A 58,451-nucleotide genomic window follows, 5' to 3' on the forward strand; every position below is an offset into this window, starting at 1 on the left:
TTGGAAGTTCTGTTTGTGTAGTTGAAAGACAGATCTCGCTGAAGGGGGGGGGGGGTAAGAAGGAAAACACTAAATCTGTAAAGAAATCAGACATATTGAATCAGCCAAGGAGATAACTAGCTAGCTCTCCTGCAGGCCGGGCCGCTGCGTGCCGGCGGAGGAGGAGGAGATTCCTGTCATATCGCAGGACCTGCATTGACTTGCTGACCTGCCTCAGGCACACAGAAGTACCTCTGTTCGCAGACGCGGAGGGAGGAATGTGTGCTTCGTGTGTACTGACACACAGTACAGCAAATCATTTGCGTTGCAAAGCATTTATATGTCACCTTTGACCTTTTTGTTAAACAGTAGGGCCTGATGAAAAAATCACTATACTATCACTCTCTCTCTCTCACTCACACACACACACACACACACACACACAAACGATAAGCCATTTTACTGCTGTTTTATTAAAGGGAACGGGGACTGTTGATGTTTGAAGTCTTTCTTTCTCCTGTATTCATTTTCATTTAATTTTATTTTGGTGTCATGTTCAGCATTTGTCTTTCACTGCTGGTGAATATCCTGTTGTGTGTGTGTGTGTGTGTGTGTGTGTGTGTGTGTGTGTGTGTGTGTTTGTTATCAAAATGATACAAAATTTGGTCATTTAAAACAAGACAGAAGATACAAACTCCTATTCAGTAGAACAGTTTGAACCTTTCTATAACAGTCTGGCCTTCAATTTGTTTGGTTATCACTACAACACAGTAAACACATCTGAAAATATTAACAAAATTGGCCATAAATCTTAACATGTATGTAAATGTATTTTATCAACCCCTCTTGCTTTTCACGGATTAAATATTTAATTAGGATTATAAATTTAAAGAACCCATTATACTGACAATTTACAGCGGATCTCCACCGGGGAAACTCACCAAACTGTCCCGTAGGCTCCGGAGCCCACCGCCCGCAGCGTCGTGTATCTCTCCGGGACGTCCCAGGTGGTCTTCTGGATCTCCACTCTACAGAATCCCGGTCTAACGGGGGAATCTTGACCTGGAGAGTCCATGACGCTGCTCTGCTTCAACTACCTCTAAATTTCAGCCATAAAACGTTTCTGCTGCCTCTCAAATCCCACAGGTGAGACCGCGACGCAGAGACACGCCCCTACGTCTCCACACGTATACGTACAATCTGTATTCATAGATGTCATATGTGTATATATATATGAAAAGTTTTGCTGTGTTTTTATATTTATATGCTGTTTTTTTTTTTGCTGTATTTCTATATATGTATAGTCATATGTGGGATTATTCAAACCAACACTGTTGGAGGTTGTATGTGGTCAGAGGACCGCGAATTAAGATGAATGTAACGTGTAAATGAATAAATACAAAGAAATGAGAAAATAAAGAAGTGTGGAGAAAAAAATAACTAGAAATCAATGTGTAAATGTCGTTTCAGTTATTTACAGATTTAATCATTTCCAAATATAAATGTTTTCTATATTTTCCAAAATTAATCATAGCTCTGCAACTCTGTTCATTCAGAATGGCTCTAGAAATACTTAGTAGTCGTTCTCTAATTCATGTCTACCAATTTCCCTCTTCCTTTTCCCTTATTTGAACACTTATTTATTCTATTAGTGTTAGTTTTTATATTTCCCAGTTTGGATTTACCCATAATTTGGTTTTCATCGATTCATCTTTTTGATGACATTCATTTTCCTTTCTTTTTTTAATGGCGTTCCCGTGAATCCTATGATGATGGCGGCTTCAGACAGACATTTTCATATCAGCGGGGAGTCCAGGGTACCACCGGCTCCTCCTCCGATTCATCAATGTGAATGTGATGCACAAAATTTCAGTCGCTTGAGCTGATGCACTATCAGTTCTACTTTCAAGTCTTCTTATAGATTGGCGTCTTTTCCCAGCCCTTCTCAAGTCCGGGCAGGTGTTTGAGAGTTACGTTATGTTTATTAATCGGGTTTGGTTCTGTTAACACATGTTGGAGGGTGTGTGTGTGTGTGTGTGTGTGTGTGTGTGGGGGGGGGGGGGGGGGTCATCATCCCCAATCGTGGCAAATTATTTGAAATCGTTTTAGTATATGTAGCTTAAAAAGTAAGACGTCCTTCTCATCTGTACCATTCAAAGTCTTACCCGCAGAGGGCAGTAAAGAGTTATTTATGAGGTGAAGGAGACCAGAAGAATTCCAACTTGCGAGGCTTTTATTTCTCACTACCAATTAAAGTTGGGGTCCATTCACTGGATTGCGACGAAATGATAAAACTAATGAAGTTTACTGTTTTGATGAATGAATGGTCTTTTTGGTATATTGACATATACAATAACTCTATATACTCTTTATATACTACATATATGTATGCAAGCTACAAACAAAACTTCTCAAATTGCAATTCATATTTAAAAGCGCGTTTCAGTGTGTATTAGGTCGCAGCTGCACGTGTGATGTATCATCATTCTGCAACAATGAATCACTCACAACGCAGTCAAGAGTCAAGCCAGCTAAAAACCTAGCAACACGTTTGAACGGCGTTTTCAAAATAAGAGCCCAAAGCTATGGCAATGTTTCAGTAGAGCAATTTTATTTTACTTGTTTGGGTGAGAATTAAAAAAAACACACACACACACATTTCATGAAAATATTACCATATTGTTTTTGCTGTGTTTTTTTTTGTCTGTGTAAATCTAGACTGTGGGAAAATAGCAATGAGATAGAACACATTAATTGTTCAGTTTGAATTAATTCAAAGTCATATTGTGTTACAGTAATTAAAATATATATATATATATATATATATATATATATATATATATATATATATATATATATATATATAAAGTAAATGCTTGTGCAAGATGTCTGCCTTTTTAATCTCTGCATACCACAACTACTTGGTTAACTTTTTTTTTTTTTTAATGAAATGAGATGATATGATAAACTCAGGGTTGCAGCATGAGCCATGTGACAGGTCCAGATTTTTTTTCTCTCTTAGGTTAATTTTGTGATGGAATCCATTATTTTGGGGAAAATATTACAAGATTTATTTATTTTTATCAAATACATACATAAATGGGGAAATAATCCTGCAACTACCACCGACATGGTTCTGAAAAAGGGGGGACACAGTAAAGCAAGTATCTGTTTTGAGTTACAATGGAGTAATTTGGCACCATATGTATTATTCTACATCTGATACTAGTAACAGTGAGATATAGAGAAAGAGTTATTGAAGTATTGCTGTGCTGGGGTAAGTATGTTACACAAAATGAGATGAGATGAGATGAGATGAGATGAGGTATGGCAAAGTGAGATTAGATAAAACAGGATAAGAAATGACCAGATAATCCTCCATTACTCCCATAACAGGAAAGTAACCACTGTCACAGCGGATCAGCAAGATCAATGAAACACTGTTACCAAAGTGACCGAGTGAAACTTTTGCAACCTCACTAATGTCAATTACATGTCTGCTGCTGCTTGTCCTGTGCCGTTCGTCATCTGATTTTAATTTGAAGGTGTCACATCTTACTTCCGTTTACTCCATCGCGGACTGACGGTAGTTTGATACCGCTTCAATGACTGATATTTGTCCAGTCTGGCCGTCGGGCTCGGCACAGTTCAACAGACTACATTTGCTCCCGGATACACACACACGCACGCACACACTCCCTGCCTCTCTCACTCACTCACTCACACATGCACACACACTTTTAGGACCCGGAGTTAATTTGTAGTTGTTAGGCACTTTGCTAGCAGCGCTCGTGCCCCTGTGGGTAAAACTACCGCACTTCGGACTTGTTAGCTTGGAGGTGTTTTCTCTCAACATCACGAGCAGCTGATTAACCCTCGAACCCTGGGCCAACAGGTAAGTTCACCACCATGTTTATTTTACTTTGAAAAGCAATTAAAAGGCGTGATTTGTGGTCCACAGTGGACGAGTTAGGAAAGTAATTCCATTTTAAATGTACATTTTTTAACACTCTGGCTTGATGTTGTCCGCTGCGGCATCACTATGAACCATATCGTAATTCACTCTCTCATGGTGTTTTACTGTAAATTTCGTTTTCTTCTCTTTTTCTTTTCTTTAGCTAGCACAGTGAGCAGTTGTGTTCCTCAGTATAACTCACAATAGTTATACAGTAGCTATAGGACAACTGGGCTTCAGGCCACACACACACACACACACATACACACGCACGCGCGCACGCACACACACACACACACACACTTTTTGTCAGCTGATGTAGGAATGTGTGTGAGCCAAATGTCGATGCCTTGCTCACCTGCCAGTATTCTGCTGGATGTGCAGCCCACACAGCCGCCTCATGGGGAGAGACGACCCAAACTTGACTGGTGAACTTGCCTAGAAGTCTGTCGCCTCTGTCCTGGAGAGTCTCTACTTCACATCTGATGTCAGACACCGCATCTCTTGCAGACACATTTGTGTCACCCTTCATTATTGTCTATCCAGTAGCCTTTTATTGCCATACAGGTTCATGACATCCATCATAGAGGGAGAGCTAGGAGCTCAGCTGCAGGAGTGGATTTAGTCATTTTGGGGCCCTCCGCGTGGGTTGTTCTAATTTCTTTTATATTCCCATACTGGCAGCAGCCATAGGCCACAGCTACTTTGGTTTCAGATTGTCTGCCGGTCTTCCCCCCTCTTGTTATGTCAGGAAAACCTGTCTTCAAAATTGTCCGCTGAGACTCGAAGATGAACTGAAAAGACTCGGTGGGGAAATGTCCCACATGGTAAAGTCATAAACCCACAGTGTGGTATTTTTAGTTCAATCTTTATCTAAGAAAGTCATTGTTGTGAACTTATACTCCATACAGTGCTGATTTCCACATATCTGGAACTGCATCTGTAATATAAACTCAACACAGTGTATTCAGACACCACATGTAAAATCTGACCCTCACAGATAATATGATATTTGCACGCCATAACTGTGTGGTTTATTCACATGGAAACTGTGTCACTGATTTCCCTTGATTATTCGGCAGGTTCTCTGGTAGAACTTGATCATGGTTGTGTGTGCTCTATCTTGTGCTGCAGGGAGTCCCCTACTTATAACTTATACTCAAATAGGGCATGTCTGTCTAACATGTGAATTGCTAGACAAGACATCATTTTTTAGGGTTAAGTGCCATTTCCTTTTGACCTTAAGGACCCTGTGGTAGTTATGGGGCTCAAGGCAACTGTCGACCTTTGTCAAACGGTAAAATCTGCCTCTGCTGATGCTCAATGAAGTTGAGGCTTGGTGTGTGTGTGTGTGTGTGTGTGTGTGTGTGTGTGTGTGTGTGTGTGTGTGTTTCCCTGGTGGTGACTAAGCTCTTCGCTTATGATTTGGGGAGAATCCATCTCCTGGTGCGACGCCTTTATTTTTACAGTGGATCATGAGGTTCCTCCCATCTGTTTGAAGAGGTTTCACATGCACCCCTTTGTAAAGATTCTTGTGGCCTTGAGCCTTTTCACTGCTCATACTCGGGGTTCCAGCATCCAAAGATTTTTGAATAGCTGGCCATCTGCTTGCTAACAGCCTGTTCCAGAAGTGTGATATCACATTACCCTCACTTCACTGTGCTGTATTTAAGGGGATGAATGAAAGTGTGCATAGCGTTATCAGTGACTTGTGTGTGTATAGGGAAGCTGGATTGACTGAATTCAGTTCACTTTGGCTTCTCCTGGAAGAAAACCGTTTTGTTTTTTTTGTGCCTCAAAGTCAAATGAACAATCAAACACCATGACAGGACTGTTGTCATTGTCTCATTGGGTGGCAAACAGGAAGTAGTTAGGCTACCATCTGGACCTCCAACCTCTTAGACACACAGTCCGATAGGTTGAAGGCCACTTCAGCTGCAGCTGGTTATTGAAAAGCGAAGCTGTGCAGCTTAAATGATCGTATTCTTCTTCATTCTCTAGGTCATAAAAGCAGGACCGCGGAGCATGCACGCAGCGAGGCCCGGCTCTTATGATTTATAGGTGTCAAGCGTCGGGTGCACTCGTTCCAACAAAGTGACAAGTAGAAATAATTGGGAAGGATAGAGAGAGAGAGGAGTGTTTATGTTTCTGAAATGAGATGCCAAGTGAAGCCACCTCCGCTGGTCTCAGGTGACCACGACATACCGTAGTAGGATGTGAAATATACTCCGTGCTCTTAGCCAGCAGCTCCGCATGTTATCAGGAACAAAATATGACGCTGGGATGGGAATTAGTTTTCTCTGTAAGTGATGAGTCAGGTGTGACCTCACCGTCTGCGGGCGGTGTCAAAAGAGCCGGAACATGTTGGGATCAGGTGTGTGCGTGAGAGAGTTATGTGTGCACGCCAGATTTGGATGATAGAAGTATTTGTGGGGCGTTCCCCATATCAGTTATAGCAACAGCTGGTGGTCCCTGGCGGTACATTCTTGAGTGCGTGTGTTAGGGCTGGAGCAGGGTGTGGGAGGGGGCCACAGGCATCTCCCTGGCAAGATTAGGAAAGTGAGCAGCAGTGAGCCTTGTGAACCCTCCTAAACCTCTCCTCAGCGTGCAACGCCAACCACTTGTTTTATCATGTTTACAAGCATAGTCCAAATACTTGTCAAATGGGTTGACCGGGGTTCAAATATGCTCTCTATCTGCTGGATAGATGGATCTCAGCCTTCAATTAAGCCCTTCAGGGATTTTGGCTGACAGTCAGAATGGCGGCCTAATGAATGCTTCTTTTCATTAGTACCAAGCTTCCATCCACTGTACTTACATGCAAATCCCCCCCCCCCCCCCCCCCACACACACACACACCCTCTCAATCCAATTGACCATATCGAACTGGGAGCAGGATGAGTTGTCAAAAGTTTACCTTTCACAGATTCCTGACAGTTTGAGGTACATGTGTCCGTGAGCTAAAGGTGCATGTAATCACATCAACTAAGGTGGCACTGACAGAGACTTACTGATGAAATACAAATACAATCAAATTTATTATTATAGCCAAATTACTTTTTTATCTAGTGTTTTTTTTTTCTTCCAAGAAATAAGTATGACTGTGTAACTGATAAATAGTTCTCTTGTCCCTGAGTCGGACTGCTAGGTTGACAGTGTCTCTTCAGTTCTTGGCCGGGCTTGTAAACCTTATCTCAGATGAAACATTATGTCAAACTTCCCAGCAATTTCATAACATCCAAATGTATGGCCAGACGTCTTTCAAAACACCGGGTGCGTTTTTATTGTTTTTATTCGCTTGCTGCTTTTATTCAGTTGCTGCTTGCCTCTGCCTCCCCTGGCCACACCTCATGTTACGTTAGCTTTCCTGATGCCCACAGTTCAATGTATCATCCGGTACAATTACAAATTGTAAAAAGTTAATTGTTTAAGCTGGAAAATCCGCAATAAAAATTTCTAGGCTATTTTTTTCACTCCAGTGATTAAGATTCTTTCACGTTAGAAAGTATCTCAGAATAGAGACATTTTCACACCTTCGTTTTGGGTAGTGTGTTCTGTCAGGTTTTTATGTGGTTGTCAGTTGGGGTATGTAGTGCCTGGGTACTATAGCAGACCTACAGGAAAGCTTTTGTTGAGGCACTTGTGTAAGGTTCAGTCCCGGGATAAAATTCTTGTGCTGCCATCCATCTGGGGAATGGATTGTACTTTACTGATAAAAGCGGCAGCCACTGCACAAGGATTCCAATTTTGGATGGGCCAGAGTAATTTTGGCAGGGCCTTTTTTATTACAGAAGTTTAAACAGTTTTCCTTCCTTTGATGCTTTCCATCTGGTTGTCTCGATAAGCCAGAAATAACCACTATCGCATTGAGGAAGATGCCTAGCAGGTCTTGTTGATTATGATTGTTGAGAACAGGTGAAGGAAACTAAATGCAGGTTATTGATAAAAAAATAAGTAACATGCTACAATACATCAAATCACTTTCATTTCATTAATAGAGTTAGTCCTTATTTGGATTTGCATGTAATACAATATGGTCTAGTTTAGACCCCAGTAATCCTTTTTTCTAAATCAAATCAGTTCATAGCCAGGCAGAGGAAAGCCTGTCATATCAAAGACCCTGGGTGTGGCTTCATTGTACTGAAGCAGCCCTTGGCCTCAGGACAGTTGCGTATGTGCCATGCCACCAGCCTCAGCCCCTGTCACAGTACCCAGCTCCCAAGAGAGCCCCGGCCAAGCCTAGAACCCAACCCTTAAACAAACCTTAACCCCCCCCCATTCTCTCAGCTGCCCTTCTCTGCATTATTGCCTCAGGCCCTCTCACCCTCCCTGCCCACCACAGAATTAGATTACATACTGGGTTCCTTTGTGTAATCAGGATAATTCATTGTTACATCCAAGATAACTTGATATTGTTCATGTGGAAGCTGCAATGTCATATTTGATGTTTCCCAGATACATGAAGTAGATATTCAATTCAGATTCGACTTTAGTTTGCATTGGCTGATAGTGGCAGATATATGAAAGCAGTTCTTGTTCTGTCTGTTTGACTTCTGTCGAGATTTGAGCCGGACAGCTACATGTTGCCTCAAGCCAGAAACCTAAACCATCCCTCTTCTAAGCTGTTGCCCTGGGACAGTTGCTTTTGGCTCAGCAGAACTATGCTGGCGATCCTACTGACTCACAGGTGGAGCATTCCCTTTCTTAAAGACATGCTTTCAATGCATTTGTCTGACCTGGTGATAAAGGCGACTGTCAGGTCCTATTCATGACACCCCCTGAAAGACCCCCCTCCCCATCACTCCTCTAACATTTAATTAGTTTTTAACTACCAATAGATAGAGGCTGGAATCAATCTGATCCTCTATCACACTCAGGGAATCCCTAGTTGTCAATGGATGATCAATATAATTTGCACAATCGTCAAGATAACATTCTGGGAATTGATTGATCACACAAAGGCAGCTGACAACTCCCAAATCCATTTTCTTTATTTTGCTGTCAGTTAAGAAAATGGATTTGTTTGTAAAACACAGAGAACCAGATCTTGGGGCCATTGCTAAGTCAGCTTTGGACTTTTGGGGCCTGCGAGGGCTCGTTGTTATGCAGAGGTTCATGTGATCCTCAGGTTTATTTGCAGTGAAGGGGATTTACTGAGTGTCAGTCTAGATCCTGCCAGACACTTGATGGGTCCGATCTCCTTAGGGTACTCAGGAGACGAGTATGGAGTAAGAACAGCGTCCGGCGGGGCCACATCTGTCTAGGACTCTTGATAGACCCTTCATTATTCTTTGTTTGTGTTTAACAGTCACCAATACCAAAAAGGCTTATTCAAGCCCTGACAGAGTCCAGTTTAGTCCCAGTCCTGGTGAAGCCGGGTAGCAACTTCAGCTGTTTGTTTGTTGACCCATGATAATATCAACTTAGCTGTCTGACTGAATTTGTTGGACTCAATAAAGAATAAAACTGTAGAATGTATCAATTTTACTCTTCTTGATATATTCCTAAATGTATTTTAAGAGGATTTTCATCCTGTTTACATTAGAGGATCAGCTCATTCAGTTCTTTTCACGTCGTGATCTTGGTGAAAACAAAATCCTCCTAAGCCTCCCACTGATTAATGAAAAGCTGAGGGGAAGTAATAAGGTTGAAGATTAAACAGTAATACCTCCAGGCTGGATCTGAGCACCACCCAGTATGAAGTCCACTCACTGTCCAGGGCAGCACGTGGGTATTTTTTCATGCTTCAACATACACTTCATGGGATAACTTTACCTGTATTCACCCACTATGAAACAAAATTATGTTGCGAAACTTACCATATACCTCAATGAACAAACCAGCAACTTATCACTTAGTAGAATTAAATAAAATTTATGACACTGATGGGGTTTTTTTTGTTTGTTTGTTTTGTTTTGTTTTTTTTGAGAATGTCCTGGAGAAAATTCTTACATTTGATTGTCTGGTTTCACAATGGTTCCCTCTGGTTTTGTGTAAATTATAGCTATTTATAGCTATACACATGGTCGATACCTGCAACAGCCAGGCGTGTCCACCATATGTAGAAAGCCCAGTTGTACACCTAAATCTTAGGAAGGGTTGAACATCTATTGATCCCGTTACCATTGCAAAAGCCAGATGTAAGCAGGGTTTTTGGCTTGTGTGAAAGGGTCTTGGGGTCCCTGGAGTGTGATTTCTCCTCAATTCCAGCTAGCAACATTGTCCACCCTGACATGTAGTGACAGTTACATGTTCCTTTTTTCTCGGTTGACAAGGCGAGTTGGTGAGCGAATTCATAACATTTGGGTTTTTTTTTTCTCTTTTATGTCATGTTACCCAATGGTCCAAATAATATTTGTAGCACAAAAACTTAATACCATGTTCAGTAACTTACATTTTCCTGATTTCCATTCAAACCCATGAGAGTTAAAAGCACTTAACCATCTTAGTTAAAAAAAAAAAAGAAAAGATGTAAATGCAATGGGCCACACTTTGATTGTCTTGATGTGTTTTGATAAGCTGCACTACAAATGTTGGCATTCCACTTGCTCTTAAATGGCAGCTCAACAGGAAATGCTGACCTCATTCCATGTGAGATTCATCCGGAAGGTTGGTATTGAACCTGAAAAGTGGCTTTAAATTACTGACAGACCGATGCTTTTCTGCCAAACTATTTCAAGCCTTCGTGAGTGGCTGCTCGCTCAGTGTTTTATTAGATGAGGAGTAGGGAGGGAGACGGTTCTGTGCTCAACCATGGCCTATAATTTGGTAAAGAACTTTGGCCCATGGGCAGAGTGTAGCAGAGAGCACCATGATTTTCTGCATGTTAGCTCCAAAGCAGCAGCAGCTGCAGCAGAATGAGGAGGAAATCATTTAGATGGTTTGTTTGACTGGTTTGACCATGGCATGGTCTCATTTCTATGATCCAGTTGACAGTCAGCCACAATAAAAAAAACAAAAAAACAAGCCTGCTTATTATCATAAAGTCAGTTTATTTACATGAGAATTCTTGAACCCCCATGGAAATAGTTTTTCTATTGGACTTGTGAATATTCAGTCTACTGAAATATGTTCATCCATCTAGAAAGACATTTATTTTGGATTAAAAAGCTTTATGTATTTTTAAAAGTGCAATACTATATGGCAGCTCACATGTAGCAGGAGTTATCCATTTGCATTTAGCCCCCTTTATCCAAGTGTGGCATTTTTTTTATTTATGGTCATTTAATAATATATAACTTAAGATAATCTTTGCCTGCAAATGGAATCGGATCATCACTGTAACACCTTGATAGTTTCATCTCGTTGAAAAAGCTCATCATATCTTTAAAACTTCATAGGCTTGACTGAAGGGTCGTTTCAGTCTGGCCCCATTTTAGAACCACTGCCCTCTGAAAAAGTCGGGGCTCTGTTTCCACGGGAACCAGAGTTCAGTTTGCTCCTTGTGAGAACATATTCTTTATATTGCACCCAGTGCCTTGCCCCATCACGGAGAGAAGAGGGTGCAGCTTGATCATTAATTTATTCCACCCAAATATTTTGAGATTTCTGTAAATGTTCCAGTGCTTCAGTTCTTTGTGAATTTTGTGGAATGCAATTTAATGTAAAAGCTACTAAGCTATCACAATATGCTGCTGCCTTGTGGTTGTTTTTATGTAAACAACAAAGCTTTAAAAAAAACTAGAGTCAAGGAACAACGTTGTGCATAAGACCATTTCATGAATGAATCTAATCTCTGCAGAGCTGAGGGAATTTGATAGTTGGGGGGCAATTATTCGTAGGTTTGTGACTAGCAAAAGAGCAGCTGCGGGTCAAGATGTAGATCTGATCCTGGTTCCTCATATCTGTGGGTCAGATTATCTTTGAGCAAGACCCTGAACCCCAAGTTTGTGTGGATGGGTGGACAAGCACCTGGCATGACATCAGTGTGTTAATTTGGGTGTGAGATGGTTACTGAAAAGAAATACTGTGACTAGTTTCAGTATTGTCATGGTAGAAACTCTCCTTTCATGTAGCTCATCCATAGTTGAACTGGCCTGGAAAATATGATATTAAGGCTCATTGTTTAGAGAAATACCCCTAGCTCGAACAGAAGCAGTGGTCCTGCAGTCTGGGAGGGCTAACCAAACATTACAGTGTGTGTGTGTGTGTGTGTGTGTGTGTGTGTGTGTGTGTGTGGAGATTTTCACAGTGGTAACAGCACAGACCTCGCAGTGTGAGACCAGGAGGAAATGATCCAAAAACAGAAACCAGATCTTTATAGAGCCCTGACTATGTGACAGCCTCATCATGACAGTCTCAGCAGTTTTAAGAGATTCCAACCCACAGTAAACAAGTGTCTGTTTCATCAAGTCATTCTGTCCTGTTTGGTCAGCTCTGTCCTGGTTTTGCCGACAGGAAGACAAGATTCAAATATTTTCTATTACAGCTTCAGAATCAATGCAGATCTTCAAGAAAAAGCAGTGTAACAGAGTGCTGCAGGTGGGATTTAAGGGGTATGAGCTCAAGACACGCGTGTTCAATATGGCTACAGTTTTGAATTCTTAATCAAGATTACTTTAATGCCACAATAAATACAACAGAATTCGAGTCCACCACTTCAAACCAAGCTCACTATATATTAACATAAGAGAAAGAAGAAAAGAATAAGGAAGAAATCCTCCACACCCTCACACACGTGAATAAATTAAGCATAACCACACAGGAACTGTTAAAAAATGAATCTCTAGAATCTGTATCCTTCTGTGTTTGATATGTCTGGTGGAGCAGAGTGACCATACGGTTGTAATAAAATTATTAAGCACCAGCCAGGTTGACTGATATCATCGGTTTTGAGGCTGAAAATATCTCATCAGTAATTCTTTGAACATTGTGTGCCACTGTATAGACACTTGAATTCCCTGAACTTGACTTCATGGTGCTCATGGTTATAAACAGATGGTAGTGGCTCTCCAGGTTAGGAACCCCCATGAAGCCTGGGTGTGCCCCCCCCCCCCCCCCCACCTGCTCTGTTGTTCTGGGTTACCTCCCACCAGGATCAGCCCACAAGCTCGGCGCCAAGCTTATTATTGTAATATCATGCTTTCACATGAAAGTGGGTGATGGTAACAAGAAAAAACGGACCAAAAGTTATTGTGTGTGTGTTCTTTCTTCAGGCTCTCCGGAGGTCTCTATTAGTTGAACAGTAGTTGGATCAAGTTTGTTTGTCCAGCTGCTGAATCACCCCCATCTGAGCTTACACACACACACACACTGACACACACACGCACACACACAAACACACCAGTTTGCATTAGCTTCACTTTTTCATGATCTTTAACTTTAACGCTTGACATACTTTTGACATCTATCTGGCTTCCACCAAGCGAGCTGTCCTACACCCAGTCCACATGTCCATTGTGGATTTCTGGCTTTGTCTCTCATCTAAAGAGAGTTTCCTCTCCCCCTCATTTGGGGTGGTACAGAGCTGGCAGGGCTGACAGAGGCATGTCTAGGTAGGCCATGTCCGTCTGCCTCCCTCTCCTCCCACTGCCCCTCCCTCCTGTCATTCCTTGCATCTATTCTTTTTCCAGCGTGCACAGTTTGACCCCAGTTGGCCTTGACACAGGCATCTGTATAGCTTCAACCAATCAATAGAGGCTCCTGCGGCCCAGTGTCAGATGTTGGGACCACTAATTGAAACCAACAACAACCTATGGTGAGCGACAATGAGCATGTTCACTTGCATGTGCGTGTTGGGATGATGAATGAGGAGAATGGAGAATCTGCCTCATTCACATGGTGATCAGTGTGATCAGTCAGAGGCTTTTGTTAGACCTTGTTTTTTTGCAGGAGACGGCAGCTGTAGGACAGTAGTGACTAGAGATGTAGATGGTGTGTGTGTGTGTGTGTGTGTGTGTCCATAAGAATTACTGCAAGCCCCCTCCCTCTCTCTCACACACATATACATACCAACATATTTGTGTCCAAATCTCCTGCTGTGTATCACACTGGAAACAGAAAATAAACTAGCACCTGTTTGTCCCACAAGCACTTCACTTCAGATGTAGCTACGCTAACATCAGCAGGAGCTGCCATTCTTGTTTTGAAGAAACAATCCCTCACTGTTGGATACCCAAACCATGCCCTTGTTTCCACAAAGGATGCCGATTGGCTTATTTTTTTAATCTAGTTTTAACCTGAAAAACCTTCATAATGTGAAGCCTCATATGATTTTTCATGACATCACGCGAGTCGTGATATTACCCAGCAAGTTTTATGATCCACAATTGGTTTGCACATTCAGAACAACTCTTTAAGAAGAGAGACGAAAACACACGGTGGTTGTGTCACTGGGACCAGTAAGCTCGCCCACCAGCTGCACTACTAAGTGGGCGTACTGGCCAAAGAGGTTGCAAGTGGATTATTGAGCTTTCTCTGTGTAGCCAAGCAGGTGACACAGCCCAGTGCAAATGTTGCTCTGCTCAATGTGGAGCCAAGTTCATGGCATGGCATGTGGAATATAACTGATAATAAGCTGAAAGTGGGGTTTTCTCTTTGGGGGTTTTCAGTATCGCAACTCTTTAATGCTGATGTTGGCGTGGTTGTGTTGAACAAAAAGAAGAAAGGGGGCCTTCTTTCAAAGATACAGTAATTAATCCCAAGCAGCAGTCAGGCTATTCTCATTAATAATGCATTTCTTAGCAGCAGTCCTCACATACAGAGAGCATCCAAGCCTTTATTCAAAGATTGAGCTATAATGCCAGGCAACCGTCAGAGCCAGCAGGCTTTCTTCTTACACCAACACCCCAAAATAACCTGTCCACTGCTCGGCCATTTCTCCATTTCAGAAAGAGTGAGGTGTTTGTTCGAAATGTGAATTTATGATAACACAAAATCAATCCAAATGACAAATGAAGGCTAAATCAAATGGAATAATTATTTTCCACCCTTGAAATGAAAAATAAAAATAGCAAACCATTTTGTGACTGAAATGGTTCCAACATTCTTCAATGCTGATGAATAGTCTCCAGGTTTACTCGAAGCATATACTCTGTACGCGGAGCTTTGTGGGGCTTGTTTTCTACTGGTGTTCAGTGCCCATCCCTACTCTATTTCTACTCAAGGATAGAAGAAAAACTCATAAGTGGGAGAATTTAGAGTTCAGACCAAAGAACCCTGGCAGAGGTTGAAAAGAAATAGTGGACTACAAATGTGAGGCTAGAAACGTTCCAGGGAAGTACAAACATTACGCATGGCTGCAGCTATTTATAGCTTAACAAGAAATAATAAGAGGCCTGACAAAATTCTAACAGTTCATATAGAGGTCATGTGTAAGCAAAGTAAATGCAAGTTCTCAGTCGTTTTATTTACAATTCAGTTTCGCTTCAATTTTTCATTTCCACTTCACCATATCGAACTTGCTGTAAAAATAAGACCCTGGCCACAGAGTCTTCCCCAAATATCAGTTTACCGTATGTGTGTGACAAGGCATGGTTTTAGTACACACACATGGATTGTACATCAAGCCTGTGGACAGTGTACAGGGAGGGGTGTGTGTGTGTGTGTGTGTGTGTGTGTGTGTGTGTGTGTGTGTGTGTGTGTGTGTGTGTAAGCATTATACTCCAGTCCATTTTTGAGATTCTGTTTGTCTTTCGCTAGTCTGAGCACAGCCAAAATCTCCTCTGCAGGGCTGCAGTGGTTTGGGTTTGACGGGAATGTGTGCTTCCACGGCAGTAGTTATCTCATTGTCACAGTAAATACAAAACAAACTTTTGCAAAAACGATAATGCAAAATCAGCATCATATTAAAGATTTGCATTCAGCATTTGTTTGGTCTGTCTGCAAGGCAATAAACAGACAAATTTTTGTCCCGATTTCTGAATGAAGTTCAGGTCAAATTGGATGCTGTAGTTTTGACACAGCATCACGTGAATTTGTCGTCAGTCAGAAATGTTCAACGCAAAGGTAGTTGAAACCTATTCGCATATTTACCTCAGCTTTTTTTGTAGTAGTTTTGTGTGAACATAATAAACTTGTGTTTCATATGTCTGTTACAGTTACAATTAGAATTTTCTTCGTCTTTTTCTTTTTGTTTTGATTTAATTGCCCAACTGAAAAGGCAAGAAAAAAGGAAATATACATAATATGTTTGATGTGGAACATCCATGAAGAAGCTGGCAACAGAAAGAGCTGGTCAGTCATGTGAGTTAAAATGTGTTTATGATAAAAAATGTGTTTCCATCCCCCATTTTGCAAAAATGAAGCATTTTCCAAAAAAAAACCCAAAAAACAATTATCCATTTTATCAACTGTCTCTTAAGCAATCCTTCAAGTCACACATCAAAACACGTCAATGGAAATCCAACTATTATTTCTCTCACACTTTTTTGCTTCACTTTCTCCATTCTCTGTTCTTTTTTTTTTTAACCCTCCTCTCTCTTAGTTAAAACCTCTAGTTTGATCAATCATTGATGATCCCAGGTGTCCCGAGACCTTAGGGAAAAGTCTGATTTGCTACCCAATCCTTTTGTAGAGTGCCCCCCCCCCCTCCTGTAGCCCCTTCTTGCTTTTCAAGATCAGAGTTAAACCGTCCTCCTTGCTCTCTCCCCAATCGCTCCTTTGCTGTTTCTTATCACTCTCTCTCCCTGCCCCCCCCTCATTGGACAAGAGAGAGCCAGCCTCAATTAAAGAAGCAGTGGGGTTCCCTAAGCCATTAGCCATATTAGTGTTGGGTCCATGCCCATGCCCCTTCTCCAACAAAGACCTCTTAATGCTTCCTGGAGCAGTTTGGTTAGTATTTGTCTCGATCTACTGGTTTGTAGTCACACACCCAGTTGGACACGCCGTTGGTGGTGGCCGTCTGGCCATGTGATGACGCAGCATGTTGACCTCTTCATATTTAATTACACTTCCACACATGCTGAAGGAAGACAGCCTGGTGGCTCGTCTCTCTATTAAGCGGACTTATGAGTGGGATCGACAATGGTAGACATCGCTACAGCTGATTCCCACAGCAAAGACGTTGTTGCTTGGATTGATTGACATTTGTATGAAAAGCGTGTTGTCCGTGTGATTAATGACATCTTCCTGAGGGTTTTATCCTATGCTTAACCTTTCGCAATAATTCTTTTGTCCTTGGATCACAATCGCACACCTCGGAGCTTTGGCACGGCCAGGCTCCTCTCATCAATCATCTTTGATTTTCTGCCAGAGGTTTAGATATTGGGGTTGTGTGTGTGTGTGTGTGTGTGTGTGTGTGTGTGTTCACTCCATGTATGCAGATGTGTGCTCCTGAGCAAGATGGAGAGAGCACAGTCTATTAAGTATTTGACAATTGAAGACCTCCCACTCTAAAAGACCTTGCTCAGATTGTCCTCCCTCTTCCAGCCCCAGGAAGCTGATGAGGGTGGTGGGAGGCAGCAAAGGCGTGTCTCCGGGGGCGTCCATTTTCTTTCTAATGAAGCTGTCTGTCACATGCCTTGTTGACAGAAGGACAGGATATCACTCCCACCTGCCTTCACTCCAAACCCACTACCAGCACAAGTGATTCTGAATGAACCAAAAACAAGAGGGAGATAGGATTTTAACGTGTCTATCATTTTACATTCACAATCAGACAACACAACAGTTTTCGGCCATTAAAGACTTGTATTCCCACTCATGGTACACATTGTAGTACTCCACAGTAAGGCTGCAAAATTAAAAAAAAAATATTTCCAATTTCAGTTATTTTGATTCTAATTATGATTGCATTTGACAGAATGTTGTTGTCTTTTAACATCATTCTCATTATTTTCAGGACATATTGTGATTTCGATTAAACTGTGATTAATTGCGCTGCTCGACTTCGTAGCAGCTATGGCACCAGCTCTTGACTTTTCCATTCTTCTCGTGGTTTCAGATTCTTCATCAAATTTTGTCATTTTCCCTTTATTTTTGTCTTTCTTCCAGAGATAAGCAGGCTACATAGATATAGTTTTATTTTTCTCTGTTTTGGTTGTGTTTATTGTACAGTTAAGTCCAGTTACATAATCGAGTGTCTGCCGGAGGGTAGTTTTATTTTAAATATTGACCGGTCCATGTCTTAACTATGTCTGATGGCTCACTTTATCTGCTTTACTGTGCAGATTGACACTGCTTCCATTCAAAATGGACTAGGCAAGTATTTTTAGTGGAGCAGAGAAGAGATACGCTTCTAAAATATGCTGTGGTGCTTCTGGTGGATTCAAGTAATTGTCTTGAGGGCTGCAATCAACTCTGCTGGACACAATCCAGCCAGAACAGATACTCAGCTGTGATTCGGCAATTGCTGTTTGGGGTCAATGCTGATGTTTTCTAAGTTTGGAGAATGCCGGAGAACTGGGTAAAATGAGTGATGGAATTACTGTGAGCTGTACTTGGAAGTTGCAGTTGTTCACGCTTAGTTTGTCATTTTGAATTTAGTTGTCTGAAAATAGCACTTTTGTACATTGTTATGTATTATGTATATTCAACCTCATGAAGCACTTCAGATGTATCAGACACTGCATACATACAGTATACTCTGCTCCAATCTACTCCACTCTCCTTTTTATATTTATATTTTATTTTAAGTTTTTCTTATAGGCTACCAGCCAGAAATTTCCTTGACAGAAGTCATTTTACTTTTCACAAGAAAGGATAACAGTCAACTCAAAGGATGTATATGATACACATTGCTCATATGTCTGACACAATAACGATACTTTGAAACTTTCAAACAACAAAATACCAGCAGCAGTTCAGTTCTCAATTTATAATCCACAAAGTTAAGTAGTCATTCATTTCAAAAACACAATATAAAATAGTCTGCAAAAAGAATTCCCTCCTCTGTTTTGAGAGGATAGAATAGAAATAGCATTAACCAGCATTAAAAAGTAAACACCGTCAGTCACATCACTTCCTCCAAGCTAAACTACCTTGACTTTTCTGCTCACTCTGTTGTACTTTCAACTCGATTTCATTGTCATTTTTTTGGCATCCTGAGACTTCCCTCACGGTGCACGTGTGAATCTGCATGGCTCATTTTGAGGATGGCCCTGGCTGCGTTGCCACGGTGATGTGCGAAGCCTGGTTGTTGCTGCAGGAGAGCTGGGTTGTTACAATGTGGAGGAAGATCCAATTAGTTGAAGGAGTCGGAGATGGTCTTCACAGAGTGCTGGTGAGAAACATAAAGCACCGGTTTATGTTTGATGGAGGACGTTTGAAGGATACTACAGTTTTTGTTTTTGTTTTGTTTTTTGTATATCCCTGACATAACTGTGCGTACTCCTGGGTGTATGCATACACCAGTTTGGAATCATGGCTCCAAATCATTGGCACTAGGATGCATCATCCCTGCTCATGAAAGCATGATCCTTTTAAAACTGTTTAAGCAGCCGTCTCTACCATTCTATAAGGACCACACTGGGACCAGGATGTAAGAACCCTTTAGGACTCTAGAGTGCGATCCAGAGTGAAAGGTGAATTAGGAACGCCTGTCACTGGTCCCTTTTTTGGGATTCAGTGGGATTATGTCTGCATGGGTGCTCTGGCTACAGATGAAAGACGTCTGGGATGAAAGTCTGCAGTCTTTGCTTGTGCGCCGAAACACACACACACACACACACACACACACACACACACACACACACACAGCCATGCCAGTGAGGTATTGAGGCCAAGCGTTTTGTTGTTGTATTGTCTTTACTGTGTGACAATAGTCGACTGCTGTCATGTAGCTTGACAACAAAGGCGAGAGAGTGACCATCTTGATGGGCACCTTTAGAAAAGTGGGTTTCTGATGCACACAAACGATTCCCAAACTGTTTGATTCTGCTACAGACTGACAGAGCAGACAGTGTTAGTAGAACTGACTCTACAACAGCTCTTTCATCAGACTGCCAACAGGGTTACAAGTTCAATTCACTGCTCCCAACTTTGCTCCAAGCCCCAATATGCACGTCTTAATAGATCATAAGTAAGGCTAAAAGGAAATAAACATGTGTCTTAGTTTCTCCTCAAGCAGCGATTCCCAAACATTTCCTGCTTGAGTCCCAAACTTAGAAAAATACATCATGAGTTGCAGTAACATAAACATTTACAAATCAGTATTAAAGAGCACAACAAATCATTGAGTCATTTGTACACAATAGCAGTCCCAAATTTTCTTACTGCAATAAGTTTTTTGCCCTCGTAAAATATGTAAAGAATAATGAAGAGTGTGGAAAGCAATTATGTTCATACGTACCACTACGTGGTATTTGGAGCATCAGAATTTCCATCTCCCTGAGACACTTTGGACAGTGATGGGGTTTGTGTCACATCAGAAGGGTCATGTGGAGGAGACAGTTACATGTTTTTGAGGGTTTTGGTAGGGATGGTGTATAGAAAAGTGGACATAGTCTGCATGATATCTCTAGCAGAAGATCTGTACAGTTTTATACAGTTGATGGGACAAAGAGTGAAATGGCCAACTTGTTTACTCAAAACTTCATTAGGATCTGCACAAAATCCTACAACATAATAAGTATTCATTTTTACTTGGACCTAAATAATATTTTCACGATTTTACCACCTGCAATGCATCTGCTGTTAATTTTTATATTCATATTCATGACTTGACTAGCAGATGAACAGCAGGGGCCAAGCTTGCAATCCACGTATCCCTACTAGTGGGTATCAGCGCTCATGTTCGCGTCCTGGCTAACAAATTAAGATAAGGTGCAAAGAAAGAACCTTTGGTGTAGTTTCCATGATAAAGAATCAACAAAATAGTTAGAATATCATTATAGTTTCCATTGCCTTGCACAAAAAGTGAAGATAAGTGTAGCGTCACTTTGACTTTGCAGATACAGGTATGATCTAGCGTATCTCAAGGGTTTATTTCTTCGAGGAATGATGTAATGCTATAATACTGCAGCTTTCATCACAAGCCGCCAGTTGCAAAGAATCCCTGTCCCTGACAAAACATTTAGAAAATGCCCGGTATCTAGATAGGCGCCTCAGATAGCAGCCACGGTGGACGGAGGCGAGAGGGGTGAGACAGAAGGGGACGCAGGACTGGCTCCATTTAGCATGTTATGAGTCAAAGGTTTGCCAGGGGTCATGTGCTGTGAACCCCTTCATGAATAAAACAAATCTTGTTCTCAGATTCCTTCTCCAAACATCCAGCGATATGTTCCTCTGGGAATAGACAGAGAGGGTTTTTTGCCTTGTTCTTGGCTTTTGAGAAGACACACAGCATGTTTTCATAACCATAAAACTTATTAAAGTGGAGGCTGAGCAGAGAGCAGACCAGGCATATTAGCAATAATACTCGGGGTCACTATCACTAGCCCTGTGGCTGGATATGGCTCTTTTCTTCATTGTTGAGTGGGTAATTCAATAAAACAGCAGAAAATTTGGCTTGATGTTTCCCAGAGCTCCCTGAATCCTAAAATGTACTGAAAAGAAGCAGAAAAAGGAATAAGAAGCATCTCCACCCTTTGAGAGGGAACACACAAGTATTTGAAGACCACAGACAGTGTAACAAGCTGATTAAAATACCCACAGACTGAGAGAGCTAGACCTCCACTCTGTATTCAGTCAACCCAGGCACGTCGTCACGACAACCAAGCACGACAAAGGGCTTTCTCAGGCTATTGAGTGCTCTGAAAGAAGAGGCGGCTGTGTGTTTGTGTGTGTGTGTGTCTGTGTGTGTGTTGTGCATGCATGTGTATTTGTGTGTATCTCAGAGTGGAGATGTGGCTGTACAAGCCGTAGGTGGTAATGTATGCAGGCCATCCACAAACAAACGAATACACACGCACGTCTTGTGCACTGCCTCCTCCTTAACATTCTGCCACACAATGACCACACCAGTGCGTCCTGGATGACGTGATGCTTCATCTGAGCATATGGTCAGTCTGAATTCAATCCAATCCAATCTAGTCTCGTCACAGAGAAGTTATTTAAGCTGGCTTTGTCTTGTCAGACACAATGCACATGCCTTTTGTCTCGATCCGGCAGTCATTTTTTCTCTCTCTTCTATGGATTCAGCTTTGAACACACCCAGTGTATATGTAGAACCAGATGATAATTGGATATTTTTTTCCATTTTGCGGATTTAAAATTGCATTTGAGGATAAAAAAATAGTTTTGTCATATCCAGTTGTATTTTGGCGTTACTCTGCAAAACGTAGACCTGGTTAGAGCTCAGTTTGTAAAGTATGTGTCATACTTGCGTGTATTCAAGATTGTGTAACTTGTAATTTGTGTATCTTCACCTTTGGCCATGTTATTTACACCATTACACTAATTATTACACTACAAAACTGGTAGCATCGCCCATCTTAACTCGGTTGACTTTTACTTGGGAATTTACATAGGTTCAGAAATGCAGTCAGTCTTGTCTGCTCTAACTTGGGTGAATCGGTGTGGTAGCGTGTGAGAGGTACAGACACAATTCAGCAAGTATGAGTGTGAGGAGAATAGATTCATCCTGCTGTGAGTCAGCGTGTGTGGTTTTCTTTTAACGTTCAGTCATTAAACGTGCAAGAAAAATAAGCTGAAGTCAGTTAGTGTTCACTTCCAGTCTTATAATCTGTTTGCATTGTTTAAGTCATCCGAACGGAATTCACAACTGATATTGCCATTTTTCTTCATAGAATAAAGTCACTTAGCATTCCTGCCACTACTCCTACTTGTTCAAATTACCTGCTGCTTGCATGTTCTTGTTAAAAAGTTAAAATTGGCTTCAGCTGCTCTTGTCAGTCATTGTCCGCTTCTGCTTCCGAGACATTAATCCTCGTGCCAGTCAGATGCTCAACTGATGAGTTAAAACATCATCAGTTCCAGTCTTTTCATTTTTCCTTGACAACTCTCATCTTCATTTTCTCTCACCTGTTCAGAGGCAAATAAAAACTGAACTGTTGCACTCTGGCTGCTCTCCTTCTCCCCTCCCTACTCTTGAGCTTCTCTTGATAAGATTCATTCGAGAGGTGTTCAATTTATTGTTGTCATACAATATACAACTGAATAATAATATATTATAAGTAGTCATTAGAAGCAGCCTGAATGGATTCTGCCATCAGACTTATTCTTGACATTATGATATTCTTCAACTTTAATGCCACTGTAGGCAATTTGTATGTATTTAATACTGAACACAATGAAGAGGCATAACCATTAAGCTTTAAGTATTTTCTGTTTCGATGAAGCTGTAACTGTAGCATGAAAGATCTCTCTGGCCTTCATTCCTAATGCATTTTGTAAAACTGAGCTGGTTAGTTTATTGCTGTTTATGTATTGAATTATCAGCAATAACAGACTGAAGTAGCTGTTATGCTTACAGTGGATTTTAGATGGTGTGTGTCATGCTGTACCAAGCTGCTAAGATTAACACCTGCTTGTCCCTGGGAGAGCACTACTGTCTGCGGGGTGAAAGGACCCTGTCATAAATCGGTGTGTGTGTGTGTGTGTGTGTGTGTGTGTGTGCGCGTGCGTGCGTGCGTGCGCGCGCGCATCAGAAAGTGTCTCACACTTACGTGGATGTGTGTGTGTGTAGACTCCCTTTCCAAGGGAAGTGGCTTTTATCCTGTGTCCGTTCAGTGCAACCACTCGGTCAGAGAGCAGTGAAAGGGACACTATTCCCCCCATCAGCGGCACACAGAGAGCTCCTTCAGCACACCGGAGGGGCACAGAGAGAGAGACCCTCTGTGTCTGCATGTGAACTGAGGGGAGGGAGACGGCCATTGACCCCAAAGACGGCAACGGAAATGGAGAGAGGCCAAGCATGTGTACATCTGCCTTCCATAATATTAGCGCAGTCAGTGATCTAACCGTCTAAATAAGGATACACAACCCACAGCTAAGCTAAGTGAAGCATGAGATAATACATCCAACTTGTTGTGTTGGTTTCCAACTGGAGTGCAATCAGAACCATGGCTGCATATTTGACTTTTGGGTGATGCATTTTCCACTAACCTCATTTTCAAGTTTCAAACTTAAATTTTCTTCTTTTTGTCTGAGCAGATCTGAATTCAGCAGTTGTACTTGGGTGTGGACAAAAGCAATCACACCCAGACTCTTTTAAAGTGTTTTCGGTCCGGTTCCAAACGTTCTCCAGAGTGGTCTGTTTGTGGTTGGAATGTGACCTGACCTCTGTTTGAAATTTCAGCGCTGTAATTTTAAGTCAGCAGCTTCTGATGTAGCCCGGTGCTTGGTGGGGTGATGATCAAGATCTGAACTGGGCAGATAGCGCATTCCTCAAATGAATGGAGTGAATGTTATCACTTGGCTGATGAAAAGGAACCAAACTGATGCTTTCACACCTCAACTACTGGTTTGCTTTAGGTGATTCTTCTGATTCAGTTTATCTTTCAGTATAACTGGCTGTCAGTGGGACTGGGGCTCGTTCCACTTGAGAACAAACTCAGGAGCAGTTTAACAGAGTGAAAGCACAGAGCAGTGCAACCCCTCCTCACTGAGCCTCCTTGGCCCAGGTCATGACTTCACCCGTCACACTAAATCCTATGGTATTTCTATGGCGGACTCAGCACAGGACTTCAGTAGCCACTCCGACCGACTAGACAGCCCCCTGCCAACCTCCCAGGTCAGAGGGATGTGCACAAACATTGCCTGCAATCCACAGCAGGAGTCCCTACACCAGAGTAGTAACTAATAAGCCTCACTTAACAGTCACAGTTACTGAAATGAATATAACTCCTAAAAGAGCATGGATGAGAGGAGGAGATGCTGAGCTCATACACTACTGAACCCTCTAAATGAGACCCATAGATGCCAGTGTTGCAAAGTCTGGGGCCCCAGGGGACGAGATGCAGGCCAACCCACCAGAACATAACAATGCAAGGCAGTACTCGATGGCTCCAGGCCCAAAGTCGTCCACTGTCCTGCTGCTGCTGACCCCACATATTTTATGGGGTCTTAGGCGCTCAGTGGGCTGTTACGGCTCATTAAAAGCTTCAGAGACAAACTTGCACAGCACAGCCACTCAGTGATTAATAAACATGGACAGATAGAAAATGTGAGACATGTCTAAGAGCTGGGCCAAAGGTTCACTGACAAGACCACATTCTGAGAAGTTTTAGAGGTCTATAAATACACTTGCTGAGGCACACACACACACACACATACACATTTGTACAATGATTTGGTACAATACAATGCCTGCGTGGGTTCTCTCAGGGTACTCTGGCTTCCTCCCACAGTCCAAAGACATCAAGAGGGGACGAGGCTGATTGATACTCTAAATTGACCGTAGGTGTGACTGTGAGTGTGGTTGTCTGTCTCTATGTGTTGGCCCTGTGATGGACTGGTGACCTGTCCAGGGTGAACCCCACCTCTCACCCAAAGGCTGGGTGTATCCAGCCCCCCACGGCCCTGAACAGGATAAGCGGAAGAAAATGAATGGATGGATGGATGACAATAAAATTGTGCGTCTTTAAAACAAAATAATAAATACAACAAACAATATAACATTGTTACAATGTAGAAACATTCTTAACAGAATCTGAGCTTGGAACATTCTAGAATACTGACCGAATTATCCCTTTACCACAGAATATGATTCGTGATAAATGAAACAATGCCAAATTTTGAAACCTGAGAGTTCATCTGGGTGATGCAGACAGAGACAGTGAAAGAGAGAAACTGTCACATCACCTCCGCAACTATTGAGTTCCAAAATACTGTCAGGAGAAAGGCAGGCCTCAACTGTGGTTCCACTTGTCAAAACATGACACAGACAACGATTTGCAATATTAGTAATATGAGACACAAAGTCGCTGTGGTAACACCTGGTTGCACAAAAAAATGTGACTAAAAAAATGAAGATAATTCGCCAAGGCTAGCAGCATGGCTGGAAATGTTTAGACAACCTAAAAAAAAAAAACAAAAACAAACAAACAAGTACCTTTGGATACAAGGACCCAATGCCAAGGCAACAGCACCAGTTCTATTATTGGTTTAAAAGGAAACCTATCGCTCCCTCACAGCGCCTCCATGGAATCTTGAGACATGAGTCAAGAGATAAATAATGATGTATTTCAATGCTTTTCACCTCATTTTTCTCTGTGTCCTATTACATGATTCACTTCAAAGATAAGATAATGCTTCAGTTGTCCTTTGACTGAGAATTCCAGGATATGATCGATGTCACCACTTCCTACACATTAAGCCCCGTTCCCCACGAATGTGTATATACATACAAAGGGATGGGTATGCTCTCCAGCAGCTGAGCCAAATCACAATTAAGTACTTTTTTTTGAGAGTTTGAGTTGTTTTCCATCATGAGAAGACTCTATTTTTACACCCTCTGCATGTGAATCTGTGCTCTATAGTTGTTTTATGATCAACCTTTGACCTTCTCCTATTCAGTTGACAGCCTAATGCTCCACCAGAGGTTATTTATAGGTTGTTAGATTGTGCCCCCATGTTCCATCTTGCTACATACCACACACAGCTGAGGAACTCTGGAGATTGTTGTAGTGGTTTTTGTAGTCCTACCTTGCCCTGCCACAGAGTAATGGTGGATCCAAGTGAAACATGAAGGCCAAATTGAATGATAACAGATTATCCTCTAGGACCAAAACTATTTGAATAATTGTGGCTGTGCTTTTGTTATTATTTGAAAAACATAGCATGATGACTTACTCTGTTGGATATCCCCAAACATCCTCCAAGACTCACTAAGTTTACTTAAACTGACAAATGTAAGTGACAGTGTTGCATAGTCATAAAAGGTCTCAAGAGAACTATCCTAAATTGGACTTCCCCTCTTCTCTTTCCCATCAACCCAGCTGTATCCCTCGTGTCTCTGTATGATCTCCAATGTCATGCACGCTGATCTCATGGTCACATGTTCTGTAGGAGCCATCCTCGCTGGTTGGTAGGAGGAAGTTCCCATGGTGATGGGGGTCACAGTAGGCTATAAATATTTTGACCGCGGTACGTTGGCTGGTCAAAGAGCAGGTGAGGACGCCTGCATAGGGTACCAGTGAGAATTTATCTAGGATTGTTCCCATGTACTTCATGTTAAAGCCACAGGCCAAGACAGAAAATGAAAAAAAACCATAACTGAGCAGTTTAAAGTTGGCAGTTGACTGGGTTTCTGTTTCAGTTGTACTTGGTTTAAAAGCAAAACAGGAAACACTATGTTCCTCTGAGTTGCACCTCCTGCTCATGTTAGGAAAGTTAACTGCCCTCTATTGGTTTGGGGTGTTAAATATGAGGCACTACCCTTTTCATATTGCATATCTACTTCTAAATCTATCATAAATCTGTTTTAAATAAAAACTGTACGTCTGGGTTTTTTCCATAAAGGTTCATGTTTTGTTTCTTGGAAAACCGATACAAATGACTCATAGTGACCAATTTAAGAAACTAAATAAAGCAGCAATTTATAAAAAAAAAAAAAAAAAAAATCTATCCAGTTCCTGGATTCTGTACAGTTTTAAAATTGAATGGGTTTTTTCTTGCCCGGAAACACTCTGAGAAAATTTTGTGAAAATGAAATTGCTCACAACCTTTTGCTTAATGCCAGCCCTGAGAAGGCTTTTCAAAATTAAATAAAGCCAGAGCATTTTGTAAAAGGCACAGAAATTTACTTCATAAATACTTGCTATTATCATATCACTTAGCAATTTTTGCTAAATATTTATTTTTTTATTTTTAATGTAAAATTAGATGTTTCAGAAAATGCATGGCCATGAGGCCATGTGTATGAAGCCTTTTAATTATAGTACTTTTATCATCATGATCTACGCAATACTGTCTACATGTATGGATAGTATTACTGTAAATATGCTAGATTTTTTCCCCCATGAAGCTCCATGCAACATTTTTTTTCAGGCTTGCAAATATTTCCAGTATATCCAATAGATTAAAAAATCAAGGTGTTTTTAAAAATGTATGTTTTCTGTATCGTTTGATATTCTCTAAATCTCATTCCTCCTCTGTCTTAAATGACTGCATGGATTAACAGGCCTGTTTAATAGCCTGTAACAGAGCCACTCCTCTCCACATTCACACACACACACATACACACTCCCCTCCAACCCTTTGACAGTGGGCGTGGAGGTTATTACTTATTACACTTCTTATTCTGCTCATGAATAAGTGAAGAGCAGCTCTGAGACACTCTCGCCCACTTACCAGACACATACTAGGACACATGCACCTGCTCCTGGATGGCCTGTGGTTATGTATACACACACACACACACACACTCCAGAGTCCAAGCCTCCTCCCTGTCAACCCCCTCGTCTTTGTTCTGATTGTAGCCCCGGTGCTTAGACAGTTAGGTGAGATGGCACTGCATGCCTAATGTCTCAGCTGTCTATTCACACTACAACTCTGCATTTTTTCTAAATGTCACATTCTGACATCGCTTTGTCCACACAGTTTCCTCCTTTGTCATTATGTTTATTGTTGGGCTATAAATAACACTTGCCTGCACTGAATTTCCATTTACGTATTTATCCGTGTTTCTGTACAGAGCTCTCTTGTCCTCAGTCACAAGTGGGATTCAAACACTGGTGTTTTTGCTGTTTTTTTTTCTATCCTGTGTGATCTTTTTCTCTGAGGGTCAGTGAAAGGTCTGAGGAACCTGTTCAATAATTAAAGTGGTGTTAGCTCAAATGGGATGACTCTAAGTGTCCACTCTTGTCAGAGGTGTTGGGTGATGGCTGTTGAGATGGGAAATGATAGTTGTTTTGAACCTCCAAGCTGTTGCAGCAGGCGCTCTTATTCTGCTCCCTTTGCCTCTATCTCTGGCATGCTTTTGCTTCTTTGTCACCATGTCTGTCTATACTGTGTGAACACTTAGTTAATTATTTTTTGTTGAATTTCACAGACAAAGAAGAAAGGGTTGGGACATGATTCCAGGTGATGCGGCGGGGGATGTCTTCAGCTTAACAACGCACACAGATGGTAAGACGTTATCCACTCATGATATATGACCTTTGTAGAATCTGACTGATACTTGTTTTTTTATGGCTGATGTGATACCAAGATTTGAAATAAAAGCAGCTGATCTTTGTATATTAAGTATTGTCATCAAAATGCACTTGAAATATCAAGTGCAATATTCATATTATTATATCATGCTGGGTTGCACCTTGGACTACCACATGCTTCCTCTGTCACATGGTGACATGGTGAAGGGAAAAAAACCACAAGCATCTGCGATGAATGTTAGCCTAATTGTTATCAGTATCGGCCCAGAATTGCACGATTCCGGTCTGGTCTTTTTTTTTTTCTAAAGATTTGGTGTGGACTAATTTGGTGCAGAGAAAGTAAGTAATATATTAGTCTTTGAGCGCACCGACAATATTGAATGGTTTGGTCTTTTCATTGCATTTATTGACAAGAAAAATGATAGAATATCTGCAGAAGTGATTATATACTATAATATCAGCTGTCACAAGGGCATGATTAAACAATTCGTGCGAGGGCTTTAAATTGTAGTTATTATGAGCAATTTCTGGAAAGCCTCAATCCTTAAGAAGTTTTACACCACATCTTAACTTCCATCTCGGCCTAAACCTAAGCCGTCTAAACCTTTGCACTAAAATCAGCTATATGGAAGTAGATTGCAGCCTTACTGTCGATGTTAAACTCAAACATCTGTCAGTGGATGCGTGTCATCCTGCTCTCTTTTCCTCTCCAGAATATTTGCCATGCTACATGGGAAGGCTCTGAACTCCACCCTACTCTTGCTCTTCCTCGTCATCACCTTTTCCACTGCCCATGGTCACACCTACCCCCGTTTTTCCCGGAATGACACCGAATTCCAGCACCTGGTACTCCACCCGGACCCTTCTGTGGGTACGGTGTATGTGGGGGCCAGGGACCACCTCTTCCAGCTGGACGGATTAGATGGACTCCGGCTGGAGCAAGAAGAGGAGACCGGTCCCGTGAGCGACAGCAAAGAATGCCTCCCCCCTGTCAATGATTTCAACTGTCCCCAGGCCAGGACAACCAGTAATCACAATAAATTATTGCTGGTGGATCCAAAGGCTTTGGAGTTGATCACTTGTGGTAGCGTCCACCAGGGCACTTGTCAGAAACGCAGCCTGACATCAATCGGAACTGTTCTTTTCTCCACTAAGAGGCCTGTTGATACGCAGTACGTCGCTGCCAATGATCCATCAGTATCAACTGTGGGGCTGGTGGTGGGGCTTCGGGAGAGGACCGTGATGTATGTGGGTCGGGGCTATACTGCCAGCCACCCACCAATCTCCACCCGCCACCTTTCGTCAGATCCTGTGTTTTCTTATGAGGAGACTGCGAAGTTGGCCGTGGCTGGTCGTCTCTCAGAGTACGACCACCATTTTGTGACAGCATTCACACGGCGCACATACGTGTACTTCCTGTTTTATCGACGTGACATCAAATCACCATCAAGGGAGTATCGGACATACGCTGCCCGAGTATGTCTGGACGATACCTCCTACTACTCATATGTGGAAGTTCCTCTTGTCTGCCACTCCCCATCATCTCCCTCCAGGACTTACAACCTACTCCATGCAGCCCAGGTATTTTATAGCATACATACATCATCATCATGTCAGTTTTCCTAAATGCATGACATATAGGGAGCAAAAATCCTAAATTTCTGTCTCGTAAGTGTATGAGTTTGTGCACTAATGCTGGCTATATTTACCTTTCATGAACCCCCCCCCCCCCCCCCCATGCCTTTGTTGCTACAGGTGGGTCAAAGCGCAGATCGGGAGGGGGAGAATCTGTTGGGAGTCTTCTCCGGCCGCATCAGCTCCACAAACAGTAACCCGTCAGATGGCTCGGCTCTGTGTGCATTCCCGTTGGATGTGCTTGACAAACACATCAACTCCACCCGCGACCTCTGTTACACCCAGGATGGAAAGGTGGAGGGAAGAGGAGAGGTGGCCTACATAGAGTATGAGGTCAAATCTAGCTGTGCCAACCTGCCCCTGGTAAGGACACAATACATAAAAACAAAAGAAGTTGCATGATGCTTTGCTCTCTGTTGCAGAATTGCACAGAATATTGTTTTCTGCTTTGCGTGCTTGTTACGGCATCAATGCTTGGTTTTGTAGTACATATATCAGGACTACCCATCATCATAAATCATTTCCTGTCGTCTTTACATACCTGAATAGATTAACTCAATTGGTTCCAGTGGTCAGAGAAAGCCACAACAGAGCAAAAGTCCGGCAAAGTAACAAAGGATGCCAGGATTAATCAGATTAAACAGAATCACAGGAAGGAAAGAAAAGATTTCCAGGCAGACGAGTTTTATAATGAGGCTGTCATTGGAAAGCCCAGAGCTCCCAGATGCCCCGGGAATAGCTCTGCCCAGCAGCTGCAGTCGCTCAGGTCCCGCCAACCCTCAGAGCCGTTTAATGGGATTGTTCGGGATCAATAAACCAAACTAACCATGAATCAGCTGTGCTACTGCTTAATGAGCACTGGCATGAGCGGATAAGAGCTCTTTTGAAAACCCACTAAAATACAAGGACAGTGAGTCCGAGGAGGAGAGGAAGGGAGTGAGAAAGATGTGCCTCAGCACCTTTTGATAAAGACAAAAACAATCTTATTTTTCTAACAAGAAAACTTTGAACAGACATTTCTATCTGTTCCTTCAAAGCCATTTATAGGAAACCTGAGAAGCAGATTTGGACTGCTTGTTTCACAAAACCAAAAAGAGTAAGTCAGCTGCCTCAGTATGAGTCTACTTGAATCCACGATGCAATCCTCTTAACATGAATTAAGAGGATTCCAAAGCTCTGAAGCAATAGCAGGAAAGAATGGAAAAAGACCTATTTAGAAAATGTCAATATTAACTTGTTAGTCTGAATTACTGTACAGCTGCGCCCACAATTCGCTTTAGCTGTTGAATACCAGATTATTTTATTGATTCACTGAGCAATGAGACATGTTTTTGCACCGTTAAAGGTTCGTAGTAAACACACAAACAGGGATATCATAACGTACAATTAATTGGCTTCTTTCTGAACCATCAATCAATTAGAGACTTCATAAATAACGAATACAATTAATGTGAAATTCCAAATGAATGCAGCCATAACGTGATATCATATGAGTTTAATTTACTGATATCAGAATGACTGCAGTTCAGATTGGCTGTAGTTTACCTTCCTCCAGCACAGTATCAATTGAATATGGAAGCAGGTTCATTTCAAATAGTATAAATGCGTTTCAGATGAATAAAAACACTGAACTCAAAATGATGGTTCTTTCACTTTTTCAACAACCCAGTGGAGTAAACACATTCTGACATGTTCATGTTTTATAGAATACCCTCAAGGCATATGCCTGTGGCTCCGACCACACCCCGAGTCCAATGGCCAGCCGTATGCCTCTGGAAGCTTCAGCTGTGTGGCACACCTTGTCCACCCACCTCACTGCTGTGGCCGTCAGCGTCAGAGACGGACACAGTATTGCTTTCCTGGGGGACTCCAAAGGGACTCTTCACAAGGTGGCTCATCATATCCACTGTCTACATTTGCGTGTGTGTCAGTTTCCTCAGGCATCGACATGTCACCAGCTTTGCAGGAAAAAAGAGGATCTGTGTGTCATGGAAAGTTTCAGGCCATGGGGAATGTACTATTAAGGTAGTTTCCTGATTTCTTCCTTTCAGGGCAATCACCCAGGTGTAGGGCCGTCTTAATACCACACCATAAAGCACGGTAATCAGGCCCACGCTTGCAGCTGCTCCTCTGAAAAAATGTTGATGAATCATTTCCCAGCAAACACACCTAAAACTGGATGAAACACTTGCTGCAGGTTTCGGGTTTTTCTCATAGGAGTTTCTGTCAGCTCCAATATACTTTCACATCACTATGTTACTGGAAGATTCCAGTCGTTCCCACATTCCCAGTGTTCCAACATACACAGCCCATCATGCCACCATGATTCCACATTTAATACATGTGTATTTTGTTCTCTGAACTTCAGAATGGGATTGTTGGTGACTCTGAACCTTTATGCATCTCAAGAGTTTTTGTGTCTTTTTATCGGCATCCAGATTTGACAATTGTAGGCACAACTCTACTGTGAGGCATTTGCTAATTGGGTTGATGTCAAGTAGATCTAATTTGTTTTGTACCAAAGAGTGTGTTCATTTAATGTGTTTGCGGGAAACAGGCAGAATGAGACAGTACGTTTAGGTAGCAAATCAAAGCAGCCCTCCGTGTAGCCATCTGAACACACTATTGTACTGGGATTATCATATCACAGCTAGAAAATTCCACAGCATTCACCCGTGTGTGCGCGCGCGTGTGTGTGCGCGCGCACGCGCGTGTGTGTGTGTGTGTGCGCGCGTGCGTGTGTGTTTTCACTTCATAGCCCACCAGTTTATTTGAGTTGGCCAGTCAAACTAGGGTCAGATATGAAGTCATCAGCTTGATCTCAACACAGATGGAGACAGAAGTTCAACACTGTAGATTCATTTTATTGAAATCTGCCTGCTTGCTCTCTTTTACTGTGAGATATTGGTACTGTTCTCACAAAATTCTGTTAGGTCAGCTTCAGCTTCAAATATCAACATTGAGAGATGACTAGAATGACAACAATGTGAGCATCCGCTCCCCGAAGACCATTTCCATTTTAGTCCTCCAGATTGCTTTTCTTCTTCTACTCTACTACAGCTGTAGCCATATGTAATAATGCTTTTACCACCATCTTCTGGCAGCATTACATAGCGTATTTTATCTGCATGGAAACGCATCTATCGACAGTCTGCTTAAAATTTGCTTAATAATGAAATGGGACACAATCACGGTTGACATGACACAAAATATTAACCTTTGTTCTCCACCTTCCTCTTGATGTAGACGGCTTTTTAAAACGATAGTTATCATCGCGCATAGCGTGGACTGCCCTTCATGCTAAACAGTTACAGCTGTTTCACCCATTCAGCAGCCTTTTTGAGCCAGTTCAACACATGACATGTAATGTGTTCATTTTGGGGCTTTAGTTGTGCTTGCACGCAAATCGCTTCACCTTTTAACTGCACTAATGTAGCCGTTTCCTCCTGCTTCCAGGCTTTGTGCAACGCTAAGCAAACTACCTCGATGTTTCATATTTAATGAACAGAGTAATATCGATCCTGTCTTTCAACTCAGCGAATAAGTATGTTTCCCCAGTTTTGACCATATCTTTGAGGTGAAGGGAGGGAATTATCTGCCAGAGACGTCATGAATATCACTGTTTCTGAAAAAAAAGTCCTATCTGTCAGTCATCTACACACACAAGCACACAGACACACACACACACACACAGACTTTGTCATCGGATTTCAAGTAGAAGTGTGTGAGGATCATCTTCAATAAAGCATGACTCTCTTCACTCTCTGCTAAATATGACATGCAAATAGCATAAATACTTCTAAACCACTAAGCATTACTGAGAATCTTCCCAAGCCATTATATGTTGAGTGCATCCTTTTAATGGGACAACACGTCGTCCATTCCGTTGACAGCGATCACGTGACCGCCTCATGGAAAAAGGCATGAAAAATGTCTGCTAATCTCATTACCATGAGGTAACATGAGCATTGGAAGGCCTGCGAATCACTTAAGCCAGGGGTGTCTTCCTGTTCCTCATATTGGATTTGACTGCGGTAATCACATTTATGGCCACTTCTGCTGCGATCCTGCACAAGTGTGTGATTTGATTTGTGTTTTTTGTTGGGTTTTGTGTCATTTTGCCAGCAGTGTGAGTTGTATACAACGAATGTCTCTCAGTATGCTGATGTACCTCATCCACCACAAGTTCTAAAGTGTCCCCTCTGTTTCTGGTCTTCTTCTTCTTCTTCTTCAGATATATCTGGGCCAAGATGGTCAAGTGGAGCTTTATGCCAACATAACCATACAGCCCAACTCACCCATTAACAGCGACCTTTTACTGGACCAGAATGGAGCGCACATCTATATTATGACCAAAACTATTGTAAGTCTTAAAGAGAATTGCTGTAGATTTCTTATCAAAGGATTTAGTTTTCACAGGTTTAAAATGTGAAATAACTCAGCAGATGTATAAACAGCTGTAGCCTTTTCGATGAGTCTGTCCATTCAACGGCTCACCCAGATGTCCCCATACACGAGACTAAACACGGCTTGTCAGACAATTTATCGTTTGTCAAGTTTTCCAGGCTTTGATACTTCCACAAGCTGTGTCTCTCAAAGAAGAAGAGGATAAAAGAATACGAGGCAAAGAGCATAAAGGAAAACAGAGACCAGCTGGCAGATGAGGCCAAAGGTCATGAATCCCACTGTGTTGGCGACAACAGTCAGCAGGAGGTGTTGGGTCAGACACAACAATGGTATTGATCAGAGAAAGTGGCCTCCATTGTGTTGGCACACTCCTTACAGTCTCCGTGTGAGCGGCCATAGATGCTGATGGGAAACTGCTCGTCTGTAATTGAATGTGTTCTCTCACTTGTTCAGCCAGCACAGCCAATTATGGGAGCCTGACCTGGTCTGGCAACAGTGCATAACCCCCCCCCCCAGCTCACACACAACTTATGTGGGCATGTGCAATAGTTGTATCGCTGGATGTTGCAAGTTGCAGTACAACTTCTTGCCTCCTAAACAGAAACTTAAAGATGTCACTACAGCATGCAGGTTCTGCAAGCTCAGCGCAAGCGAGACCAACCACTCATGATCATTAATGATCAGACATGATCAAACTATGTCTGTAAGCTTCCTTCGTAGTGGAAGTATCTCTGATGCGACTTAATAGTTCTTTATGAGAGATTGTTTAAAAAAAAAATTCTGATACATATGAGCGCGAGAGTATCGCACGCAAGCTTGTAGCACTGAAGGTTCAAGTGTTTGGCCCTAATTTATTAATGACTCTTAGGTGGAGAAGCATCCAGTGGCCGAATGTGGAGATCACCTGGACTGTCAGTCTTGTCTGGCTGCCAAAGACCCATACTGTGGCTGGTGTGTACTGGAGGGAAGGTGAGTCCGTATTCCTCCCTTTTATTTATTACTTAATTGTAAGGTATTTATTTTAGCGAAATAATTTGCTCCTAAATATACAACTTACTTTCCAGTTTGTTGTAGCATTTCTTTAATTTAAGTATTTAGTATTTATTTATTTATTTAAGCATCATCTCTTGGTCCCAACTCTGACTGTGATATTTCAGGTGTGGCCAGCGCCAGGAGTGCCAACGAGGGTCTGTGAACAGTCAGTGGTTGTGGAGTTTTAACAAGACCCAGCAGTGCCTCAGTATCCAGCACCTCAGCCTCTACAACATTAGCCGCGGGGAGAAGACTGATGTAATATAGTGGGGAGAGTGGGAGTAATGCACTTAAGTCTGTGGGCCCATCTTTCTTGACTCCATTTATGTCACAAATTGGATTTTTTGCTTTACAGATTTTTTGATTTTCCCAGCCCAGTAGAGGTAGAATGAATCTTTGGTTACTAATAATTATTTCTCTGTCCTTCAGATCACAGTGTCAGTGGAGGGCCTCCCCAGTTTAGGAGAAGGAGAGGCCTACTCTTGCTTCTTCCAGGACACAGAAACTCCTGCCATGCTCATTCCCTCTGGTGTGACATGTTCCACCCCTGATGCCAGTAGTCTGCCCCCCATTGGCCACGGAGATGGTATGTTTCCTGCCTTATCTTAGTGTTATTATTCTGTAATTCTGAATGCCATTTTTGTAAGTCCTTATTACAACTAAGCCATTGTAATAAAATCTGCTGTAAAACCAAATGAAAATTGTATTTATCTGTCATGATTGTGTTTTAAAAAGTGTTTTGTCGTTTGTAGATTCTGTGATGGTGACCCTGGCCCTGCGTTTTCTGAATGTGACTGTAGCAGAGACGGAATTCACCTTCTACAACTGCAGCTTGGTACAGGAGCTCTCTGGACGCAGGCCGTGAGTGCACAGAGTTCCACACTTTATCGTAGCCAACGTGGCAGTGTCACTATCGTACACAGATGCCTGAGTAAAAGAAGTATAATTTTAAGAAACAGTTTTAGTAAGGCCCAAACACACTACAGTATGTCCGCCCGTGATGCACATTGTTACACGATTTTTTCTGCTAAACTTTACATTGTAGTGCTTATAAATGTGTTATTAACTGTTTATATGCTTGTTATTCATGCTAAAAAGGGACAATGTGTCAAAGAACACAGGTTGCTCTAAGGTTCATTCATATTAATCAGTGTGTACTGCTGCTGTGTGCTCTACCAGATGCCAGGGGTGTGTTAGCAGTCGCTGGGGGTGTAACTGGTGTATCCATCAGCATGTCTGCACACACAAACACACCTGCAGCAAAGGAGTCACCATCTACAACCATAATGTGAGTCAACACAGAGGGCAATGATTGTTTGTTTGCTTGACTCATGAATAGCATTCATCACCTTTCCCTGCACTGTTTCTTTGGTGTTGTTTTTTTTTTTTTTTCATAGTTTTTATTATTTATTCTTTCTTTAATTCTTGTTCTACATTTGTTTCAGTTTAATTTCTCCTAATTTTGTTTCTCCTTGCTTTTGTTCTCCTCCATTTGTCTTTTATGCTTCTCCATCATCAAGTTCAAACCTCCGCCTCCCACCATCCCACCATCCACCAGAAACCACACCCCTTTTCCTCCCACTGTCCTGCCGTCTACAACAGTAGTCTCGACAACACAAACATCTGTTCCTACCAAAGCAGCCGTCCCTACAGTTAGCGCTGTGGTGACACCACCCACTACCCCCAATGCTGCATCCACATCATCCCTTCTCCTGGCCACAATTCCCCCCTCCATCAGGATAACCAGCCAGGCCACCACCACACACAGAGATGCCAACACCACTGCTGGGACTCACTTTGATGTGCTGAAGGCAACAGAGGGACACACTGGCACAACCAGAGCTTTCTCAGGAGACACAGATGATTCAGTGATGACGACTGAATCTGTAAATATCACTGACACCATTTTCCCCCCGTCACTACCCAGCAACACCAGTGACCAGGTCGACCTGGGACTGTCTGGTGAAGTGCTGGGCTCTTCAACCATCCCCAGTGACATTTTAACAGACTTCTCTGCCAGTAACAGTAAGGAGTTCATTCCTCTGGCCAACTCTGAAGAGAGTGATGCACCTCCATGGATGAAGGAGTGGGAGAAGACTGAGGAGGGTGCTGACATAGAACCTGTAACAGGTTCATCTGTTGAAAAGTCCTTCATCAATACACAATCCCCCGATACAATTATTCAGCCCAACTCTGAGTCGACAGCAAACTACCAGTCTGATTCTTCTGCTGAATCTTATTTTATGGTGAGTGCAGAAGCTGCATCCTGTTCCCTGCAGAAGGTTGTGCTTTAGCACCTGTATTACTAAAGCTGACCTACCCTAACTTTAATAGGGAATATATATTTGAAGTGACACGCCTCCCCATCTTTTCTGAGTGTTAGATGATGAGACCAGCCCCCCCACTAGTCTGTTTGCTGTTTCTTAAATGTGAACAGCCAGGAAAGAGTCAGTGTGACTCTGTCCAATTTTTGTGGAGCCCTGAGGTGACAATAGAAAAAAAAAAAGTAATTCATTTTGAGGACACAAGATATAACTAGTTTCCTCAATGTAATTAAATAATGGCAACATGATACAACTTGTTCTCAAATGTAAAATAACAAACATGAGGGGAAAAGTTGTACTTTGTGGCCTCAAAGTAGCTAAACTGAGTGAATTAGTTGTATTATTTTCAGCAAAATAACTAATTTGTGGATAAAATTACATCTTGTGGCCACAAATGATTGACATTGAGGGAATATGAGGGGGAAAAGCAAAAATAAAGAAACCCTCTTTCTCCAGGGCTCCTTCAATTCTTTGCAAAACACCTCTTAAGCTCCAGTTATTAAGATTGTGTTTGTTTAAACCAAACTAGCTTTTTATTCCTAAATTAAGATAAATTTCCTGGCAGCAGCTGTATTTTTACAAAGAGAAAACATCAAGCTAAAAAAGAGAAGGCGCAATTTTTGGAGGGACATCAGAAGCTTCAATCAGGAGAGTATTTCATGCAAACAGACCCTGCAGAGGACTGAAGTCCATAATTCTTATCTTCAGTCATTCTTCTGTCATTGAGAGGTAAATGATTGTCTTGAGATCAGCGGCATAAAGTAAAGCTGCAGGATTGAACTGAAACTGAAGGCGCTAACTTGGAATTTCTTACTCATGACACTCCCTGCCATTCTGTTGACCTCATGTAGTGCTCCTGTGAATATTGCACTAACTCAGACCATGAACCAATTTACCCAATCATACTGATGCATATTCCTTTCTGGTGTCCAATTTTCCATTGCTGTCATGTTTTTGCACATTTAGTATTTCAGATTTTTTGTTTTTGTTTTTGTAGTCACTCTGTGTTGTGAGTGGCTTATTAAAATGGGGTAGTTACTCCTGCTTTAGGTTTATGTCTGAAAAGTAATCCCCGTTAAGAGATTATGACTTCTATCTTTCACCAGGTGCAAAGAACAGCGTGGGTGTCGTGGGTTATACGATGATTTTAAAAACTACATCATGGTTGCAGTTGACTAATGTCTTCGCAGACAGTCTGTCAAGCATATATAGGGAGGATAATGGTGCCCAGGTGCATATTACCAAGTGTAACATGAAACATGAGCCTCGCTAGAGTTCCTAAACCTGATGTTCTAACAGATGGTCAAACATCGAGGGGAAGTGAAGAAAACTGCAGCACAGAACTGATGACAAAGAAATGAGGTTAACAGCATCAGGAGTGCTCCAACACTGAGTAGATTCCAGATGTAGGTCTAGACAGTAAGGGTGTGTGCTCATCCCGGTATATGTACACTATATGGATGTTATAACAATTAATAATTTGTCAGCAGGAATGTCCTTGTGTGGAGAAAGTACAGGATTCTTCTCTGCTTCCTGTCAACGTTGAGAGGAAGATCACTCTGGTGGGACAACACCTGAACCTCTTTCAGGTAAAGGAACCGGCTTTAGGGTGAACAGCGATGCAAGTGTAATACAGCTTATTTTAGCAAAAAAATAAATAAAATAAAAAATAATAATAATAGCCATCCTTAAATGAGCAACATCATGCCTTTTTTTCTCAGTTTAATAACTGATTGTGGTGGTGTATTCACCAACATTAGCATGTATTCATGGTCAAAAAGCTTCTTGTTCCAGCTCCACAGGTAATGACTCCAGATGCTTTTCACAGTTTTTATCTTCGTGGGCAGATATTCTAATACATATGCACAAGCACTGAGACGTGAGGGTTTTATAATGTGGCTTCTTTAAGAGCTTAAAGACTGGGATGTCTGATGTCGTTATCAACACCAAATAGAAGCTTTGCCAACATTCAGTGTGGGAATGGCGGCTGTAAAAGCCCGTATATTAAATGCTTAGTGCTTCTGGGATCTGCAATGTATACTGCAGATTTCATTGTCTGAATAAATAGGGTGTCATTATATCAAAACCTTCAGCATGTGAATTCTAGCTTTTACATAGACAGTGTGCTGCGATGTGAAAGTGGGAAATCTGTTTGTACCACTACTGGAGCTACACAAGCGAAAATTTGCTTTCTTTGTTACAATATCTGTGTATAACCTATTCTTTGCTTACGTTCAGGATGAGAGTTTAGACTACGAGTGTGTGTTGGACATAGAGAATGAGTCGGTGGTGGTGGAAGCTACTGTGGAGATGGATGCCAAACAGCTGTCAGTCTTCTTTATCACCTGCAAACCAAAAAAGGTTAGACACACCAGCACCTTAAATTATCTGGTTATGTCCATGGGGTGGAGCAAACGCCACCCATCTGTCATACTATCTGTAATGGAGTACTGTTAATCATAATGAAAGCTCACAACCAAACCTAAATTCCATCAATTGACCAACAGATTGCTGTATTAGTGAAAATCCATAAACTGACATTTTTTGATCATGGACGTTTGTGTTTGCATGAGTTTATTTCATCAGTCCTCTTAACCAGCGTGTCTACAGATAATTTGACACAAACAGTCACTGCGTCTACACACGGCTGTGCAACACATTTACTCATTCACCAATAAGCACCTCTGTTTTATTTCAGTTTGGCTATTCCGCTTTGATGGAGGAATACCCTGCCATGATCAATGTGAGGAGAAGAGACAACTTTCTTATTGACAGTGCTGAAGATCTCAACGGTGGGAACCTTATTCTTTGTCTTGTTGCTTTAACTATGGCTTTTTAGTGGTCACACAGACTGTCACATGACGTCTGTGCTCACCAGAGTGGCTGAATTAAAGATCAAATACACGTATTATAGGCTGCATACCGAGTTTTTCAATTATAGAATAAAAGAAAGATTAACAAACACCGAAATATGGAGGAAATGTTTTATTCAATTCACTGCTGCTCACACATAAACAGATACAATCAATTATATTTCATCAGCAGTCTTAAATATGAAAATATTTAAAAAATCATTTAAGGAATTCATGAATAAAAATATCAGTGTCTGAGACCAGATCAATTTACTTCCCTCTTTTTTCACTCTCTTTAGTGACTCTGTTCAACTGTTCAGTGGGAAGGTCCGATTGCAGCCGATGTCGCACCGCCGACCCGAAGTACGGCTGCGTTTGGTGTGGCGGTGCTTCGAGCTCCCACTGTGTTTACAAGGACTCCTGCACCGAGGAGATCAAACACACCTGTCCTGCACCTGTCATCCACTTTGTAAGACTTATTTCTATCCTCTTGTGAAAAATCTTCTGTGTTTTGAGAAAAAAAAGGAGAAATGAGGGGAACGCGTAGAAATTCATTGTATCCGGCATAATGTTGGAAAACTGAGTGAAAAAATAAGTACAGCCAGTCAGCCTGGTTGCTGGGACAATTTAACAAGCTGACTTACCAATTTTGCCCAAGTTCATTTTAGTTTACATTGTGTGAAAAAAAAAACCCAACCTTAGACCAGTACTTCACCCAAAAAGTGTATTTTGACCACATGACAATGTTTTCCTCTCCTGTAACACTTCTTTTTGAATCTACAATGCAGAAAGTGCCAGCCACATATATTTATAGCTTGAAGCTAATGGCAACTGACAGCTAACAACATTAACAACAACAAAACTGTTGTGAGATCGTAAACTGACATTTTGTGGCAGTTTGTCTGATATGAGCTGTCGTTACCTTAGCTTGTCATTAGCTTGAAACTAAATACTGTACATGTGGCTGGCTCTTTCTTCATTTTACATTCAAAAAGAAGTGACACAGAAGGGAAAGAACTTGTCTTTGTGGCCTCCAAACGCACCCCCCCCCCCCCCCACACACACACACACACAATTTTAGGGTGATGCTCTGCCTTAACTAGAACAAGTAGTTATGCCTCATCAACCTCCAGAACCTCTCATGAAACATGTTGAGAGGATTTGAGAGGTGTGGTTGGTGTCTCAGGACATTCTAAAGTCCATATTTGATTTGGAAATGTTGGTTTGTGGATTATGAATGAAGGTATTGTATGTTTTGGTTGTGTTCAGTCTTATGACTCCCTGACTGAATGAAACCATACTCCCAGCTTAATAAATGCATGAGTTAACAGTATCATTACTCTCCTTTCAGATCCCCCCACCCCCCTACTGTCATGGTATCTGAGGTTTCATATCAGTGTGATGTTGTCTGACTGTCTTTCTGTGAATTACAATCTGGCGTGACTGAGGAACAATATACATTTCATACTTGTGTTTCAGTTGGACCCGGTATCCGGCCCCATAGAGGGCGGGACTGTTGTGACTATTTCAGGCTCTAACCTTGGCCAGAGAGCCGAAGACATCCAGAAGTCTGTCACAGTTGCTGGGATTCCCTGTAGTGTGATCCACAGCAGATATGAAGTCTCCTCAAGGCGAGTCGTAGCTGCACAATAACACAAATAACTAGGAACAGAAACACTTAGTGAGGAGATGTGGAGCTGCTGCCTCTACAAGTCTTTCCTCCAGCTAGACATTTGAACAATTGTATCATACCACCAACATGTGAAAATGTAACACATACAACAGACATCACCATGTCCTTTCCTGAACTTCATACAGTGGATATTTTTAGCTAAGTATAAGCATGCTAACTAAGTATGATTTAGTTTCACGAATAGTAACTAATACATGAGACAGAAAAAAATAACACAATCTATGTTTAAAGTCATCCAAATATGGTTAAGTTCGGTGAAGACTGAAGGAAGTACGTGGCAACAGTTGCAAAAAATATTTGTACAGTAAAATCCAAAATTGCGGGAACAAAGTTTAGGTTGAAATGGGTGTGGCCTATATCAGTCTACCATGTATCATCCAAGGAACACCCCTCAAAGATCATTAGTAAGCGGCCAAAAGGAAAAAGATGTAAATGCATGTAAACACATTTCTTTGAAATTTGAAATCTAAAGCTCTGAAACTTTTTGAGATTGGAGCTTTCAAACATTCTTCCCGTTGGTTTTCTATTATACATTTTGATAAACTAACATAAAATCACTTAAACATGTTGTGAGAAAAATTGTATCCCACAATTCCCCTGAAGGAGATGTACACTGAAATGAAGATAATATGACAAATAGTGCAGAATTTAAAAGGTAGGTGTCAAAAAACTGTTTTATAAATAAACAGTAAAGAGCAGCAATGGTGAAGTGAAGTGTGTTCATGACAGTTCTGTGTCTGTATCATCATGTAGGATCGTCTGTGAGACCACAAAAAGCGATGGAGAGCAGAGTGGCCAGGCCTCAGTCAAAGTGAGGGGGGGGGGACTCGGCCTGTCAGCTCAGGTCTTCAGCTTTCAGGTAAATACAGCAGCAGCTGTTGTGTTTACACACCAGAGAAACCAGGTTAGGCAGCATTACCATGCACTCTAGTAACCTGTAGTAAGACAGAGCATTTTAGTGATGGAAAAAATCTCCCCAGATATTTGAGAACATGCCACTTCGTCTACAGAAACCACTGCTATACCCTGATAACAAGCCTGTCCTTGTAATTAAACAAACACTTATAAAAACAAAGAAATCTCTGGGGTATTTTCACACCCAGTTCACAGGCAGCGCCTTTGTGGCACTCTGGCATATTTCCTCTTGACGATGAGAACACAGTAAACACTGGTGGGTGTGGACCAGACGGACCAAGACCTCGCAACGAGGGGACTCCCCCCGGTATTTATCTAGATTAAGCCTGACATGGTTCATTTGAGGAGTGTGATATAACCTGCTTGAGATCTGACAGGAAACACACACTTTCACTGCTTCACACATGTCCAAGTTTATTTACCCCAATTAAGAAAACGTCAATTCCCAGGTGGCCTTTTTTAATTAGGCTTGACTTGAAATGGCATCTAAGTGAATCCCTGCCAAGCAACAAAGGAACTACACATCTCCTTATTTACATTATGGTAAAAGGACAACAGCTTTAATGAATTGGCACAAGTGACAAGTCAATGAATGGAGTGAACCAACCCTCCAGTGTTTCCCAGAATGCACCAGCGTATCTTTTATCTTCCCAATAAATCATCTACTTGCTATTGGATTATTGATTGCATTTTTTCCCCCTGTCTCCCCACACGTCCTTTCATTCTTTATCTTTTTTTTTTTTCCCTCCTGTCTCACCGTTAACAGAATCCCATCTTGAACGGCATCTTCCCCCAGAGAGGGCCCAAGGCTGGGGGCTCGTCTCTGACCGTCAGAGGTCACAGACTGAGGACGGGACACCCGAGTGAAGTCAGCGTTCTGATTGGAGGAGTGCCATGTGTGGTGTAAGCATCACATGAGTTTTATCTCCTATCGATACAATAGTGTGTCTGAATTATGGTTTAAGGACTGAAATGTCTGTGTCTTTTTAGGCGACACATCCAGGAGGATGCCATCAGCTGTGTGACCAGAGGCAGCAACAGAACAGGAGACCATGGCATCATTGTGCGGTTTGGGGGAGCCGAGCGCCTCCTACTGGGTCTGGTCTATCATTACACCCCAAACCCCAACATCAGCAGGGCGACTCCATCCAAAAGCTTTCTCAGGTGGTTGACAGACTGAATAGAAAAATCCACATAGTTGTCAATGTGTTCTGCTAGAAAGATGACATCAAAAGTGTGTCTTTTAAGGGAATCCATCCGAAGAACGAAATTGAGATGTGATGTTTGTCTGGTCTTAACTTCATCAAATTTTAGTCTCTGAAATGGGCAAAAGATCTCAGACAGCCAGATATAATTTACTTAAAAGATTTTCAAGGGAGGAGATGAGTATAGATTAAAAGATGCACAACAAAGTTATTGTTTTTTTTTTTTTTATGTGTACACTGACCTTACAGAGAATACAGTATATGGTTTGGAAATATTCAATAAAGCTGTGGAAATTTAAGGGAAAAAATATGCAGGAACCCTGATTTCTCCAATGAATTGATTGGCAGCCTCAGTCCAGTACCATAGTATAAATAGCAATACACATTGAGTCAAAAATATTTATCTGTCATTTTTTTTAAGTATTTGTAAGATGAATCAAAGTTCTGCTATTTTAAAAAGATGGATTAGCAGCAAAAATAAACCAAAACACAACAATAACTGTTTAAATTACTCTTCTTACGTGTGTAGAATCCATCAGCACAGGCATCATTTCTAGGAGGGTAATCTGTCAATTTGTGGGTAACTGGTGGGCCAGTGAAGCCACTGGCCCACAGACGCCCCCCCCCAAGCTCCTTCTCTGATATACTAGTAGGGAACACATCACTGCTGCACTAAAACCCTTTTACACTGCAGGACACATCACACCATCAACTCTGGAGAGGTATAGTGGAGCCATTTGCCATGAAAACTAGATCAATTTTGCTTCTGCAAAAGAAGCTGGTGGTGCGTTTGAGTGCACCTTGTAAACTCTGAAACTGAAATCACATTATAAGGAAAATCATCAGACCTCGCAGTACATTCAACTGCACCTATTGAACTTAGAAATTAATTTCATTAGAGAGGTGATTTATGACAACTGTAAATTTTTTTGTTTTCCTTTGTGGAAATAAATACATACATACTTTCTTCCTCTTTCGCCACAGCATTTTTTTTATGACACAGCAAAGCAAAAGAATTATTCTGCGGCATAAGAAACTGGTGTTTAACTTCAGCCAATTCAGACGAACATCCTAAATCAAGATCTGACATATTTAAAATTTACTTCATAAGAAAATCAGCATACAAAGCTATACATAAGTTGTTTGTTTGTTTAAAAAAAAAAAGTCTTTTGGGGAATTATTATACATTTGGAGGGTCAAATTGAACCTTATGACCCCACCTTGGACAGCCCTGCTATACATGCATTAACTGTTTGTGTGTGTGCTCATACATACGAAATGTGTATTTATTTTATATTATATAAATATATTTATATATATATATATATATATATATATATATATATATATATATATATACATACATATATATACATATATATGTATGTGTATATATATATGTATGTATATATATGTATGTATGTATATGTATATATATATATATATATATATACACACACTTTTCTTTTTTGGGGGGGTAATGCTGGATAGATGAAAAGTTCCCTTTGGATCCTGCTAAACCCATTATTTTAAAATTTTAACATGAATAAACAACCGTGATCTTTTCTATCTCCTCTCCTCTGCAGTGGAGGCAGAATCATCAGAGTGTCCGGTCAGAACCTGGACGTGGTCCAAGAGCCAAAAATGCGCGTCACCCTCAGTCCTCCTGATACTCTCCCTCCCAGGAGAAGAAGGAGCCCTCGAAGGAGGAAAGAAGGAAATCTGAACATAAAGCAAGATCTGCTGGCTCCACTGAGGAGATGGAGGAGAGTCCCAGAGCCAGACTGCCCAGAGGGAACACTCTGCCATGTCAAACAGGTTTATACATAAATACGCTAAACCTGTTGTTGAGCATCAAAACTGATATTTCTCCAGTAACATATTACTGTATGTCCTCCAGTATGAGTCACTCTGCACAGTGAACAGCTCAACCCTCATCCTGTGTCCGACCCCTGCGGTTGGACCAGAGGCCAGGAGAGCCAGGGTCAAAGTTCATTTCCTGCTGGACAGTCTCCATTTTGACTTCAACACCGTGGGGAATGAAGCCTTCAGCTATGAACCCAACCCCAAGCTCTACAAACTGAACCAGAATGACCCCAGCAAACCGTACCACCACAAACCTGGCAGCATCATCTCTGTGGAGGTGAGAGCCACAAGCACATGAAAACACAACTCAACACCAAACTCTGGGATGTCAAATGTGAAACTTGTTTACAATTTTCAATGTCTTTTCAACATTTATTTCATTTTCTACACATTTAGCTCTTTCATCACACATTTAAGACAAAAATTATGAAAAAATATGTATGTGTGAAAGACAGTGAAATGTTAAATCTTAATCTAAATGTCAAATCAAAATTTAAAAGTTAAAGCTAAACCTCAATGCGAAACCTGTGCCAATTTAGGGAGAGAACCTGGATATGGCCATTTACAAGCACGAGGTGGAGGCTCGGATAGGGGAGGGAGTGTGTTCGGTAAAGACCCTGACCCACAACCATTTATACTGTGAACCACCAGCCCAGCAGCCTTCAGTATCAGCCAGTAAGAAAATGGACGGTGTTGACAGCCTGCCTGAGTTCACCGTGAGTAAATGAGGCTGAGAACCTCCCTGTCAGATTACAGTTCAGTTCTGTCGATGAATATGGATGTAATATTACAGAGGAACATCACTCTATACAGTTTTTATTCTGTTTTTATTTTTTAAACCTGGACACATCCTTTGTTTCTTGGCATTTTCCAGGTGAAAATGGGGAACTTAAACTTCTCGCTGGGCAGAGTACAGTACGACAGCCAGGCCCAGTCCACATTCCCCCTGGAGGCCCAGGTCGGGGTCGGGGTTGGAGCCTCTATAGTGGCTCTCATAGTGCTCATCATAGTCCTCATATACAGGTAAACACATGCAGTGCTGTGATATCATACCAACATGCCTTGTTATGTTCAGGCAGTGATGTGTAAGAGGTTCCACCACCGCCCTTCAGGGGTTTCTCAATGAATGAGAAATAATTATATTCTACTTTTATTTAAACCTTTGTTTGCTTTTTTGCTTTTCATGTTGTAAATATCTTGGTATATTTTTATTGCTGTATGTTATCACTTGAAATGGATTTTCTCCGCTGTATTTAGGTGCTGTATAAATAAGCTGCTTACTTAGCTGGCTGTTAGAAAGCCATATATTTTGCTCTTTGTGTTTTTTTATATTTGACCGATAATTTCCTTTTTGTTAAGAAAATTGGAAGTGGCAAAATAAATAAGATAGAAAATCAGTTTTGAAAAGAATTGACAAGGACATAAAGGCTGACAATTAGAACAAGATTAAACCAAAATAAAACAACATCATATCAATTGACTGACATTTGCACACAAAAAAACACCAAATAAGTTTGTAAATGCATAAAAATGATTGTGCACTGGGGAATCCATAACTTTAATAATATAAAATAAATGTAAAATAATACATTTCGATTGTAAGGAGGAAGAGCAAACAGGCAATGAGGGACTATAAGAAGGTGCAGATCCAGCTGGAAAACCTGGAGACGAGTGTGCGAGACCGCTGTAAGAAGGAGTTCACAGGTACTAATTCACCATGTCTGATATTTACTGTATTATTAATGAAAATAACTGTTAAAACATCAGGAAGTATCTGAACTTTGTTGCTTTTCCCTCCCTCAGACCTAATGACAGAGATGATGGACATGTCCAGTGATTTGGTGGGATCAGGGATTCCCTTCCTGGATTACAGGGCATACGCAGAGCGCATTTTCTTCCCAGGCCACCAGGAGTCACCACTGAGACGTGATCTAGATGTCCCTGAAAGTCGAAGGCAGACAGTGGAGCAGGGACTGGTTCAGCTGTCTAACCTGCTCAACAGTAAACTCTTCCTCACCAAGGTCTGCCAGCAGGGTTAAACCACTGTGTAAATACGGGACACTGCTTCCTAAATAGAGAAGGAATTTTAAAAGCTCCTCATTCCTGTTGTACCCTCAGTTCATTCATACCCTGGAGGTCCAGCGAACGTTTTCCCCCAGGGACCGAGCCTACGTAGCTTCTCTGCTGACTGTAGCCCTGCACGGCAAACTGGAGTACTTCACGGACATCCTGAAGACACTGCTTAATGATCTGGTCGAGCAGTATGTGGCCAAGAACCCCAAACTGATGCTCAGGCGGTGAGGAGCATTTGCTAGTGGGGATCGGGCACTTTCATCATGTCTGAATTATTATGGCTTGCTTATGTGTATACTTTCTCTCTTTTTCCCCAGCACTGAATCTGTAGTTGAGAAACTCTTGACAAACTGGATGTCCATTTGTCTGTTCACCTTCCTGCGGGTATACGTTGTTTGATTTATTTCAAGCACAGTTTGCATGTACTTAGACACAATTGAGGTCTCTGTTATAGCAATACTTCAACCAAAAAGTGTATTTTACTTCTCAAGTACTCACTGATAGCTGTCTTGAACTCACAAAAACAGTTTAGTTCTTTGTGCAGAAAGAGCCAGCCACTTCACAAACTCTCACACCTCCAGTTTGGTGCAACCAAGAGTGAATATGACCAGCGGCTACCTTTGACTGAACCAACTCATGTATGATTGGATACAGAATATGTGAAGGAAATATTTGATTGTTCAAAAACTAACATTTTGGACATTTGTGCTGTCGTTAAGCATCAGTTGCCATTAATTTCAAGCTAAACATATGTGGCTGGCTCTTTCTGCATTCTGTTGTCACAGAGAAGTGATGCTATAACATCATGTTACCTATATGAGGCGAAGTTTTAAGTGAAGTTTAGCTTTATTTTAGAAACACTCCAAAAGCTCCAATACACCTGACATTTGATTCACCATCATGGCTTCTTTCTTCGGTGTTGGTGTCACAGAAGAGTGAAAAACTAAAGACTCAAATTGGCCTATTTATCATTCGGACATGATTGACCTTCTATATTTATGCCTGACCAGGAATCAGCAGGGGAGTCGTTCTACATGCTCTTCAGAGCAATAAAACACCAGGTGGACAAAGGACCTGTGGACGCTGTGACAGGAAAAGCCAAGTACACGCTGAATGACAACCGACTACTACGAGAGGATGTAGAGTACCGCACTTTGGTGAGAACAACCCTAAATGATGACATATATAACAACATACTGAGTATGATGCACATCTTTAGGTCATTTTTGACGCCATTTCGCACAGTAACCAGCCCTTTTCTCTGTGTGTGTCCAGACCCTCAATGTTGTGATGCCGCCTGCTGCTGCTAGCGGAGGCACCACCACCCATACGGTGCCTGCCAAGGTCCTGGACTGTGACACCATCACCCAAGTGAAGGAGAAACTTTTGGAACAAACCGGGAAGGGCACGTCCTTTTCCCAGAGGCCACACGTTGACTCATTACACTTGGGTACATCTAGATTATTTAACAAGATCACGTAGTTTCAGTAGTATTTGACTGTAGTGAGTTGAGGTTTGCAGCTCTGCCACTGAGTCCTCAAAATGATGCATCTGTTTACATGTTAAGTAGATGATTCATGACTTTACACCGACGTGTTCAATCCAGAGTGGCGTGCAGGTGTAGCAGGTCATCTTATCCTATCAGACGAGGACCTGACGTCCGTGGTGCACGGCTCGTGGAAGCGCCTTAATACACTGCAACACTACAAGGTCAGTGCGAGTCACACCAGCACGCATGTGAACATGAAGCTGAAAATCATGTATTTAAGGACGTCCCCTTCAACCCCTGCATGTTGTGATACAGGTTCCAGATGGAGCGACAGTCGCCCTCGTCCCCAGAAACACAAAACATCACCTCCATGACAGCCACGATTACATGCCTGGAGAGAGTGAGTGTCAGACGTTTAGTGTGTAAATGACCAGAGGAGGTCGCCGTTTCCTCACTGGTGGAAGTGCAGTGTCAAGAAGAGAGTTAAACCTAAACAAAAGAAACATAACCAATACTTTCACAGTTGTTTGGTTTCAGATTCAGACATTTTTATTTATTCATTTATTTTTGGAACACATCTCTGCCAGCTTGCAGCCACACTCACCTGCCCATTTGCCCCCTCCTATCAGAGACCCCCATGCTGGATGATGGAGAAGAAGGAGGAGTGAGACTGTGGCATCTGGTGAAAGCCAGCGAGGAGTCGGAGCTGCCCAAACACAGGAGAGGCAGCATGAGAGAGAGAGGCGGGGAGAGAGCCAAGGCTATCCCTGAGATCTACCTCACACGACTGCTCTCCATGAAGGTAACACACACCTTAGCCAAAACCTCGCAAATGACATTGGTCCCCATGGTAACTTGGGGTTATGGGGAGGTTAGTTTCTATAGCAGAAAAAGTCTCCTAAAGATTGAAAAAAAAAATACACACACACACATACTTAAAGGTATATATCTATCTTTAAACTCCTCTGCAGAGTTCGGAAAATTCTACTGAAAGAAAACACATCAAGCACAACGAACATACGTAACTGAGTGTGTATTACCGCATTGTTCTGAATATGAAACGGCACTGTACAATCGTCACATTATTAGATTAACAAGCTGTTTCTGTATTTGTTTGTCTCTGTATCAGGGCACGCTGCAGAAGTTTGTGGATGATTTATTCACTGCGATCCTCAGCACCAGTCGCCCCGTACCTCTGGCTGTCAAATACTTCTTCGACTTGCTGGATGAGCAGGCCCTGCAGCACACTATCACAGACCCCGAGACCATCCACATCTGGAAAACCAACAGGTAAGCGGCCACATGAGGTTCGCATAATGTTTTGGATGGTAAGGGCAGTGATGGAAACCAGGATGCGCCACAGGCAAACGTCCAGTGGTCCGACCATACTGATTCCAACACCAGAGGTATTTTGTTTAGAAAATTACTGTTATTGTTTTTGTTGGCTTTATTTTTAAAGTAATATCGCAATTTACAATAGGGAAGAACAGATCAACAAAGTACACCTATGTTACCGCGGTTTCAAAATGTTGTGCCCTTAATGTGCGGAAACAAAAGCAAAGACTGCTACTCTAACTATAAAAATACATCTAGATCACTCAACACAGAACCAAGGAATCCTAAAAGAATCCTCTGGTGTTTCCTGATGATTGGAATCTGAACAAACTATTCAAGGATCTTCTGTGTTCATCTAACCCAACAGTTTACCGCTGCGATTTTGGATCAATATCCTGAAGAACCCGCAGTTCATTTTTGATGTGCAGACGTCAGACCACGTGGATGCTGTGCTGTCCGTCATCGCCCAGACCTTTATGGATTCCTGCACCATCGCTGACCACAAACTGGGACGGGTGAGCCAGTCACACAAAGACTGTATGAAAAAAATATTCCTCTGTATGACAGAAGGGGTGCAGTAACTAAATTTGAATAATATAAATTGTCCTCATTATCAAAAGCTTTTGACCTGTCGACATGACGTTCAGGCCACGTTTTTCAATTTGCTTTCCCTCCTGCAGGACTCCCCCATCAACAAGTTGCTGTACGCCCGAGACATCCCCCGCTACAAGCAGATGGTGGAGAGGTAGGAATATTGCAGCCAGTCGCCCCACTGACCCCAGGCGTAAAATAGCATGACGGAGGAGGGGGAGAGTAAGGAGCAAGCCAGGCCTCAGTCAATCTGTCAGGAGCAGACAGAGGCGGGAAGGGGTGGGGGCGCTAAGCCTGCGAGGCCTCCATGCATGAATAGTCTGAGAGCAGACTGCCACACTTACTACTGTCTGCTGCACATTACAGCCTGCAGATGACACTGGTGATGTGTTAAAGCTTCACTAGACACGTGTTGTATGGAACAAACAAGCCTGCTTTACAAGCCTCGTTAGTCTGGTCGAAGTTACAAGAGAAGAGAAAACTTCTCTGTAGCACTTTTTAGGGCTTGATTAGACATATATCCCTCAGAATAATCCGAGTCACGAAAATGAAATTAAAATTTAACAGCAGGCACTGTACGCTCAGTCCATTCATTACACTGATTATCAGTTTCAATCACTCAGTACACTTCCTCTTACGGTACGTTTAATTAAAGCGGCTTCTTTTGCTTCATGGTTTATTCATCTGTCTCACTTTGTCTGGGGACGTGCTGGAGAACTGATTGTGACATTGGTAGACGTGGAAGATCTTAAAAGGTGCTGTTTTGTCTCAACTTGTCAAGCACGCATGTCCTGACATGATTGCGGCGCAGCCACTGAGGTGTAGTATTTTAAACTTTTCACCAGAAGAGGTCAGTGTAACACTGCATTTAAGTTTGTTCTGGTTGGCGTCACATCTCTGAGCAGAGCCATGTTATATTCACCTATTGTTGCAGCTCATATAGATAGATATACATATACTTGTAGATACAGATAAATACATAGAGGCCACTGAGAGAAATGATACTCTGATAACAGCGCAAGAAAACCCAAGCGTAAGATTATACAACCTTCTGTAACAAAGCAACACATTGATTTAAATAGAAACACTGCCGTGTGCGGATGAAAAGAGCTGCAATATGAAGTAAAAAGGATTAAAATAACTGCATTCATACGTTTGGGTTGCAAAAAGCTGGTTGCTCATCACTGTGACGTTGAAGTCATTCATCTGCAGCACAGTTTGTTCATAACTTTCGCTTTGTTGTAACAATTGCCAATAATAACAATAACGCTTCAAAAAAATCATCAAGAAGCTACAGAAGCCCATACCTTTGCCATTAATCTAGTTACTGAGTGTGGCTGTAATTGTATAAAGTTCAACCGGACTCAAAATGAAGGAGGATGCTCTGTTTAACAGCCTCTGTAAAACACCACCAACCTTTAGGCATCAACTCCATATTGAAATAAAAATATATCTGGTAAGACTGTCAGGTTCTTTCCTTCTCTGCCGATACCTAACCCGTATCCGTCTCACCAGGTACTACGCCGACATCCGTCAGACCATCTCTGCCAGTGACCAGGAGATGAACTCAGCTCTGGCCGAACTCTCCCGTGTATGTTACGCTCATGTTTTTAGGCAAAGGTTGAACACATAAATCATTTCAGGCCCCGGTGTTTTCCATGTGGGTGGGCGCCGAAACAAGAGATACAAGATAGATGTGGAGTTGATGATCAAATATGCATGTGAAGCAGCTTCTACCACCTGACCTCTCTGTCTTCACTCCCCCAATACAGAATTATGCTGCAGAGGTGGACTGCGTCGTGGCTCTACATGAGCTGTACAAGTACATCAACAAATACTACGATCAGGTGTGTATTTCCAGAGAACGTGTACACTGTGTAGTGCTGTTGACACTGAAGGAACCTCTCAAGTGAAGGAATCCTCTCTCATCCAGGCGGTTTCTTACTGCCTCTTTTGCGTCGTGTCAGTAAGCAGCACCAGCCAGTTGCCTTAAAACATCTGTTAGCACATCCAAGCAATGTTTGCCTTTTAGTAATAATAACGATAAGAACAAACATTGTTTTTATTGCAACTTTAATACAGAGTTGGCGTCTCAAAGTGCTTCTCAGCCAATAGGAAAGAACATTAAAAGCACGTTAAAAGAGAAGTAAAATCGTGTTAAGAGAATATTGAGAAGTGAATAAGAACAGATGGAACATACAATCACAATAATAGGATTAAAACTTCAAATACATAAAAACCTCACTGTTTAAGTCTCAGTTTGCAAATGACCCACAATTCTCCCTGTCTTGTGCAGCCGCAGAAGGAAACATATTATATATCATATTATAAGAGTTTATACCAGGTCGTGGTAGTGCACAAGCAACTTTGGCACTTTTCACAGGACAGAGATAATCAGGCAAAATTGCACGTACATGTCAATGTTCTCCTGGGTGTGTGTCCAGATCATCACAGCCCTGGAGGAGGACTCCACGGCCCAGAAGATGCAGCTTGGATACCGACTGCAACAGATTGCTGCTGCCGTAGAAAACAAAGTCACAGACCTATGACCCCCAAGAACCGGATGGATGCTTCCTTTCACCTTTAAAGACAGAGACGGGACGCGGGGCCCGTTGCCTGGAGAAAGACAGATTTTTACTCAGTGAGACTTTGTGGCTCACGATGGGATTTGGATTTTTTTTTAGTCGCGAAGGGCGAAATCTTGTGAAGAGGATGTTCCAGGAAGTCAGACTGGCATGAAATGTCCCAACACTGGGAGGACGCTACTCTGAGGGAGGAAGAGGAGAAGATATGGGATCTCTCGTTAGGGTTCTGATGATCTTGGTGGATTTTCCCGACAAACTACACAGAACATTCCTGCAAGTTTACAGCTTCATTGATGAGTCGAGAAGGTCTGCTGGCTGAAGAGACGAGCGAACAAGGAGGAAAAGGGAAGAGGAGGATTTGGATTTTAGCGTTGACGTCTACCGCATCATGTCAAAGTCTTAGATGAAGGGCAAGACAGATGATGTCAGAGTGCTGTGGAGGCCTGAAGAGCTTGATGTTTTTTACCTTCCGCCTGTAGCTTCCTTAAATCATTCTTCCAAGTCTTAACAGACCGGGCGTAGTTTCCCTGGGCAGGCTTTCCTCCTCGTGTCATCACATCAGTTGTCCTTTAACTGTAATTATAGGCGCTTTCTCATGTACTTGCAACTGAAAATCAAGTGTTATATAACAGTGTTGGTTTTACTCGCTCATTCTTATTACTATCACAGTGGTCCACGGCTGTTGTGAACAACAACAAAGAAAAAAAAATCATTCTACATTTTTTTTCGACTGTATTTGTCCCGAAGACCGTTTAGGAGAGGTTCCTGTGGCTGTTTTCTGAAAGGATCCGTCCCATTTCTATCATGAAAGTCAAAATTACAAATATGAGAACTTATCCAGAGATAAATAATAAGAATCAAAGCGAACGAGAAGCTAGCATTTTGTTGCTAAACTCCAGACCAGGCCTGACTATTTAGGAAATAAATAGAGTGAATGACTGAAGCAGATAAAGCACATCAGAAGTGAAATGTGAATTCATTGTGCTGCTTTCATTTTACGTCTGCTTCAGTTCAGCAATCCTGCTACATATTTATTGACACATTTTTATTTGGTTAGTTATGCATTTTATTTATCTATTTTGGTACCCAACCGAGCAATGTTGCTTCATGGCAGACGGCGTCGGTCTGTTGCTCCACAATTTGACTGAGACTGAAATACCGCCTGTCGCCCAAGTATTTGGAAGCTTTTGATGCCTTTTCACTTTTATTTAAATGTTTTGAGAGATCTGACTCACCGTCGCTGATCTTACCTTTACAAAGTCCAACTGGCCATGAAAAATAAAACCCGAATCATCAGAGAAGCCGAGAAAAATCGAAGTTTCGTAGTTGGATCAGGTTTTTGTGAAATCGATAAAGTTTTTTTTTTTTTTTAAAGTCATGGAAATTGGCTTCACAAACACCTGCATGTCAGAACAGATGTAGAAAAAAAAAAACCTGATGGATGCGATGTACCAACCCACAAAGACTTTTCAGTAGTTTAAGCCATTTTAACTGACATGGATTTCTGTTTAACTTTCATGTATGTTAAAGGGAAGATGTGGTCAAGAAAATTTTCCTCACAGGCAAGGTAATTTTAATTTGGTAGGCTAATTGTTCTCCTTATTTTGATAATTGAGTGTTTGGCTTATCAGTTGCTTGCTACTTTACTCGTGGTTTTTACCCCGTTTTACTGAAATAAAGAGAGAAATAAGAGATTAACAAATAAGTGCTATAATAAACAACTGGCAACAAGAACCGAAAGACGTAACATGAGATACGTGACGCTGGATCTGATTTCTTGTGTGAAGAGGCAGCTAACGCGGTCTCACCAGAACACAATATTGGAATAATGAATTTACAGTAACAATGTATTTTATTAACTTCGGTGAACATTTCAGTTTGCATTGTCGTCGCGTCACGGTGCCAAACACCTGAAACGCTAACGACACCTGCAGGTGGTCTTTGTATACAACACTTTTCAACTTTGAACCCATTTGACGACACTGCTAGTGATCATTGTGATAATGTTGACCTGCCAATATTAGCATTTAGCTCCTCTGTGCTAAAGCCCAAACTCCCGGTGCTGCTAGCATGGCTGCTCGGTCCAGTTGAATTCGTTCATGATTGGTTCATTACCAACAGTATTACTTCTTTTCCTTCCCTTATCTCCAAATTAGTCGGGTGGGTTTGACTCCCCGTATTGCAAATTTATTCTGGCACCGATTTTGCCCGGACAACAGAATCTTTTTCTCATTGTACTCATCTCTTAACTGCAGTGAAGTCAAATACTGCAGTAGCTTCAGCTCCACCTGGAAACATTCTGTCGTAACTAGTGCTCAGAACATCGATCAGGCTTTTCTATGCGAGAGGAATTCAAGAAAAAGGCTGACGCCGGAAGGTAGCTAGAGCAGGATTACGCTAGTTACCAATTTCTTGCCAAATCTTCAGAAACTGGTGGTATTTAGCTCATCCTTTCATGTCTTACGTCACGCCAGATTTGAACAGTGCGACTGCAGTGCAGCTTCATGTGTGAATCCTCTCTAAATTCATCCCTCAATCCTCCTATCAGATAAACTATAACACCGATTGGTTAATCTCCCTCTCTGATACCATATGTGAAAATCTTTTTTATTAGGTTTTTCCAATTTAATTTATTGTCTATTTATTTTATTGCACATGCTGTTGGTTGGTATTTTTGGATATGGAAAATATGTGGTTACGCCCTTCTCAATCATGTATCTTTTTTTTTGTTAATTTTTTTTTTTTTTTTTTTTTGCTTTGTGGTCAAAAACAAGAGCGTTACATATTTTTGTACCTTTTTGCTGTCCTTTTTAAGTCAAAGTGAAATTTATAGCTTACCTGGAAATTGCATCAATTTTTATATGTCGCATTGATTTTGGAAGCAGTAGCAGACCGTGAATTTTAATACTGCAAGCAATCCCCATTTACATTAAAAAAAAAAGAATCGTAACTGTCTTCGCTGTGCACATTAGTGTTGCTTGTAGCTTATTTGTGTATGCAAAGCCCAGTTCAGACATTTTACCGTTTTACCTGTAGATACCTACTGTTCTTAAGTAATCCTGAATTTAGAATTATCTAATTGTTAGGATGAAGCTAACAACAACTTAATGTGACACAATAAATTGGTCAGTGTAAACAATTGTCTCAAGATATTTTGTTACGACGACATTTTTATGGGCAGCAGTGTTTTGATTATGTTGTCCGTGTGAGTTAATTTGTTGTTCTCTATGTTTAGGAAAACTCAAGTGTCTGCATGTTCATGATTACACACAGCGTAAGTAATAATTGGATGATGCATTTGAGAGCTTGTCATCACATGTTTTTTTTGGGGGGGGGGCACTTCTGCTGTTTTGTTGCATCAGCTGTTTTTAGCTGTCAGTCACCGTTAGCTTCAAGCTAAATGAATGTGGCTGGCTCTTTCTGCATTCTGGAGTCAAAAGAAGTGATGCGAGAGGGAATAACATCTTGTCTCATCTCTGCACAATCATTTGGTGAGTACCTAAAAAGGCAAAAAACACTTTTTGGTTCAGTATTTCTTCAAGGAGAAGAAATTACTTCTAAATTACTACATATAACTCCA

The 58,451-nt window shown here is 41.7% G+C and overlaps 2 protein-coding genes and 1 long non-coding RNA gene across 3 annotated transcripts in view; 1 reads left to right on the forward strand and 2 right to left on the reverse strand.

Annotated features, from left to right (window-relative positions):
• The window catches only part of LOC147256164 (mitogen-activated protein kinase 12), a 9,938-nt gene extending 8,792 nt beyond the window's left edge, over positions 1-1,146 (reverse strand). Inside the window, exon 1 of the mRNA XM_086214070.1 lies at positions 921-1,146. Within this exon, the coding sequence (XP_086070196.1) occupies positions 921-1,054 (134 nt within the window). The 5' untranslated portion in view covers positions 1,055-1,146. The remainder of the gene's footprint in view (positions 1-920) is intronic.
• Positions 1,147-3,615: 2,469 nt separating this feature from the next.
• On the forward strand, positions 3,616-57,988 carry LOC147256165 (plexin-B1-like). The gene is made up of 39 exons (XM_086214071.1): positions 3,616-3,874; positions 28,767-28,843; positions 29,583-30,450; positions 30,625-30,867; positions 32,211-32,393; positions 34,739-34,867; positions 35,780-35,880; positions 36,069-36,201; positions 36,373-36,529; positions 36,696-36,804; positions 37,123-37,231; positions 37,464-38,189; positions 39,755-39,856; positions 40,506-40,628; positions 40,966-41,059; positions 41,419-41,588; positions 42,599-42,750; positions 43,566-43,671; positions 44,494-44,630; positions 44,718-44,891; positions 46,519-46,750; positions 46,833-47,075; positions 47,338-47,514; positions 47,673-47,821; positions 48,402-48,502; positions 48,602-48,819; positions 48,917-49,095; positions 49,189-49,255; positions 49,882-50,028; positions 50,147-50,321; positions 50,478-50,581; positions 50,676-50,760; positions 50,990-51,162; positions 51,490-51,650; positions 52,063-52,210; positions 52,376-52,440; positions 53,802-53,877; positions 54,059-54,133; positions 54,731-57,988. Exons 3-39 carry the CDS (start codon positions 29,593-29,595, stop codon positions 54,833-54,835), a joined length of 6,486 nt encoding a protein of 2,161 aa, XP_086070197.1. The 5' UTR covers positions 3,616-3,874; positions 28,767-28,843; positions 29,583-29,592; the 3' UTR covers positions 54,836-57,988.
• LOC147256166 (uncharacterized) lies at positions 17,340-26,725 on the reverse strand. The gene is made up of 3 exons (XR_015117888.1): positions 26,567-26,725; positions 18,853-19,091; positions 17,340-17,464 (listed from the first exon to the last, which is right to left on the reverse strand). It is a non-coding gene; the product is annotated as an uncharacterized LOC147256166 (long non-coding RNA).
• Positions 57,989-58,451: the final 463 nt, after the last annotated feature.

The sequence above is a fragment of the Aulostomus chinensis genome, chromosome 9, assembly GCF_037954235.1.
Source record: "Aulostomus chinensis isolate RoL2024-O1b breed Wild chromosome 9, RoL_Achi_v1.0, whole genome shotgun sequence".
In the NCBI taxonomy this organism is placed as follows: Eukaryota; Metazoa; Chordata; class Actinopteri; order Syngnathiformes; family Aulostomidae; genus Aulostomus; species Aulostomus chinensis.

Bases quoted from the DNA above. Each gene is read 5' to 3' on its own strand.
- LOC147256165 (XM_086214071.1), top strand. From the start codon at position 29,593: ATGCTACATGGGAAGGCTCTGAACTCCACCCTACTCTTGCTCTTCCTC. The intron at 37,232-37,463 runs GTGAGTCAACAC...TCCATCATCAAG, and splicing joins TCACCATCTACAACCATAAT to TTCAAACCTCCGCCTCCCAC. The intron at 46,751-46,832 runs GTTTATACATAA...TATGTCCTCCAG, and splicing joins CACTCTGCCATGTCAAACAG to TATGAGTCACTCTGCACAGT.